General features: G+C 52.1%; 1 protein-coding gene across 11 annotated transcripts; it reads left to right on the forward strand.

The window, feature by feature from the left end:
- The first annotated feature begins 7,073 nt into the window (after positions 1-7,073).
- RGS8 (regulator of G protein signaling 8) lies at positions 7,074-45,706 on the forward strand. Of its 11 annotated transcripts, none has more exons than XM_028530714.2 (7): positions 7,074-7,288; positions 19,935-20,008; positions 21,905-22,033; positions 24,416-24,517; positions 25,329-25,393; positions 39,194-39,360; positions 40,600-45,706. In XM_028530714.2, the coding sequence occupies exons 3-7, from the start codon at positions 22,008-22,010 to the stop codon at positions 40,780-40,782; spliced, it is 543 nt and encodes a 180-aa protein (XP_028386515.1). In that variant the 5' UTR covers positions 7,074-7,288; positions 19,935-20,008; positions 21,905-22,007; the 3' UTR covers positions 40,783-45,706. The 11 variants fall into 11 exon arrangements, with proteins under 11 accessions (XP_028386515.1, XP_035871816.1, XP_035871818.1 ...); XM_036015925.1 differs by lacking the exon at positions 7,074-7,288 and adding an exon at positions 16,667-16,910; XM_028530711.2 differs by lacking the exon at positions 7,074-7,288 and adding an exon at positions 18,701-18,833.
- The last annotated feature ends 24,469 nt before the right edge of the window (positions 45,707-70,175 follow it).

A 70,175-nucleotide genomic window follows, 5' to 3' on the forward strand; every position in this document is an offset into this window, starting at 1 on the left:
CCCAGGAGCAGCCACTCCCCCTGATGCCAGCACTGCGGGTACCTCCTTTATGGTCCACTTTGAGAGGCAAAAGGTCACATTTGTCCCAGAGAAGGACTGGATATGAACAAGGCCCAAGAACAGTGGTAGCTCTGATCTGCCTTTTTCTCTGAGTCTGACATCTTGCTGCCAGGTGACAGCTCCTAAAATGCTGCTGTTACGACGACGTCACAATCCCCCCCAAAGACATCCAGTGGTTGTCTAGTGGTCATCAGCCGGAACTACCAAGACTCCCACTGTTCCACTCTTTGCCCCGAATTGCACACGTTTGCCTCAGTTGGGACAGAGGGAAAGAAGAGGCCCAAATGTCATGTTGGACACATTTAAGAAGTTTGCAAGAAAACACGAGAAACACATTGGGTAAATTTATGTGACAATTTTAAAATAATGAGTCACAATATATGTAATTATTTCATCAAATTAGGAAGCTTGGAAGGAGTATCCAACTGGGCTTGGAAACACTTGAATATGGATCCCAGTTCTGCCGTATCGTTCACAATAAATTCTTAACTAGTTTGCTTTCCTCTGGTGACTTAGTTTCCTCAAAGGTATTTAGCCCCCTGGATGGGTGAAGTGATCAAATTAGATGATTACAGAAGAGTCCTTTCAAATACTAAAATTTAAATTCAAAGCACTTTCAAATACAAAATTTCATCAGTTAACAAAAATGTGAGATTGCATTAATTTTTAAGCCAAGTGCTATTTCAGTTTTTTTTGGTACTTAATAAAATGAGAAATCTAATTAAAACTGTTCCGTCTTCCTGAGATGCCTATGACCTCCAGCAATGCTGCTTCACGCAGACTGTGGAAATGAGACGTGGGAGACCCATCCTGCACGTACATTCTGCAGGCGGCGGCGGCGGCGGCCCAAAGGGAGCCCAGGGTCTCCGCTGCACGAGTACGGTGGACCCGCACTTCCTGCCTCTTGAAAGAGAAGCCAAGAAGAGAGATGCTCTGGTTACATTTCAGGGGAGGAAGGCTAAGGGGTCAGAGACCTATGCACTCATTAAAATCCACAGGGACGAAGTAACCCAATCAGCTGCAGAGTGTATGTGGGGGATGTTTGGGGGGTCAGGTTGGGGTGAATGGTTACCCTTGCTTTCTTCCATTTTTCAGGGCAAATGGCTTCAGCTGCTGCCCAGAAACAGCCAGGTCATCAAAGCCTTTGAGAGTAGCTTTGAAAATGTGTCAGCCAATCACTGGGCAGCACCGGCCTGACAGCTGAGGGGGCTGCCCCCTCCCCTCGCTGGAGCAAAGCGCAGATGGAGGCCTTTCTCCCCTTGGCTGGCTCGCTGGGCGCATCAATGTGCTCTCAGGACTCAGACGTTGAGACCAAGGCGGATTCTTCCTGTGTTTTTGCCTTTGGCCCAAAGCCCCAGAAGCAGTCTGCAAGCCCCACTGCGGTCTCCTCTGTGGTGTGTGAGGGGCCGGATCTCCCCCAGGGCAGGCACCCTGTGAGGGAGGGTTTGCTCCCTTGTTCAATTTGCCTCTGGGTCTTCTCGTGTGTCATCAATCAAGCAGCTGAACCGCAACGGCACTGCTGGGGCACGTTCCTTTCAGTCCCGAGGGCTCCCCCTCTGCAGCTCCCAGACCTTTCGGCTCCTGGAATAGAGACATCCGGCCTTCCCGGACTAGGAAGGCCCTGAGGCTGCAGCCCATTCATTGCAGGCCACTCCAGGGACTGTCCCTGCATCCCCGTGGCAGTCCCCAGGGTTCTGCGAGTCCCCTCGGATTTCTAAGGCGCCTGCAGCCACATAGCTGACTCTGCGGAGCCTCCCACAGGGATCTGTGTGGGGGTTTCTGAGGCCACAGCCATCTGACATGTGTTTCTCCTGTTTCGTAAAATATTTTCCACTTTCCCTGTGGCGTGCGCCTATTCCCAGAGGCTGAGAGTTGGGGAAATTCCCAGGCCGGCTTTTCCTGGCCCCCTTTCCGGGAAACCTGGGTCTCCTTGCTAACCTTGGCTCTCTGGGTCCTGGGAGGAGCTGAGGTGTGCAGAAGTCCACCACCTCCCTCTACCCCATCCCCTGCCACACACGCTGCGAAAGCTCCTCCTTTGGTTTCTAAATATGGAGCCTTGCCGAGAAACACCCTTTCAGCCATAGATGGCTGCAATCCCCCATGGAATGAATAAAGCGAAGGAGGGCCTGTCTCTCTCCTGCCGCGAAAATCCTCTGGGCCCGGGGACAGAGGAGCCCGGGGTGGTGAGAGAACAGCAGGAGGAGAGGCTGCTTTTAAGATAAAAATTGAATGAGAATGTGCAAATTATAACTCCCTCTATGCCATAACCTGTCTCCTGCCTTAAGCTTTTCAGGATCCTGAAAAATAGTCTGTTCATGGAAATAAATAGTGCTTTGTGTCTCTCGGGGCTCTTAGGCGCTCTGGATATACGGAACTCCGCATTCATTACAGAGCCGTGTGCACGGCCGCTCTGAGCCCTCTTGTTCTCATTTCTGCAGCAAGTTCTGTGCTTCTGAAGCCAGCATTATTTCCGCGTTTGACAAAGTAACGGTAAGCATCTGCCTCCAGCTGGGACGACTCTGCCCTTTTCTTATTCAGGACTGGTGAAATTTTGAACGCTGGAAAATGAGTTTGCTCAGTTGCAAATCTACCCTCACCTAAATAATGCTGCTGCTTTTTTTCGCCCACAAAAAAAGGGAAAGTCTTGGTGAAAGGTACACATGGCTTTAATCTTGGGAGAAAAATAATTATACATCAGGGAGGGATGTAGGTTTCTCCCAGGACTTTGCGGGATTATTTTGGGGCTTTTCAGAGAGAAGGAATTACTGTAAGTGTACAAGGATCAAGTCATTTATTTTACAAGTATGTAAACGAAGGCGCAGCAGGCTTCAGTCACTTGCCTAAGGTCCCACGGTTTTTAATGGTGGTGCTGGGATTCAAACCAACAGTTCTGGCTCCAAGCCTGTCCTCTTAAGGCTTATGACCGACACAATAAAACAACCACCACGACACAAACAAAAAGAAACAGACAAACAAATGACCAGATGACGCCGGCTCCTCGTGGAACGGCCATCAAACCGGCCCGTTGGTAGATGTTGCACGACTTCCGCTGCTTCCTTCTCTTATTTTATATTTTCCCCCGTCGTCTTGTCCAGAGGGTAGCAGGAGGAGGCTGAGAGAGGCAGCGCAGCTCCCTTCACTTTCCGTCACCATCCCTCAGTCCATAAGTGTCGAGCGAAGAGAACGATTTTTCTGTGCCGTCCTCCTCAGTGTTACCTCCCATCCCTTGAATCGGTGCATTATCACATGAAATGTTTTGGACACTCTAGCAGTTCTCATGACCTCCCTCTTCTCTTCAGATTGAACCACTTTAAAAAGCACTCCGTTGGCATGTTGGCAAGGAAGAGTGGTGGCCCACGACAGCGTTTTCTTGGTTATAAGAATCCATCAGTTGCAAGTTGTATTAAACACAGCTTTGTTTTTTGAGGAGCACTGAAGGATGGGGGCAATCACCTTACCACATTACAGGTACATGCTGACTGGAAGATATCTTGGCTACAGAAATGCTAGAATGGTAGAAAAAATATGCTATAGAATTAAAAATGTGGTATTTTATTTGTCTTTCAACCAGGAATGAGCCTTGTTAAGGTAGCGTTCTGTGAGGGTTCATCTTTCATGGTCTGCGCTCTCTGGGTATCAGAATTTTGATTACACTTGTCAGTTGGAGTTCAGCCTGGTTCGGATATCTATTTTTAACAATAGCTGAAGGGTTGCCTTTTTTTTTCCCAAGATAAGAGAAAGATTACTTAAGACTAAGGGAACTGGCTGGTGGAAGGAGTCTGAGCTTTTCTTGTTGGGAAGGGGCTGGCTGTAGGCGTGGCCTCGAGTGGAGACCCTTACCTGAAACGGAAGGGTTGGACGTGTCAGAAAGCCGAGCCGGGACTGAGACCACCGAGGCATGTGGAGAGATTCAAACTCTAGAAATAAATGTAGACCTAGGGGTTTAGAATACAGTAGACTAGGTGTGGGGCAACAGTAGTCACAAACCAGCCGGGCCTTAGAAGGTCATTGTTGAGAAAGGCTTCGGAATGTTTACGGGCTACCTTCATAAGTAACTGGTGGGTTCTTAAATTGGGTGAGTTTTGGCAGATGGACAGAGGCAGAGTAAGAAGAATGAAAACTAAAGAAACGCAAATGGTTTTGTTTCTAGCCATGGTGTTCTTAGCACAGTGCCTGGCCCCTAGGAGGTGCTAAATAAATGTAAGTTGATTAGATTCCTAAATTGTCTCATTTGCCCTTTCGACACATTTTACACGGAGCACTGTACATGGGTGTCGGTGCTATTAAGTAGGTAAACGTGGGCGCCCAGTTCGGTGGAATTCGACATCTACCAGGCACAGAGTGTGTATAAATGGCCTGCCAAACCTTTATCTAAGCATGTGAACATGTACACCGCACTGCGGCATGTTCTGCTCTCTCCCTGCCATTCCCTCATCTCTGAATACTGGGTGTGGACTAGGTCACGGGCAGGAGCTTCCTCATTCTTTCATTTGCTTCTGAATCTATCGTCTCTCGACCACTTCAGTCGGAAGTTGGAAAAGTCCACCACCGTCTTCGCAGTCATCACTCCCATTGGCTTCTCTGAGGTGTCGGACTCTTCCTTCTCAAAAGCCCATCTCCCTGGCTGCCGTGGCGTCTCACTCCTCTGGTTTCCCTGCTCTCTCATTCGGATCCTCTTTCTCGACCCCTCCTCTACAAGCAGTCACTTCTCAGGGTTCTGCCCTCAGCCCCTCTTTCCCTGCCGTCCTTGTGGTCTCTTATCCAAGCAGAGAGCTTCCAGCTCTCCACCTCTTTGGTAAGATCTAATGCTATCCTTTCCATCTTCTCATTATCTGTTGCGCCGGGATATGAACAGAGCTCAACCAATCCCGACCCAAACACACTGTAGTTTTTCTTTTACCGGCTCACGCCTGGTCTACCTCCTAGGTCCCCTAACCTTTGAAGCCAGGTTTCAAAGGTGAGATTATAGAGTCATTCTCAACTTCTTCCCATCTTTCCTCGTTCTGAACTCCTCCCCGCGCATCCATCCCTCCCGTCAACTCAAGTCCAGCTGGCTCGGCCTTCCCAAGTCTGTCTTTTGTTCTTCCTTCTCAGGTTTGTTGCCTTCCTTTGGCCCTCATCCGCTCTCACCTAGGGACTTACAATAACCTTGATTGCCTGTGCCTTCCTCCAATACCTGTCTGTTCTTCTCCAAACACAGATCAGGTAATGAAAATGACTTGCCTGACACTCCTCCACTTAAAGTTTCTCACCATCTCGTCGCAAGGTGCCCCTACATTATCTCCTCTGCTCGGTCCTTCTATGACACTGGACTTTCTGCTCCGGTCTCCCTGGAAAAGCTCTCACTGCTTTAGACTCTGTGCCTTTGCTGGGGCCGTTTTGCAGCCTTGAATCTGCTCTCCTCTAACTGCACTTGTCAAAACCCACAGGTAACCTTCAATGGGCAGGTGAGCAGGGGCCACCTCAGAAAGGAAGTCCCTGAGGTCTTAGGCAGACTGCCTCTCTGCTCTCCCCTGCACTTCTAGGACATTCTTTGAGTCCTTAGGTCATGGATGCATTCATCAGAGTCACTTGCGTAAGCCTCTTCTTCTCTGGATCCCCCGAGACGTGCCAAAGGCATCCCAGGCATCTCCGTGCCTCCCACAGCACCCAGTGGGCTCCAATGACCGTTTGCTGAATGGATCCGATGTCGTTGAACTGGTGCAGCGTCCTACGCAGCGGTGACATGATGATCGCAAACGTCTCCAGAGGCAGCGTCCCAAGTGGAGCAGCCAGTCCCCGAGGGGTCCTCTGGGTCAGCACTGGCGAGACCTCGGGAGACAGGCCGGAAGGAAGAGGACCAGCTTGTTGTAGGAAAGCACAATTCCCTAGAAGTCTGTTGCAATCTGCTTCTCCGTCCCTCTGCATCCTGTCCCTCCCTCCCAAGAAGGCCCTTATTTGAGATCTCTTTTCCCCTCATTAACTGTGCTTGTTGAGTGTTCCCCAGCTGTGGCTTCCTTTGGTCTTTGCCAGCTTCCACTGTTTGTTTATTTATTCCTCTTGTCGGTCTCTTTCCTTGGCTGTGGTTGTAAACAGAGCCCAAGACGGTCGGCTCCGAGGCCTGTGTGGCGATCCTGCCCGGCTGCGTGTGGCTGGCAGGTCTCGGAGACTCTGGAATCCAACTCGAAGGGTTACCCCTTATGCCCAAAAGCTGCCCCAGGCATGGGCCCAAGCTCCTGACCATCCAAATGGAACTTTACAGACAGAAGCGTCACATGACACACTCTCTCCATCCCCTCCTGGCCCCCTCTTCCTCCCACAACTGCCCCCCCCCCCCCCACCCCTGATCTCAGGCGAGCAGATGGCAGAGCGGGTACTCAGGCTTGCCCACAGCAGACTGACAAGTAACACGAAACATTTTCTGCCTTACACTTTTTCACGCCTAATTTTTTTCTCCTGTTTGAGAAAGTTGGAACTGTGCTCGATCTAAATTACCTACCCATTCCAAATTTCTGAGCCCGAGGGGCCTTGCTTGTTGGTTGTGGAAGGAGAGAGACAGCCCTGAAGGCAGGTCAGGAGGATGTGGCTTTGTCCCTTCCCTTCCCTTCCCTTCCCTTCCCTTCCCTTCCCTTCCCTTCCCTTCCCTTCCCTTCCCTTCCCTTCCCTTCCCTACACCACCTCACAGAGCAGGTGCCTCCAGCCGGGGCTGTGTTTGAGCCAAAGCATCACCCTCTCCCCGCCACCCCCCACCTCCATGCCAATGACCTGTTTCATCTCCTTCCCCACTGTGCAAGCCAGGGGGTCTCCTCCCTCCCCCACCTCCACCCTCTGTCACCCTTCGGCACCCTGCCACTCCTGGAATTCTCCACAGTGGCTGTCCCCTCGCCCCCTCAGTGAGGGACCTGTCCTCAGAAAAGCCACACAGGCAGTGCCATCCTGCTGGAGTCCAGGGTCTTCCCTGGACTCTGCCTGGCAGTGCGCATCATCTGTCACAGTGCCCCCTCCCCTCCTGCCGCCTCCCCTCCCCCTTCCCTGCTGCTCACTCTTTCCCTGTTCATGAGACGCAAAGCCGGAGCTGAGCAGTGGGTTGCAGCCGCTCTGCTAGAGGCGCCAGGCGCGTGGCCGTCCCTCCACCAGCCTCTCCCTCCAGGAGGTGGCTGACTCTGTCACTTCTGGCTTCACCGAGCCATGCCCAGCTGGGGCCGGCACCAGCCACACCTTCCCAGCTGCACTGCTCACCGCCAGACAGGTAAGCTCTTTCCAGCAGGGCCTGAGTGGAGTGGCCTGAACTGGCTGTTCTGAGCCAGAGTCCTGCTGGGAGGTACAGGACACCCCAAGGCAGGAGAGGCGCTGTCCTTCCGTCCTGGCCCTCGTTCATTCTCTAAAAGAGCTCCTCGGAGCTGAGCAGGGCGGGCAGGCGCCCCTGCCAGGAGCAGGGGTGCAGGAGTATGCCCATTCTCCCCTCTTCCTGGGGGCAGGCTGCCCATGTCCCTTTTGGTTCTCCGTCCTCCATGACCCCAATGCTCCAGGTCCCCTGACCCGTGCTTTCTGGTCCAAAGGGATGCTGTTGCTCCCCTCAGGGGCATCCAGGGGCTCTGCAGATAGCGTGGGCTGATGGCTGGACGATGATGCTGTCTCTCTGAGTTTCTTTCATGTCTTGCTCTGCTGCTGTTTTAAGCGGGTCGCCGGCACGGCTGTCTGGCTGCACAGCTGCATGGTTCCCAGTCAGCGTGCAGGTCTCCGGTGTCGCTGGTGACTCAGGCTGGTGACACACGCTGGTGACACATTCCCATGCAGAGGGGCTCATGACCACAATGGCATTAACCCAAAATTGGAGGTCACCAATTTCTTTTTTTTCAGCTTTATTGAGGTATAATTAGAAAAATTGTAATATGTTTAAAGCATGCAACCTGATGACTCAATATATGCATACATGGTGAAAAGACTCCCACAGCGCCATTAATTAATGCTTCCATTGGCAGGCCACCAATTCTTTTAAACAATTTTTCCCCAAATTTTTATCATTACAAACAATGCTGATATAACAACAGAGTTAAAATTTTACTCACATTCTGGATGGATTCCTTAGACATATTTTTAGAACTAGACTTGCTGTGACCAGGCTTTTTTACATCGATGTAATTGACATACAACATTATATTACTTGCAGGTGTTCAACATCATAACGTGATATGTTGCAGCATGATCAGCACAATAAGTCTAGTTAGCATCCGTCACCACACATAGCTATACATTTTCAGGGGGAGGTCACCCCTTCCTAAGCAGTCAGTTGAGGGCCCCATTGTCACCTGCAGGAGGTGAGGCGTCCCCAGCGTGAGCTGTGAAGACAGAGACTTCTGCGGGGGGGGGGGGGGGGGGCAGCTCTCCTCTGTGGTAGGGCCGCCCAGCGTCAGTCCACTGTTCCACCACAGGCTGCAAAGCTGGCTTTCCGCCCTCGCAGGTCCTGATCTTGGGGCGCTTTCAATCTAATGAAATGAGAAAGAAAGCCTTCCTCATTTTGCAACTTGGGTTATTTTTGGATTATTTGTTTCTGTGGATCAGGAAAACTGGAGGGTTTCCTTGGATGACGGAGGGGGTGCTGGAAGGGAGGGAGTGAGGTAGTTGCTATCACGAGATCAGATGCGTGCTCGGGCAAAGCTCCGAGCTCTACACGTGGACATGGTACTGGGCCGAGCCCTCAGTCAGCCTGGCAAACTCGTGCCTATCAGGCATTTGCCGTCTGCCCCGTCCTTAGAGCAGGTTTGCTGGGAGAGGTCAACGGGCGGGCTGAGTGGGGTTAGAGTGTGCAGTGTGGTCTGCAGTCCGCTGTGGCCAGGCACATGTAAACTGCTCTGGGGCCCAGGTCCTTTTGGCATAAAAACAAAACAAACACCAAAAAAAAAAAAAACAACAGTTTCACCCAGCGCCTAACACAATGAGGAATCTGAGAACTCCCTCACACAGTCTTTGTCCAGTTGAGTTGCACCTGCTATTGAAGCCACGGCCTGTCTCCCATGAGTCAGTGAACTCTGACCTGAAGGCCAGGGTGCTCTGCCACAACACCCATGTGCAAAGGCCGGGGACTCCCAGGGGACTGGTGAGAGCGTGGACCTGGGCCTCAGTGATGAGTCAGCGGCAGCCGCTGAATACGCTGAGTTAGATGGGGTTGGCAAAGCCCCGGTGGTCCTGGGGTCCAGTCTCCCTAGGGCCATTAGCTGGATCACCCTGGGCCCTTCACTCAGGACTCATGAACAACGCTGGTTTTGTAATCCGTAAAACGGGCACACTACAAGTGCCCAGCTTACCCCCAACGGTTTTCGTGAGGATCAGTTGAAAGGGATGCTGATAGCTCCCGGTTACCAAGATGTGCCGGGCCCTTGCTAGGTACATTTCCTACGTTATGCTGGTTAATCCTCTCACCTTTCTGGAACCAACTGAGGCCCAAGGAGGTAAAGAAACCTGATCGGGTTCAGCATTTTGATTTTGTAGGTAGCAGCTGTGCCGTACACATGTCAGTCTTGTGTAAAATGACCTCGTGGCTTAGAATTTTCATTCTGTCCTAAACACAGACTCTCTGTTTTATGCTTACTTATGTTCTCTTTGTCCACACACGTGCATCTCCAGAGATGCAGGAAATGCTCCTTGCTCCCTCCTCCTTGCTTTGGGGATTAGGATATCCCTCACTGTCCAAGAAGCACTGGCATTCTCGGGAGTGTGCTCTGTCTGGAATTTCCCCCGGAAGCTTTTGAATTTTTCAATAAAAGTTCCAGAAGGAAGAGGGTCTCCGAAAAGCTGAATGGCTTAAGGCAGATTCTTGCTAGGGCTTTGTCTCTCAAGGAAGAGTGTCAGAATTTGCTCAGCATCTTTGTGCATGAGAGTGCACCCACACAGCCCCGGGCCCTCCTCCCGCCCCCGCCCCCACCGCAGGCATTCGTGTGCACCCTGCAGAGCCCGACAGCAAGGTGTCTCATTTCCCAGAGGGCTGGGTGAGGGGAGGAGCAGATCCCGGTGGGAGAGCTGCCCCTTGGAGGCCAGGTCTTCACTCCACTATTTCCTGCCTCTGTTGCCATAGCCTGGCCCATCGCTGGGTCCCAGGGCTGTGGAGTTGCCCTTTTTGCGTGACTCTAGGTGGCTGGCTGGAATGGAGCAGAAAGGGAGGACACAAAAGCCATTGGCTAAAGTCATTAAAAATGGAGCTTATTGTATATGGGGGAGGGAGGGGGTGGTGTGCAGACGCTGCCCTCTGTGCACAGCTATAGACCCCAGTGGTTAATGGGAGAAGGCTGTGTTCCCGCCTGCAAAGGGGAAGACCTTGATAAGCAGCGCCCTGGCTCTGAGAGATAGGAGGACAGGGCCCATTGTGGCGGGCCTTGCCCTTGCCTCTCAGCCCCAGTGCTTTGAAAACCAGGTCTCACGGCCTCTCTATCTCTGACCCTGCTGCCCCTTCCTCCGCAGCCCCTCCCCATCACACCGGCTTGGTGCTGGGCCTCTGCCTTCTATGACTCTGATGCTAAAAATGTGACTTTGTGTTTCTACAAGGCTGAATAATTTAATACAGTCCACGTTGGCTTATTATCTCAATGAGTCCCTACAGTAATACAAGCAGTTGGCATCACCTTAGTAATTCGGATTTCAGAGATAAGAAGGCAAGGTCTTAAGCCAAGATGGCCCAGCCATGAAGGGGCAGAGCTAGAGCCTGAAGCCTGGTCACCTGACCATGGAGCCTGGGCTGTGTCTATGGCTCTGTGCTGCCTCTTCCAAGCCTGCACCAAGCCTGGTCTCACTCACCTGCCTGCTGGCTAGTCCAGCTAAGTTCAACAAGCATTTATTGAGCATCTTCTTGGTGCTAGGAACTGCGCTAAATGTTGGAGATAGGGAAATGAAAAGTATGTCTTTTATTTATGGGCTGTACATAGGTAATGTAATATACCTGTGCCAGGTACATTGTTTGGCACATCGAAGATACTTAAATGCTGGTTGAATGAATGAACAAATATACTTTCTTATTCCTGATGAACTTTGAGCCCGGTTAGGGGAAGAGAGCTGCAGGCACCTTATCATGTCGGGCAGAGAGGTAGACAAATACGCCTGGAAGCGCTGGGCACTTACAGAACCCGGCTGTGCAGGGGTGCTGCTTGGGGGAAGTGGCGCTGAAGTGCAGCTTGAAGGTGACTGGGCTCGAGGAACGGCAGAAATGAGGCGCGGAAACACGGAGCCCTTGATGTGTGTTCAAGATTGCAAACAACATGGCGTCGTTGGAGCATGAAATGCAAACCAGGGAAGTGGTGGGTAATGCTCAAGGTGGGCAGGACCCAGGTATTGGGGCATTATGTCCCAGGATTTTTACTAAAGCTCGAACTTTATCCTTAGGCTAAGGGGGCTGACAGCTTGGGATAGAAGGGAACATAGTCACATTTGTGATTTAAGCTGGTGATTATGGCTGCAGAATGGAGCTGAATTTAAGGAGATTGGTGGATCACATTGACTAAAGATCACAAAGATGTGAGCCAGGGACCATGAACAAGGACATGAATGAGAACAGTAGTAATGGGAATGGAGAGGAGAAGGCAGATGGGAAAACTGTGAAGGACACTTAATCAATAGGACTTGGTGATTAGTTGACTATAGGAGAGTGGAGAAAAGGAGTCATCTCTAGTTACTTGCCTCTTTCTTCTGGCTTGAGTTACTCAGTGGATGGTGGTACCAGAAGCTGAGACCAGGAATTCTAGAGGAAGTTGAGATTTGTATTTGCATATGTGTCTGTGTGTGGGGGGAGTCAATATAATAGGTCAGGAAAAGGAGGAGATGTGACATGGTCAATTTTCAGGTATATTGCATTTGTTACACCTGTGGGATATCTGAGGGGTATCTCCAGCCACCATGGGCTATAATGATCTATGTGATTGAGAGAGGGGTCAGAATTAGAGGAAAATATTTAGAAATGGTTAGTATACTCGGTGTAGTTAGGACTACAGGCAAGGATGAGATTGCCCAAGGAGCATTAAGAAGAGAAGAGCAGGAAACCAAGGCTAGATGGGGTGGGTAGAGGAGGAGGGGCCAGTGGAGGAAACTGAAGGGGAGGGCAGTTGGGAACATATAAGGCCAAGAAGGTCAAGGGTGTAGAGATGTCAAAAATGAATGGTCATCCTGGCAAATGCGGCAAAGAGGTCCATGAGGACAAGGACCATTCAGCCATTGGACCTCACAATATGGAGGTCACTGTTTCAAGGGTGTCAGAGGGATGGAAGCCAAACTGTGAAGGAATGAGGAGGGGCTAGGAAGTGCGGAAACAAATTCTTCCAGGTAGCTTTGCTGACAAAAGGAGGATACCCAAGAGAAATGTTTTTAATGAGTTGTTTTTGTTTGTAGGTATAAAATAACATGGGAGAAGAGAATAAAGACAGAGGAAAGAGTACTGGTCACATTGCTCAGTTGGTTAGAGTGTTACCCCAATATGCCAAGGTTGTGGGTTCAATCCCCAGTCAAGGTACATACAACAATGAATGAATGAATGAATGCATAAATAAGTGGAACAACAAATCAGTGTTTCTCTCTCTCTCCCTCTCTTCCCCTCCTTCTCTCCCTTTCTCTGTGTTTTAAATCAATAAATAAAAAAATTTTTAAAAGGAGGGAAAAGTTGATAAAGCAGAGGAAGTGGGAAAGGATGGGTTCAGGGACACAGGAGAAAGGATTCACCTGGAGCAGACACACCTGAGAAGGAAGGAAGGACGTGTGTACACGTGGATGGGTTTGTAGGGGACAAGACAAGGAAACAGGTTGCAGTATTTCATACCCAAGGTGGGGTCCACCTTGGCGGACCGGGAGATCAGGCTGCGGGTGTGTGGAGGATTGTGTGTGCTCCACGAGGCTTGTCTTTCTCTACAACCTGCTTCCTGCCCATCTGGTGCCTTCATAGAAGCCAGCTGGCCATTGGGGAGCTGATTTGTGGAACCGAGTTCACTGTTTAAGGCTAAGGTGACAATAGGAATGGAGAGGGTTGTGCAGGTAAGCAGACAAGTCATCATTTGTATCATCATCCAAAGCTGACTTATTGCCCAGGATTCTGGGTGTGTAGACGGGCAGTTCACCTGTGGGAAAAAAAGGATGTCTCTGGATTCTGCCCTGCGAGCTCTGGGCGTGAGTCCTGGCTGTGCCTTTAGGAAACGTGACCTTGGGCAAAGTCCTTAAAGTTTAGTTTCTTCGGGTGATAGCTAGGAGTCATACCCACTCTAAACTTCTATGCATTTTAGCACCTGCTCCCTCAGAGTCAAATAGCAGGTTATTCATGGGAAAACAACTTAACAATGGAAAATACACAGAAAATCAATTCTTGTTCAAGTTGCCCCCTTCTTCCACATGTCAGTGCCCTTGTGCTAATACTTTATACTTTGTCTGCTCATCTTACTGAAGCACATATTGTCACTGGTTACACTATTTAAACATTTCTGTACACAATTTTAAATACACACAAGTCAAGAGACTAGAACAGTGAGCTCCTCCGTATGACCACCCAGCCTCGACACCCCACACTCACAAATCGCATGTCATTTGGACTATAAATGTTTTCTGAGTGCACCTCTAAATAATAAGATTGCTTAAGAAAAAAAATAACCTTAATATCAATATCACACTAATATCGATGTCTAATCAGTGCTGGAATTTCTCCAATGGCCTCCTAGTATTTTTATGATTTTAAATTTGAGTCAGGATCCAAAGTAAATTTCATGAACTGCATTTGATGGATGCGTTTTTAAGGTGTATCTATAAAATGCTGATGACCGCGATCTGAGTGACAGCCCTTTAATCCTAACCCATCTACCCATTCACGTCATTTCTCCTGTTGCTGGTCAATTTTAGGAGACCTAAGGAACAGTTGCAGTTTAGACAACAAAGCCTCCTAAATTTAATTTAGAAAATCCTTCTAGACACACTTAGAAGAAGCACAAAGATAAAGGGAAGAGGTGGGAAAGAAGAAAAGGTCGCATTGAGAGCCAAGGAGACAGACGGGGGCTCGAGAAAATGAGAAAGGTGACAGAGGCCCTGAAGCCCTCCTCGCCACCAAGAAGCCTGAGAACCCTTACAAATGGGCTTCGCACAGTTTTGTATCACCCAGGTGAGCGGGCAGTAGAGCTGAATCTTGAGGTAATAGCATTTGAGTTGTTTAGTGTGTCTTCCTGAAGAGTGTATCAAATAGCTGAACAGACAGCTTCCAAGTATCCTCTAGGTAAAGTGAGGAAGAAGTGGGAATTCTGGGTCCCATTTTACAGGTGATGCAGCAGTCACTAAGGCTAACGGCGGTGGCTCACACTGCACAGTCATTTGCCATTCATCATGTACCGTGTCAGCACTCGATTGCGCGATCTCATTTAGTCCTCCTAACAAGCCAGTGACATTGGTGCTGTGATATCCACTTTGCCCATGATGAAAAGGACACTCGGAGAGGGAGAGAGTAACTTGCCCACACTGACAGCTCTGGAAACTCAGGACTGTCAAATCCAAGGCCCTCCCCTCATCCCACCCCACACGCCATCCGTCGGTGTACTCCCCATGAAGTCAGCCTTTTTTTTTTTTTTTTTTGCATATTCTTGCTCACTGGCAACCTTTCGTTTAAAGGGAAGCTCTGAGCATCACCAAATATAAAACAAGTGCACAGTGTACTAGAATTTGCAAGGCGCTTTTCTTCTCACAGCCTTTCTTGTTACTTTCTCATAGCCACCTTGAAAAAATAAATGAGGCAGGGGTGTGAAATTATGTTTTTACGAAAAAGGTAATTTAAATGCAAAGCTCTTGGTCACCTTAGACAGCGAGCACATAGCCAGTAAGGGTAGTCAAGGTCACGGAGCTACTTAATGGCAGAGTTAGGCCCAGAGACCCTTGCTTCTGATTCCAAATCCTGCGCTTCTTGGGTTCTCTCTGCAAACCTCTCGGGCCCACACCTTCTGCCGCCGACTTCTTTCTCGTCCCCTCTGATGTTCCTGTGAGAAGTCGAGCAGGCTCATTACCAATTAAATATCCGGATGCTTGAACTGATGAACAGGAAATGAGGCTGCCAATGCTCAGAGGAATGGAATCGAGATGCCTTTTTTTTTTTTTAGCAGAATTTTGGGCCAAGTGGCCTCTTTCTGTCCTTCCCTTCCCTATGTCCTTCCCGTCTCCATGGAAACCCCAAATCAATGCGGCATATGTTGTTTCATGTCTCTCCTGTTACTAGGAAGCTACAAAGTGGAAATCGCTTTTAAAAGATTTGCGGAGAGCTTTAGCATGCTGACCGGAATTGAAGTCTAATATCCAAATGACTGTCTTATTAAAAGCTTTTAATGTGGTACTATCCTAGGTGGTATGCTGATCCAATACACACACATGGCATTTGGCAATAAACCTCCTCCTCGACCATGATGGCTTTTAAAAATATTATATTGCAGGCTTTAATTCCTTTTATCTTCCATTTAACTACATTTTTGTGGCCTGCGATGATGCCAGGTGCTCCTTTTGCTCTGGAGTGGTTCCACCCCACCTGGACTGGGGTGTTGGGAACAATCGTTTGCAAAAGCCTTGGGCGCCCGAGCTGCTGCCTCCTAGTGGCATGAGCGCTGGGCTAATTTCAGTCTTGACCTGGAGACTGCGGAAGTCTAACGTGTTTCTGACATAAGGAACCCTTGGTAACGTTTCAGGTTTTTTTTTATGAATGTAAAACCACATTCAGCCGGCAGTTATTCAATACCTGCTCTGCACAAGGCGATGGGGGTCGCTAGCAGGGCGAGGAGCGCTCGAGTCGGTCTTTGTGGAGCACACAGCCATTTGGGAGGATCGGGAAACAGATCGCAAGGGTGAACTTCGGACTGTGATAGGGACTGTCGCAGACTCACACAGCTGCGAGGTGGTGTGGCGGTGGGGAGGTTCCTTCTGATGGAGGAAGTTCTGCACCGGCTTTGGAAGGAGAATTTTCAGCTTGGAGGCATTGGGTTTCAGGAGGAGCTGGGAGTTCCAAGGCAGATCCAGGCGGGAGCAGTCTGGGCATAGGGAAGAGCCGAGGGCTCAGGCGTGTGCATGCATGTGTGTGTGTGTGTGCAGATGCATGCACTATGGGACGTAAGATTGGAGAAGTAAATGGGGCCGTGTGATTGGACTGTCAGGAAGGCCAAGCAGCTGCTGCTGTGGAGCCCATTGAAGATTATACGGATGACCCACTTTATGGTGTCTGTTCAGGGGGTAACTCTTGTGGTCGTAAATGTGCCAGAAGGTGGTGGGGGAGTCAAGGTTGGTGAAACGGGGGCAGGAAAATCAGTTATTTAGGAGGGATGGAAGCCATGCCCCGTGCTGAGAGCCGAATAACCTCTGGCAGGGCAGTGTCAACGGATGGGCAGTGATGGCCTTGAGAAATGGTTCATAAAGGCGATGGCAAGGTTTAAAAACCAATTCAGCATGGGGGGGACGGGAGGAAGAGAAGCCCAGCACCTGCACTTGTTACCCTGAGGGGCCAGGATGGAGCGAAGGCATGAGCACGCACTCAGGGAGCCCAGCAGGAGTGGAGGGTTTGGGGGGAAAGGCGGTTGTTTCCGAGGCAGCAGTGCCTGCAGTGTCTGAGAGGGAGGGGCCGTTTGGAAAACCGGCCTGGAGCTCAGGAGAGGCAAGGCTGCAACGCTGATCCTGGAGAGGAGCAGTGGCTGGTGCCTGCAACGCACGGTTTCCTGGAAGGGCAAATGTAGACTGGGAAGAGCGGGAGAACCAGGGCAGTCTGAGAAGCCAGAGCAGGGCTTGTAATGACTGTTTTCCTGGGAAAAACCTTGCAGATCGGTAACCGGGAAAGAATCCAGAGCTAGCTCTGTATCCCTGCGTCTGGGCTCCAAGCCCGCAGGCACCAAGTCCAGTAGGTCAGTGCCTTTCCCATTAGCGCTCCAACCCGCCCACCTTTCCCGGTTCTCTCCTTCAGGACAGGAGCCCATGCCAGAAGGCTCACCCTCGGTTCAGCTTAATTTCCCCCGGAATTTCCTATGCATGTGTCTCTGTGGGAAGGAGGGTTAAAGTGAGAGTCCTCCCCAGCAAGGACGCCTGTGCCTGTCCTGCACTTCCCAAACGAGGGTGCTGGCGGGTTGCTCCTTGGTGTTTAGGAGTGTCTTGGTAAAATAGAAAAGAGTTTGGATTAGTTTTAGTTTTCTGTCTTTTTTACTCATGGCTGATGCGTGTCCACACACTTCTGAACCTCTGCTCTTTATATGCTTGTTTTCTTCTTAAAAACTGACTAATTAACTTTAATTATTATGATGTCTTTAAACATTTGGGTTGGTTTATTGACTTCCTGTGACTGTTAGCACTCTAAAGGCTAATTGCAGATTCTGGTGCCTGGTTATGGTTGGTCAGCCTCCACTGGAGACTCGGGCCCATCTGCAGCCCTGGCCTGTCTCCTCGGCACCTTTCAATCCTGGAGCCAGGCTGGGCAGCCTGAGACCGGAAGGAGGCCTCTGTCCCATCAGCTCAGCACAGGTAGTCGAGTCCCGTGATGTCGCTGCCTTTGTGTTAAAGCAAGGGGCAGAGCAGAGGCTGGAGTCATGAAGTTTGGTATAAGACACCAGCTCTGCCACTTATAAATGGCTTGTCTTTGTTTTCCCACCTGTAAAGTGGGGATGATAAAGATGTCATCGGCCTTTTAAGTTTGTTGTGAGAGTCAAATAAGATAACCCAAATGCAATGCTTGGCACAGGGCCTGGCACATACTAAGTGCTCATTAAACATTAGCTATGTGCCCGGAATCCAGGGATGGGTCCATCCTATGCTGTAAACTTATCTGGGATCAGAGAAGTGCTGACCAGTGGGCTTCTATTCACTAGTTTATCGGTGTCCTGGTTTCTTATGGGACAGGGCACCTGCCACATGTCCCGAAGTATTCTCTTGACACTTAAATCCTAAACCCCAGCTGGCATCAGGGATCAAGGCAGAGGACACGAGGGATGGAGAAGGTTTCTTTTGCATCTCACTTGTGAACACTAAGTTCCCTTTACCTAACAGGGAGGCGCCGCGGACGTTTTCAGAGAGAGACCATGAGTCACTGCAGAGGCAGCGTCAGAATGTCGATTGCATCCTATCATTTCACTGAGAAAAGACAGGCTGTGCACCGGCAGATCTGCCAGGGAGGACTGGGTCCCGGCGCAATGGGTAGAAAAAGCTCTGATGTGAGAGTCAGGGAAAACAACGTCTGGTCCTTCCTTGAGCTTTCAGGTGTCATGTTACTTTGAAAAGGGCAAGCCACCCGGCTAGCCCAGTTTTCTCGTCTGTAACAGCGGGACAATAACACTCTCTGTGACTAGAGCATGGGGTTGATGATACATGACAATGCTTTGCACGTTGTAAAAGGTTAGGCAAATGGAATCTAATGTCTTTATTAAAAAGCCATCGTTCTCCAGAGAGATCGGTGCTGCCTCTGACGAATGCTGCCTTCTGGGTGTCAGAAATGACTTGCAGCAAAGGCTGGGCGCGTATGGAGCTAGTTCCTGAGTGGGAGCAGGGGTCCCGGTGCTGGAGACCTAGAGAGGAGTGAGGAGAAGCTCAGCCTTACCCCAGGCAGGGGTTTGCAAACTTGAGCGTGCCTCAGAATCACCTGGCAGGCCGGGCCTTGTCCCCAGAGTTTCTGAGTCTGAGGGGGTGGGGGTGGGGCCTGAGCATTTGCATTTCTAACACACACCCAGGTGATGCCAGCGCCGCTGGTCCAGGGACCACACTCAGAGAAAGAACCACAGCGCTGGGACAGGAAGAGGGAGCCCTCCTCCCGAACTGAACAGGCAGTGTGGAGATCCATGTGGGTAAGGCAGTTGGGGAGAAAAAAACGTAGAAGACAGGAAAATTGGAATAATGTGCAGATTGGGCAGAACAAAGGGAAAAGTCTCGCTCCATAACAAATGCAAGTCAGGGGGAGTTGCTAGGTGATGGATGAGGGAGAGAGGTGAATTTCCACTGTAGGAAAAACCAGGTGAGAGGCAGGAGCACCGACTTGGATATGTGTTTGGGGAGGTGGAAATTCCTCAAGGCGTGAGGAGCGGTGTGCTGGGGGCTGGTGGTGGGGAGTGGAGAGATGCCTCTCTAGAGTAAGGGGACAGCTGAGATGTGGCCGGGGTCGGGGGCTGTGGTAATTAATTTCAGGGCTGGGCTGTTTGGCTCCGTACTGCAGCACAATAGGAATTGGGAGAAAGAGGGTGGAATTTAGATGTGTGACCTGCCCTGTAGCTTTCTTGCTCTCTGCATTTATCACATCACATCACACCCAGCAAGACAGCCCCCTCCTCCTGGCTCATTAGGAGATTTGATTCGGCTTGGCTCCCGCTGCCAGCAGCTGTCTGGGGCACGGTTTTTACGCTCCCGGCTTCCTGAGCAGCAACCAGTCTCCAGCCCGCGGCAGAGCGCATTAGTAGAGGGCCCCCTGGACACTCGATTTCGTTGGTGGCCGGAAAGAGTTAATACCTACAGCTTCGCTGCCCCCCGCACAGCCTCTGGGTGCAGAGGGAGGCAGCTCTGGGCTGTGGGGACTTCTCCCTGAGCTTCAGCCAAAGCAGCCTGGAGCAGCTGAGTGAAGCAGAGGAGGAAGGTGCGGGAGGAGTGCCAGGCAAGCTCTGCTCAGGGCACCTCCAGCATCCTGCCAATGAGGATGGGCGTGCAGGCTGTGCCCCGGAGCTGAGCCGCCGCCCGCCGGGTGGAGGCTGCTTCAGTATTTACTGCATGTGACAAACCGGGAGAGGAGATTTCAGCAGGGCTGCTCGCTGCCCGGCTCCAGTGGTGGGAGGTGGATTGTGCATGCATGCGTGTGTGGATGTGTGTGCATGCCCGCGTGTGTCGACGTGTGGCATGCACACATGCCCTTCGCCCACCAAGGATTTGACTGCTAAAAGAAAGATCTGCTCTTTCCCCAGAGCTCCTCAACTTGCAGCCTCTCTGACCATCCCGTTGGCAAAGACCCGGAGGCCATGAGGACTGGTCAAAGACAGTGAGTATTGCTTTTGCTTTTTCCTTTCCTCTCCGGTGCCCGTGTGGGCTGATTGCATTATCCATATTTAATTAACCTGCCTCTCCATATTGATTGCTTTCTCCCTGCCGAGGCTCTCAGTCTCTCTTCCCCTCTTTATACATCTTTGCTCTTTGCTTTTATTTTTCCCATTGAGCATCTTCTGTTCCCATATGACCCATCCTGTAGAGTCACCTGTAACTTGATGTCCACCTAGGAGGGCACGTGAACTGTGGCTGTAGTCACACCCTTGGTTTTCCTGGGCTATGGGTAACCCCAAACTCTGCCCCGCCATAGTCAAGGCCCAAACGGGAATAGAGCCCTGAGTTGCTGGGGCGAATGAAGAAGCTGGGGTCAGAGATCCCTGCAGATCCTTATTCAATGGGCTCCGAGGCCAAGCTAATCAAAGGGCTGGTGGAGGGTCTGAGGGGCACTGGTGGGCAGTGCTGGGTTTGGAGGAGAGGGAGGCAGGCATCTGAGCCGCCCCAGCGAGCCCACGTGGGCTAGCAGTGCAAACGGGAAGGGTGACAAGGCAGTGACAGGCGGTCTGGGGATACCTGCCCCAAATGACCTTGCCTGCTGTGTATGTGGGTGGTGGTCCCTGGTTTTGGTCAACTCCAAGGCCATGAGGACCCCTGGCATGGCCTTCCCCCTCCTCCGGGGCAATATTCCACAAGCCAGAGAAAATGAGGCTTAGGTGCCCAAAATAATGATTTTCAGAGGTCCTTACAGCTGTAAAAGGCTTCGCTCTCCTGACTTCTAAGCAAGCAGGTGTACACATGGTTAGGACCAAGGTTAAGGAAATGCCCCTGCTGTCGGGGGACACAGCCCATGTCAGTGTCCTTGGCGAGGAGGATACTGTCTAACTGCAGGAGAAAAAAGTCTAACTATCTTTTTTTGGTTTTGTTTTTTTTTTTTTAGTTTTAGCAGAACAATCTCGTTATTTTATTAATTAGGGTATTATTAGAAAAGGTATTTTTAAAAGTCTTTGTGAAATGGCCCAGGTAGTATCAAAAGAATGTAGGCGGGTCTCATAGAGGCCTTATCTCTCTAAATCAGGTTTCTTTCAAAATGGATTCAAGGGTTGGCGTCAGGGTCCCCCAGGGGATCCCCTTGCGGATAGGCTGCCGTCTTCACGTTTCTTCCTATCAGTTCTCCTCTGTGGGAACAAAGGGTCTGAAGCCCCGGGGACGGGACCCTCAGGAGAACGAGACTGTCAGTCCTCAACCTCTGTGTCCCCTTCCTGATGTCCTCCTGCTTCGGCTCAGGAGCGGGCCAGCCGGGGCAGAGGAAGGTCAGGCAGCTTCCAGTGGGCCAGAAAGAGGGACTCGCATATTCATTTCTTCGGTCTGTGCCTGTGAGCTCTGCAGCGGAGCAAGCCCGTGCGGTGACTATGCCTGTCGGGGCCACGTCGGAGTTACCCAGCCTCCCTCTGGCGCACGCCTTTCCAGGGCTCCCACACCGCCACCTCTGAGGCGGGTCCCAGCCTGGGAGGGAGGCAGGAGTCAGAAGAGCTGCCAATCAAATGTATCTGGAGCAAGTGCTGTGCCCCCCCAAACCCCACCTCTGGCTGGCTGGTCACGGGGCCCCACTCGAGTAAGACAAAGAGAAGGCCTGCCAGGTCCACACCTTCCTCCCCTGGGGTGTGCGTCCCAATTTACTGTGGATGGCCAGCAGCCGGGGAGATAGAAGCTCCCGACCAACAGGCAGGTCTTGTCCATCCTCGGTTGGTCGCTCTGGCTGGGGACAGGCAGCCGTTTGTGAGGCACGGGGTGTGTGTGGGGGGCAGTACTCAGTTGACAGAAAGCCACCAGAGGATTTGTAGCACCTCAGATAGGAGAGGGTGGCCCCCTCTTACAGCAGATTCTCTGATTTTAGGTGAGAGGACGTGAAAGGGTCAATCCCTGTGGCCCGCCGTCCAATCTCCCGCCCTGACGTCCTTGCACGCCGGCCAGAGGGTTAGCCGTAAGCGGGTGCCTGTATGGCCGCCTTACTGATGCCACGAAGGTAACTGACGCCAACCTGTCTTTTTGCCCCTGCCCCTCCGCTCTTTCTCCACCGCCCCCCTGCCCCGCAGTTGCACCTCCCAGGGCTGGGCCACTTGCCTCTGCCCCCCAGGCCTCTATGTGGACAGCGCTGTCCTTCCCGAGGTGCTTTTTGCAAAGTCATGGCCTTGCAAGCAGGGCCTGCCTCAGCGCCAAGCCCTGCCAGGGACCGATGCAACTCAGTGTGCATGAACTTGACCGAACCATCATGGGACCTCTATGAGTTACTGGGACAGGGAAGAAAGATGAGGGCTAGCCTAGATTTTTTTTTAAAAAATAGCCTTAACCTTTGGCTCTTGCTTCTGCTCCCATTATTTTAGATCTAACTCAAAGGTTAGAACTGAGGTCTCAGCTAGACAAGATGAAAAATCCAAACCATTTGTTCCAAAGAATAATGTATAGAAGGTTTTTGCAAAGTGTCTGTCAAGAACATTGTTGTCCTGGCAACAAGTAGCACTCTTTACCCCGTCCCCTGCTACACCTTGTTTGATGGCTTGCATGGATCTGCCATTTTGGGGGAACCTCTTCCTTGCATTTTGGGAGCGCCGACCTGACTGGGACTGACGGTCTCAAGGCACCGAGGAGCGAACCGACTCCCTGGAAGTCGGTTCTGGCCCCTGCTGCAGCCTGAGCAGGGGCTTCCTTTGGATTCACGGAATGCGCTGACTCAAGGGCCCCGGTCTGTTGTTCGCATGGCCTGGCATCACAGTGCCCTGTGACTTGTCAGCGCGAGTGGACATGAGATGCTTGCTACAGCAGATGCTTGCAAACGCCACAAGTCCATGGCTTCACAGTGCGCCTGGCTGGGAGGAGGGGCGGGAGCCCAGGATGGGCAGGTCCAGCGTTCTGCAGGGCAGGGGACGTTTCTGGGAACTCGGATGCCTCAGCCTTTCAAAGCTCTTCCCTGGAGCTGGGCTGTGGATTGCACATGCTGTCCATCCCTGCCAAATGAAATGCCCTCTCAGGGGACGCTGGTCAGATTTCTGTGAACACTTATTCCTGGGATAGAAACCCATGTGAAGTAAAAGGAAGGGGTGGAAATGGACGACCTCGAATGTCCTGACCCAGGCCCGGGATCTGTGAAGAGAGGGAAGGAGAGCCAGGCAGGAAGGACGTCCTTCCAACATGGAGCGTGGCACCTCCTAGACCCATTTCCAGGATGACTTGTTACAAATGGGTACCTGGCAATCCCCTTTTATAAGTCATTCCTAAGTCCTGATCTGATTGTACCAGACCCTTCCTACTTACCTCTGCCCTCCATGTCAGGGGTTGCCAGGGTGAAAGGTCAGACAGCGGTACACTTATTTTGTCAAGGGCCAGAGAATAAATATTTTCAGCTTTTGGGCCACATGGTCTGTGTTGCAACCACCCAATTCTGGGCTCCAAAGCAGCTTTCAACTCTGTGTAAACAGATGGGGGTTGTCGTGTTCTAATAAAACATTATTGACAAAAACAGGCATCTTCCAGGGCTGTGCTTTGCCAATATCTGGTTAAAGGTAAAAAGGGCCCAATGTTGGATACTCAGAAAGAGGCATTAGCGTAATTCTCCACTGGGTCCTCTAAAATAGATAACGACTAAGTGTCTGGACCTCAGGAAAATGAAATATATGAGAGTCGTAAACATGTATGTTAAAGTTTTAAGCATGCTGATAGAGATAAGCCAAAATATAAAGAACAATAAGAGAGTTTAGTTAAGTAGATGAAAGCATTGGAGCTGGTTCTTCACGGTGGAGTGTTCCGACTCCTCTTCCTCTCACCTGCAGGCACGGACCTTGCTGGTCTGTGGCCATTTGGGCACATCCCCGGGTCGGTGGGGTGAGTGGGGAGAACCTGCGTCACAGCTGACTTGCCTTGAAGCCCCAAGCTTTGTGCCCCAAGACCCTGATACGCACCCCGTATCTCGAGAGAGAGCAACCCTCACGCTCCTTTGCAATCAGGAGCTGCGGCTGCTGCTATTTCGCCCTCCTGGTGGGAGAGTAAAATATGGATTGCTGTTTTGTCATCACTGTATTTCCTTTCCCTACAGAGAATCCTAATTTAGCAATCTTCCAAGCTAATGACCTTCTTTGACTTCCATCAACTTGCCTGTCAGCTCTAAAAAGCATCAGGCCTCTAGGGGCAGGGTACCTATTACTATTTCTGTAGTCAGGATAGGGAGTGAGTATATCCCTTGATCTTCTAGGTGTTTCTCCTCCCGATCATGAAATCTACAGGGGCCCCTGGGGCCGGAGGCGGGTGGGGGAGGCAGTGCCGGCTTCTGCAGCCACAGCTCCGGGGACCGTTTATGGAGCTGACGACTCTTGCTCTGACAGTCCCCGTCCTTCTGCCCCTGTGCTTGCTGCAGGAACAAAGGGATGAGGACCCGCCTGGGATGCCTGTCTCACAAGTCAGACTCCTGTAGCGACTTCACCGCGATTCTTCCTGACAAGCCCAACCGTGCTCTGAAGTGAGTAGTAGGGCCACTGGGCACCCCCTCCATGGGGACACAGAGTCCGTTCTTCTCCGTGGGCTGTTAACCAGATGAACCACGGGACAATGATTCCTGCCTCTTGGCTGTGACTTTTATATCCCCGAACGTGAGTGACAGGAGGGTTATTTTCCTTTTTTCCAGGGTATATGACTTCACTCAGTCTACTTTTTCACTCCTCTGACTTTTGAGAAAATGTTATCACCTGCCAGCTTGCTGAAGCTGCCCTGAAGGGTATTTCTTGGTCCTACTTAGTTGTCAACCTGGGCTGTTTATTCGGACACGAACGCTCCTTTCTCCTTTAGAATCTGCTTAGGTGGAGATCATTGGATTCCGTGCCTCTATGGTGCAGGCACGCGTTCAGTGACGTCACAGGTGTCACCTCATTTGACCCTCCCAGCGTTCCATGATGCGCGTCGATGCCCGCATTACAGAGGTGAAGGGATTGAGGTGCCGGCGATGGCATCAGAGGTCCAGCCCAGCTTTTCTGCCTCCGAGACCCGTTTCTTTCCATTGTTATCTTGACATCTTTAGATCATGCACTTGCTTAGCTTCGTGTTTTTAGACTGAAAGCCAGTATATTAAATTTGCTGAATTCCAATCCCCAGATTGTTTTTGCATCAGTTATTTAAGAACATAACGTATGACCATGACAGAATCTCAGGAATCCCTGGCGGATGAAGACCACTCTGTGGGGCTGCGGTGTGTTCCTCTGAGCACATCACAGGGGCGCCCAAAGGAGAGGGGGTCACTTCAGAAATAGTCAAGAGAGACGGTTTTTCTTTTCTAGGAGACTTTCCACGGAAGAAGCCACGAGGTGGGCCGATTCCTTTGACGTGCTTCTGTCCCATAAGTGTGAGTAGAATCCAGGTTTCATCCTGTTGCCGCATGTCATTCATTTACTAAGGGATGCACCGAATGCCCGCCATGACCCAGGCCGGTGCCGTGCTGGGTGTTTCTGACCGCCCGCACTCCCTCCTGCCCTCGGAGCCTCCTGCCTGGAGGGGCGGGTGCAAAACAAATCACAACTGACATGCAATGGAAAAAGGGTTTTCTTTTCTGTTTTCTGAGCTGAAAATATGGTCCCAAGAAGCCTTTATGTTCTCAGCAGTTTTAGTAAAAAAAATATAGCTTAGGGGGTTGGAGTGATGGGTGCTAGGGGAACGAGAGAGTGTAGCTCCCGCCCCAGATCTTAATTTATGAGATGGCTGTGCGCAGGGCACTGGAGACACTTAGGAATTATTCTCAGCCAAATGCGTGTTCTGTGCATTTTGTTGCTCACTTAAGTTGGCAGTTTTTTTCTTGTGGCGTTTACGACCCCAGATGCATCAGGCCCCTCAGGTTCTGACCGGGTGCCCCTCTTCCTGGGACACACTTCTGCTACCCTCCTCTTCCACTTCCCCCCCTTTTCCTCTTTCGCGCCTTCTGTTTCCCACAGGGGCAGGAAGTGTTGGGGGAAGGGAACCTTGAAAATGGCCACACTCTTCAGCCCTGGCTCTCTCCTCATCATAAACAAGTCCAAGTTCTCTAGGCTCTAAAAATCCCAGTGGCATTAAATACACGGGGTGGGAGAGAGAAGGGTCTTTTGAGGGAAAAAGGTGTCCCACAGACATTTGGATCTTGTTTTGAATTCATCTTGTCAACATTAGACGTCTTGGTTGGCCTGGGAGCAGCAGGGCTGCTTTTAGTTAAGAGACTAGGTTCCGGTGGGTCGGGGAGCAGGGTTTTGTGCTCTGAAGGGCACTCACTAGTCGGCAGTCAAACCTGTGCTCTCAGTTTCCACCCAGCCCAGCTGATTTCCACCCAGATCAGCCCCTAGATCGTTGAGGGGGCCTGACGGGGTCCCCCGCCAGTCTTCAGAAGACGTCTTGGAAAGTGATTCAGCGTTCAGCTAGCTGAGTGAGGAGTTGCCGCTAATCCTAAGGCTAATTAACAAACGCTCGTGAATAGATTTTACCCTGAAATGCAGAATGTAGGGAGAAGCACATATTGCAGCAAGTCATTTTGCGAGAGCGTCATTTCAGTGTCTATGGATTATACTCAGGAAGGAAAATAAAGCGGCAGACTACGGTATATAACATATGGCTATACCCCCAACAGAAGCTTATGTGGTGAACTCGCCAAGGTGACGGCATAGGCACGGTAACGCTTGCGATCTGACGGGAACGCTTGCTTTCTTGTGAGGCTTACTTTCAGGAGTCACGTTCGAGGCTAAACAAGTGTCAGTATGGGTTTATACCTTCTCCGGCTGGATTTGATTCAAGGTCACCTTGCAGCCTCCTTTCTACTTCAGAGTCATGACTGAGTCACTTGTTTCAAGTCCCTGAGGCTGTTTCCTCGTTCTAAAACGGGGATAGACTACCTGTGTGCTCTCTGTCACCCAGATATGAGGCTCTTCCTAGGAGGACACTTTGTGATAATGTTGGAGTTCTCTACTCAGAGGTGTTTGGTAAAGATAAGGTGGTGTTTTTTTTTAAATGATGCTCTTAATTATCAAATGCAAAATAAATGTGCCTTGAGAAAAAGGTTGTCAGTTTGCTGCCAGTTACTAACACCGAGTCGTTATGGACAGAGTGCTGGTGGGAAAATGGGGGTGGAGGCTTTGGCTGTGTTTGGGTGGCTGCCGCGGCAGGACCTGGAGATGTGAGAGGTTCGGTTTCATTTGACTCAACGACTTTTAGAGCTGAAGACACTTGATTCTGCCTTTGTCGGGATGCATTTGATTTGCAGGAAAACTCAGTAACACTCTTCTGAGATGAGGACTCCACTGAAGGGCTTAGAGGCTGGCGCCAGATTCCTTCTTTGGAAAACAGCTACAGAAATGCGCTCTCTGGACTTTGCAGCTCTGTGATCCTCCTTGGAGTCTGACGTTCACTTTTTATTTCTGTTTACTACAGAAATGAAAAAGCCAACCAAGTGAATGTCTTTGAGAAGAAAAGGGTCTTTGTGCAGGGTCACTGGCAGAATGTCAAGGTTTAGGACTCGAACGCTTGCTGTCTGGGAAGGCAGTGGAAGAGCTGGAGCCCAGGTCTCCTTGATGAGCGCTGGCACCTTTCTAAAAGTCTGATTCATTCTGGTTAGTGTTGTGACTCCATTAGGGCTGATTAAGCTTTTCTGAAAGGATGGTGTGTGTGCTGGTCCCTCAGGAGGGACAGCGGTTGATCAGAGGTGCACGTGGCTTTCAGTGAGGACAACAAAAATGTCCTAAAAAGTAAAGAAGGGAGACCGGCTGGATGACTGGGCTCCGGAGAAAAGTGCGTTAGTCTAGATTCGAACCTACTCCCTGGTGGTTCTCCATGCCTAGGTAGCTGTCCTCTCTAAGTTTTCAATTTCAGAACAACTCAGATTATTCTTATTGCTCCCATTCTCGGTCTACAGAGCCTCTCTGCCGGCCATCCCTGCTCCGCTGGGTATTCTGGGCACTGGTTTGTCTTACCAAAGGCGTAGCTGGGTGTCCACTGTGTACAAAATCCATGCCAAACAGCTGGATGGCTGAAGAGTAGAACAGTCCCTCCCCGGTGGCCCCTGCAGCTATCTGAGAAAACAGGCATGCATATAATTAACACAAGAAATAATACAGTGTGCTGATTGCAAATGAGGGATTGCAGCTAGAACCCCGACATCCGGTGCCCCTCTTAAATTCCGTCGTGTCGACAGTAGAAGCCCTCACTTCTAGGAGCAGAAGGGCTGCTTTTAGTGTAGAGCATTGTCTCCGTGTAGCGGGGGAAAAAACTTCGGGACAATTGAGACCCTCGGCTGGTAGTCACATTGTGACCCAGCTCTGCTGCGCCACAGCTGGGCAGCCTCGACGGAATGCCCGTGTCTTGGGAAATCTGTCTCCTCCTCTCTACAGGGAAGGACCTGGAGTAAGGTGTCTCAGAGGCTGGACCCACTTCTGCCACCTTGTTCGAGGATGCTGTGTGCAGTAACCATCGGGGTGTGGCAATAGCGAGTCACCAATGGCAGGTGGTTGGAGCTAGCACCGCCTGCAGGGTTACATAAAGCTGCTTCGAAGCTGAAATGGCTCGAGCAACCAGAGGAGGGGCTAGGTCCCCTGTGTTGTAAAGCCTTCTCCTACCTTGGGTAGTGTCCCCCTGCTCAAATGACAGTGGCGGGGTGGGGTTGGGGGAGAGAAAGCAACTTTGCTAGGTTTTAAACCTGAGAATAAAAAAAATCTCTATGAAGGCGAATAGTTGGAGCCGTGCTATTTCCAATCACACTTGGTGACAAGCACAGCATAAAGCTGAAGAAGCACCCGTGGAGGTCCGGGAGATAATTATTTGCTAAGTGCTCTCTCTCTCTCTTGCTTTTTTAACTAACAAATGAAAAATGAAATTAAAATTGCTGACGGCTTCATTAGATAGAGAGGGATTTCAAATGTGCATTAATTTGGCATCATTTTCCTGTTCACCCAGGGACAGTCGGACCGGGTGTCTGAGGTGTGCACGTAGCCTGCCCCGCAGGGTGTGCGTGCGTGTGTGTACCTATGTGTGTCTGCGTGCACCAGAAGCCTTTCTGCCGCTGCAGCTCACACCCTGGAGTGTGAAGGCTCCAGCTCCTGGGGGATCTTTTCTGACAGGCTGCTGGAGGGCAGCCCCCAAACGGAGTGTCTTTTGCTTTCATTGCTCATGAGGTTCAGACACATGCTTGTTATTCGTGCAGCTTTTAGTGGGACATTCGGCCCTTAACACTTGATCACGTCTCCCTTCCTTCCTTCCTTCCTTTCTCTCTCTTTTCTTCCTCCCTCCCTTGCTCTCTGCTTTTTTGGTTTTTGGATGTAAAAGTGGGATCATTCCACTTTTAAGGTGAAGGTGCAGACAGGGTTCTTCCCTCTTCTACTTGCCTCGTGCAGCCTGACCCCACACCTGGATGACAGAGCCCCTCACCCTGAGCATCTGTTTGGTCCTTGGCTTTGTTCCATCGGCTGCACGGAGCACGGAGGAGGGTCTATGCTGACCTGTCCCCACCAGGCCCAGGGAAGGTTTGGGGACAGGTTAGGTTAGTGGAATAGCACAGCTGAAGCTCTTTGGCATTTGCACAGTTAGTGTCCATCTCTGAGAAAAGGGACCAATAACAAAAAGCATTCAGGTTTTAAAAATTAGCCTCCTTTGGGATAATGATTGAGATATGGAAAAATAGAATGCCTCGACCTGGGCACAGAGCAACTAGACAGAAAACCCCAAACAAACAAACAAACAAACACTAATATGACCAGCTCATGAAATCCCTTCATTGTTGGTCCATATGGTCCTTAGCTCTAGAATCTAGAGTTTGACAGTCACGTTTCCATTTACTGCACAGCCCTCCCCCATCCCTCTGCATGTCAAGGATTCTAGAATAAACGGTGTAACCCAGAGTGCGAGCCAAGGGAGGCAGCAGCAGCAGCTGCAGGGAGCTGGTGAGAAACGGAGGCTGCAGGGTTCTATCTCAGACCTACCGAATCAGAACTCTGGCAGCGGGACCGGCATCTGCCCTTTCTCAGGCCCCCCCGGGAGGTCTGTGCCCACCAAAGCTCGAGAAGCGCTGCTCGGAAACACACGCACGGACCACCATGAATCTGGTCCGGCAGGCGGGCTGTGCTTTCCAAGAAACAGCTAATCACTACACGGTAGCTTTGCAGAGTGCTCAGGCGGCTCATCCCTCGGCTGGTGTGTCCCCTGCGTATTGCAGGTTCCACACAGGTAGCAGGCATGGTGTAGGCCCTTCACAGTAAATAAGCGGGTATGGCCAGTGTGCTTTCCGGGTAAAATTGATGTTAAGGGTTAGAGATGCGCACAGTAGAGACAGGTGGAAAAGAGACTTCTCTTTCCCCTTGCCATCCCCTCTGCATTGTGGTGAGTTTTGCTTGCACCCGGGAATGTGGCCGCATTAGCCTTCAGGGGAGGGCCTGGGTTATATAAGGCTGCTGTTCAAAGCTTGTTGAAAAGGTTTGAATGAAAGCAACTGAACAGGCCCCCAACACCCATCTGTCAGTGACCAGCTGCGTGACCTTTGGCAAATTATGTCACCTCTGTAAACCTCACTTCCGTCATCTGTGAAAAAAGGGAATAATGAGACTTGGAGTGTAGATTTGTCGTGGGAATTAAATGTGATGATGGCCGTGAAATGCTGAGCATGATAACTTTTACATAGAGGGACTCCGCAGGGATAAGGAAGCATTTTTTATTTTTTTTTGTTATAACACATTAATTTGCTGAGAAAACAGGCGTGTCCTGACTTCCAGATGCTGGATGGTGGTGTCAGCCCTGTCCCTGCAGGCAGCTAGAGGTCGGACAGTGCGGGCCGGGTGGGGCTGTGTGAGAATCGCAGCTGGTGGGCTTGTTCAGATTCTGTAATGCCCACCCTCCTCTGCCTCATGAAGTTGTGGCTTCCCTTCCTCGTCCCCTCACTGTATGTAAGGGCCGGCAGGCGAATCTGATACAGTCCCTCTCCGACAGTCCCTGCTGTTTGCCTATGTCAAGCCAATGAGGCAAATATTCTTTGACACCTACTTTTTGAAATCTTTCAGGCTGTGGACTGGTATACATGGGGTTTTATTTAACTTCTCTGGAGTTAAAAGAGTCACTTGTGAATGCTAAACTTTCCCTGCATTAGGGGGCATTTGTCTCTCCTTCAGTAGAAAACTCCTGACTTATTTCTCGTAGGAGTTGGAGATACAGGCTCTAGCTTGCGTTTTTGTTCCTGGACTCAGACACACTAGGAAGGAACTTTGGAATAGGAGTTGGGAGACCCGGGCTGTTCTTCCTGTTCTGCTACTCCGTCCTGGGAGTGAGAACCCGCTCGAGCTCTGAGCTCCAGCCACTCCTTGCGTCTAGTGGAAGGCCGGTCATGGCATCATCGATCCTGTCCTTTCCGGCTCAGAGGCTCTCACAACTGCTGCAATATATCACCTTGCTATAAATACACTATCAAAGTAGAGGTCAGTGAAGAAAATGATGTTTCTCGCAGGACTGGAGTATAATTAGCATACCGATCACTTGCTAATATATTCCAGGAGCTGGAAGGAGTGCGCCCTCGAAACAGGGTCCCTACCTAAGTCTTACTTAGCTCTAGCTGTTTGTTTAAAAACCAACATTTCTGTGTTTATTTTATGGCTAACAGAAAAAGAAAGGCTTTGTTCTGGATGCCGTTCACATCACAAATTTCAAATCAGGGAACTTGGTTCTGAATGAAAGTGGTTTTGCCTTCACCGTGATTAGTACCTGGATCCGGAATTTTATAAATACATGTGTTTTCCTCTCCTGTTCTCTGTCTGACCTTGGAGCCCATTCGCTGGTTTATTTTTTTCCAATTGATCAGGGATGCGAGAGGACTCTGCTCTTTGGGATTGCACTTGGCAGTAGAGAGCTCAACAACAACAACCAGGATTGTCCTCGTGCCTTGTAATTTTCCAAGCCTGGGAACTGAGCTCGGCTCAAGCCCACCCCCGATGCCAGCTCAGTCAGGGCGCCTGGACTTTGAACCGTTACCTAAGCCCCCCTCCCTGCCGCACCAGCTGCACTGCCCGTTCACACTGACCTAGTTTCGCTCCTTATGTAAGCACCCTGCATCACAGAACTAGAGAGAGAACCCGGCAGCCGGCAGCGTGTGCGTGGCCACGGGACGTGTTCTTGGAGATTCTGTGCAGGCTCGGGAGAACGCCAATATTCTGCTCGGTGTTCCAGGAATTCTGGACACCAGCCTTTTCCTTCTGGGACTGGATGGATAGACACTAGCTTCGAAAATGTGTAATGGTCTTAGAGCCTGGACTTCTTAGAGGGTCCTACAAAGAAAACCAAAGTGAAATGGAAAACAAAAGGCAGGTCCTCCTGTTTCTCTGTGTTCCGTGAGCTGTTCACCACCCATCACCCTGACGTGACCAGGACTGGTGTTTGCTGTTAGGCGTGTTATGTCTTGTGCGATGACTTCTTAAACCGTGACAGTCACAAACACGGAGGCGGCGCTCACGATCGGAGTGTCAGGCCCTGCGAGCTGTTCGCATGTATCACGTGACCTGGATCACTCCCGAGGCCCCGTGGGGCAGCACCGTTAGGGTCTGCATTTCACTGATGAAAGAACAGAGGCACAGAGAGGCTGGTGTCTTGCCCAAGGTCGCAGTAGCTAGTATGTGTCAGGACACACTCTCAGGCAGAATGGCTTCAGGGATGAGAGAGAAGTCACTCTGTCCAGCTGCCTGGAATCTGTGGGGACGGTGGACAGGGGGCTCTGTTCCCTGGGTATAGGGGAGGGAGCGGCGTCTAGGGTGCATAGAGTGGGTGCAGGGGCCCTTGCAGAGGAAGCACAGCTAACACTGTGCAGGTCACCCTGAGAGATGCCGGCAGATACCCGTGAGCCTTTCAGAGGTAAACCAGTGCACTGCATTTAAAACCGACTGCGGCTTCTGGCAAGCAGATGGGCAGGGTCCTGGTGGAGAGAAAGGGACAGATGCAGAAAGGGGCGAAAAGGAGGAAGGACAGCAGAAAAGGGAATGGGACAGGGAGAGGTGCTGCGGGGTCAGGGAGAGGCCCCGGAGAAAACCTGGCTGAGCAGGGATGGGAGGTGGGGGAAGGGGAGGAAAGGACGGAGACGGGAAGGAGCAGCCCTGCGGGCTCTGGTCCCCTTGCCTTTGCTGGGTGACATAAGCAGGAAAGACAGGCCAGGTAGGGGACTGACAAGTGGTCTGTTCACAGAAGGCCTCTGAGGCCACTTGCTCAGGGGAAAGGGCAGGGCCCCGGCAAGCCCGGGGTGGGTGGAGGGGCATTCCACCCCGTCCCCATTCACATTTCCATTGTTCCCGGTGAAGTTTCTCTTTGACCCTTCAAGCCTGCGTGTCAGCTTGCTTCTGGGGATGTGGAAGGCCGGGGCAGGTTGGGGCTGAGGGTGGTGGGCGGGCCCAGGAGGTGGGGTGCAGGTAGGCCCGTCTGGGCAGGGCCTTGTGAGTTTTTCAGGGGGTCTGTCACACTCAGTAGGTGCTGCTGCTTCTCAGGTGCAACCCTGCCAGGCAGCTCTCCCCTCCTTCCTCATCTCCCCTCAAGCTCTCTCCTCGAAATCGCTGGCGAACCTCATGCGTCCTATTCGTTCTGGTCCCTCCCACGTCCTCCAAAATGTGCCCTGGAAATGCAGGCACATTCTGGGGGGGGGGGGGGGGCTGCCTGCAGCAGCAGACACCTTGTCCAGCTCATTCAGCCGTGCTTTCCCACAAGGTCCCCAGACCTCGGCTCCTCCCCTCCCATAGTCTTAGCCTTTTCCAGATTCTTTGGCCTCTTCCATCTCTCTCCTGCCTTGCTCTTTCCCTTCCACCTGCAAACACCTCTGGAAAGACCTTGCTTTGGAGTCAGAGGGCCCTGGCAGGGGAACTTGGCTCTTTGTGGCTGCTGGGTAGCCAGGAACTTGGACTTCTGTAAGCTTTAGTTTCTTCCTGTGGAAAAATGAGAGTGATTCTGTGGATAGATCAGCACTGTGGAAATAAGTCACGCTGGTGTTTGTAAAATCCCCAGCCAAAAGCATGGCAGCTGGTAAATAAATAAAACTCCCTGCCCCCCCATCCACATTCTCCAGCTGAAATCAGACAGGGCCCCCCAACTGGAACCCCCCCTACCCCCCACACGCGCATGCAGCCTTTCCTTTGTCTCCAGCGAGGTTCTGTTCTCCCACCTGCCTAGGGGCAACATCTGGCCAAGTAAACCCTCCCCTTTAGCTTCAGCTCCTCCCACCCCACAAGTCTATTCTGATTAGATAAGCGCTGACACATATTCAAGACTATCTTAGCAAAAAATAAAAAATAAAAACACCCCGAAGAACAACCCCCCCTTTCCTGACCTATTTCCAGACAGCTACGCTGTCTGATCTTTCTCTTCCCTTCTTGCGAGAGACATCTGCGTGACTGTGTCTACTTCCCTCATTCGCCGCTACGCTCACCACAGTGTGGCTGGGCCCCCCACACCCCTAAAACTGTCCCTGCCACTGGCTGCTGAGTCTTGTCACTGACTCCAGCGGCCACTCTCAGACCATATCCAGCTTGGCCTCTGGGTAGCACTGGACACAGCGGCCACTTCCTTTCGTGGCACTGTGTCACTCCATCTCTCTGGCTCTGTCTTACCAGCAGGCCCAGTGATCTTTCGTATTATCATTGTTATTTGACACTAGTCTTACCGAACCCTTTCTGGTGGCTGAAAGGAACTTTCTCAATTCCAGGCGTTTGCCCATGTGGCTCACCCCGCTCCCTACGATTCTCTTCTCTATCTGCCTCCTTCTTCTCTCGCTGAGCTTAGGAGCTTCTTTCTCCTGCAAGTCTTCCCTTTCGCCCTCAGGTCTGGCTCTGGCCCCCCTCCTGGGCACTTGCACAACACATCCTACTTTCCATCATATAACTTATCATCTATGCCCTGATTACCACGATCATCTTCGCTTGGCTCCAATTGCCCTTTCACTGTATGTTTTTGGAGAGGTTACTTGTGCCTGTTTTTAGCATCTAGCAGAATGCCTGGGTCACCTAATGAATGAATGAATCCACAAATCAATGAATGGATGAAGATGATCCATGAATCAATGAATGGATGAAGATGGCATTTTTGCTGTGTTGCATTAGGAGTTAGCATACCTTATCAGTTTTAACCCTACCTATAATTACTCATGTAAGCTCAGTCGAGCCAATTCTCTCAGCCTCGGTTTCCTCGTCTAGACAATGAGAGGAAGTAAGGCGACATCCCTGAGAGCGCTTTCGAAGGCGTACCTCTTTGGTCCGCACAGGGAGCCAACCGAGCCGAGGCTGAGATGAAAGGAGGGGGTGTCTGCACCCTGCGTGGTGGGAGGCCAGTTTCCTTAGCTGGTGATCTCCCCCAGTGACGTGCAGGGAGGCAGGAAGGAGATTTTCTTTCTTTATCTGTAACTAGATTCCGCTTGCTCACAAACCCCTGTTTTTGGCTTGATGAAAAGCAAAACGAAATTGAACACAGACAATAAACTTGGGCTTTCCCATTCAAGGAACTTAATCTCTGCTGGTTCAAGAACAACAGGCTCTTCCAAGTTACTCCTCTCTGTCGCTTTGTGTTTGCCCTGTTAGGTAAATGCATAGTGTTTTAGGGTCCTCCCCCCAAACCTTTCATTCCCACTCTCTGAATGAGGTGGAAAGACAGCAGGGGCAGGTCCCTGGCCCGTGGTCCTCAGGTCCTCCATGTCTGTGGCTCTTGTCCTGTTGTCACGTGTGGACTGCTCACCGCTCAGAGGCCACCTCGGCTGTCACGGGCACTGTCGTCCCAGAGGCTTTGACAGCTCCAGATGGTGTTCCACCCAGCCGCTGCCTGCAGCCTCTGCTGCAGCGGTGGTCTCCTGGCAGGCGGGCTAGCTCTCAAATCTGAGTTCTTCGGAGTCTGCGGAAACTTCTGGGCCTCCTCTGTGAGAACTTGGAAGACACAAGGGTGGCAAAAAAGAGCATCCCAAGGGATTTTATGAGCAGAGATTTGCTAAATTTGTTTTGTGAACAGTACCTTGTACATTAGCAGTTTTAAGTGAATCGTTGAATTGAATGAATGACTGGCAGGCCATCTCTCTGCCTGACCATCACCACTCACTGTCTCACGTGCACTTTGATTCTCCTCGTATTGGGGTTTCTACTCCCTCCTCTCTGGGTTCTGAGCCCCATGTGGGAATGCAGGTTCTTGGGGAGGGGGGTCCCTGAGTAAAGGTCTCATTTGAGTCTAGACTCTGTTACTCTCCTCCTCCTTCCCCAGCACAGGAGCAAGCTCACTTCCATCCTGCCTAATGGGGAGCCAGCGTACATCCTGTTCTGCTTTCCCCATTTCCCTCGTCTCACAGATGCAGTGACCCCATGTCCTGCATTTTGCCTGTGGCAAACCCTCGTGGTTTATGCCCACTGTCCCCATGTGGTTCACAGAAGTGCTTCCCTCGCTCTTAAAAATGTCCTGGCTTGATTGATGAATTCATGGCCACCCCTAGTTCTGTTAGACACTTTCAGCTCATACCTCCGAATTTAGATTTCTTTGTGATTTAACATTTAACTTTGAGAGTCCCATCAAAAACCCTTTTCTCTCTCAAGTTAGGGGCTCCTGCATTTAAAAGTCTGGGTTTTTATGGCTATTGTTTTAGCGCTGACAGTAAAGTGTCTACATTGAAAGACAGATAAGCAATGACTTTTTAATTAGGAGAAATAAAAATGTTTCAGAAGAGTAAAAGCAAGCATTCAAATTCCCCAACAGCATGGTGCCACCAACCTGTCAAATAATCGCGGGCAGCACACTGTTCTGGCACGTACTGGTGCGTCTCAGATGCTCGCACGGGCCATGCCATCCACCAGAATTAAGAACTGTTAACATGTTGTCCTCATAATGAATTTTAGAATGGAAGTAAAACATCATAGCAGGAGTCACCTTTAATCAATGCAGTGACTTTACTCGAGGTTGTATCTGCCCTTCCTCTGAGGGAAGGTCTTCAGGCTCCTGGTGGCCAGGATGTTATAGCACAGCTCATAGAAAGCTACCAGCCCTGGCTGGTGTGGCTCAGTGGACTGAGCGCTGGCCTGCAAACCAAAGGGTAGCTGGTTTGATTCCCAGTCAGGGCACACGCCTGGGTTGTGGGCCAGGTTCCCTGATGGGGGGGCATGAGAGGCAATCACACATTGATTCTCTCCCTCTCTCTCTCCCTCCCTTCCCCACTGTCTAAAACTAAATAAAATCTTTTTTTTTTCATTTTTTATTATTTTAATCATTGTTCAAGTACAGTTTTCTCCCTTTTACTCCGATTCCAGCCCACCCACCCAACCCTCCCCACTTCCCTCCCATTACCACCCTCCCCCTAGTTTTTGTTCATGTGTCCTTTAAATTTGTTCCTGTAAACCCTTTCCCTTCTCCCCTAAAATTCCCTCTTCTCTCCCCTCTGGTCACTGTCAGCCTGTCCCCTATTTCAGTGTCTTTGGTTATATTTTGCTTGTTTCTTTGTTTTGTTGTTTAGGTTCCTGTTAAAGGTGAGATCATATGGTATTTGTTTTTCACTGCCTGGCTTATTTCGCTTAGCATAATGCTTTCCAGTTCCATCCATGCTGTTGCAAAGGGTAGGAGCTCCTTCTTTCTTTCTGCTGCATAGAATTCCATTGTGTAAATGTACTACAGTTTTTTGATCCATTCATTTACTGACGGGCATTAAGGTTGCTTCCAGCACTTGGCTATTGTAAATTGTTCTACTATGAACATCGGGTTGCAAAGGTTCTTTTGTATTGGTGATTAGTGTTCTTAGGATGTAGTCCCAGCAGTGGAATCGCTGGGTCAAAAGGCAGATCCATTTTTAGTTTTCTGAGGAAGTTCCATACTGCTCTCCATAATGGTTGTACCAGTCTGCAGTCCCACCAACAGTGCACTAGGGTCCCCTTTTCTCCACAACCTCTCCAACACTTGTTGTTTGTTGCTTTGTTATGATGGCCATTCTGACCGGTGTGAAGTGGTATCTCATTGTGGTTTTAATTTGCATCTCTCTGATAGCTAGCGATATTGAACATCATTTCATGTGTCTTTGGATCCTCTGTATGTCCTCCTTGGAGAAGTGTCTGTTCAAGTCCTTTGCTGATAAAATCTTTTTTTAAAAAAGGTTACTAATGCTATGCATTCAGAGGAGAGTGGTAAGGGTTAAAATAATTCATAAAAATATTTGAAAATAAAAACATCAACTGAATGCACGGACTATCAATGAATACTCTTTTCCTTCTCCAAATCTACAGCTAATTCTGCCTCCTCTTATTCCAAGTAGAGGCTCTGTTTGAATACAGGTGAAAGGGTGTATTCATTGCCATTCAGAACAAAAATTACGATTGGTGTTCATTAAAACACATAATTTGAAGGCAAGATCTTTGAAAATAAGTGATCAATGTTATCCAGGGGTGTCCAGCCTTTTGATGTCTCTGGACTACCCTGGAAGGAGAAGAGTTGTCTTCAGCCACACATTGAATACATTGTGACATGTAATCACACACACAAGAAAACTCATAATGTTTTAAGTAAACTTATGGTTTTGTGTTGGGCTACATTCATTCATAGCCATCCTGAGTCTCATATGGCCTGCAGGCTGTAGGTTGAACACCTAAAAACACAGGGCCTCCAAGATGTTCTAAAAGAGGCTGGGAATTGCCTCCCGGTAGTAAAACGAAGGGCATTGCCAGCTGAACTTCGGTGTTTACCGTCAGACATGACTCTGGCAGTAGTGAAGGATTTGCCCCGAGGAATTCACACCTTGCACTAGTTCGTTTCATGATAGATTGTTTGTGCAGGGTGGTTGACTTGGATTAGGGGAAGGAGTGGATTACATGTCTTAATTTGGCCTAATTAGAAACAGTCTCATCAGTAGACCCAGGGGCAGCCAGGTCTGCAACAGGGGACAGGCAGCGACCTCTGGGGGCTGATTGGAAGTGACCATGCCTTCCCATGGCCATTATTACTGCGTTTTCCTAACCATTCCTCCTTAACACCACTGTGAGCCTTGGCTAAGAAGCAGGGCCTACATCCGAGTACCTGCGTGTCTAAGAGCGTCAAGTCCTCAAGAGGCTATGGAGGAGCAGTGGGGGTGTAGACAGGGCCACTCTGACATTATTACTGCCTTTCTCTCTCTCTTCTACAGTTCTTGAGCTTAAGCTTCTTCCTGTCTCTTCCTTTCCATCTCCCTCCACATCCACAGATGGGGTGGCTGCGTTCCGCGCCTTCCTGAAGACGGAGTTCAGCGAGGAGAACCTGGAGTTCTGGTTGGCCTGTGAGGAGTTCAAGAAGACCAGGTCTACTGCCAAACTGGTCTCCAAGGCCCACAGGATCTTTGAGGAGTTTGTGGATGTGCAGGCTCCGAGGGAGGTGTGTTGGCAGTGGCCGGAGTCTTGTCAGACCTCTGTCCGCGGCTCCTGGCTCGCACCTCCCTCTCTGTGGGGGTTTGAGCAGGGCATGACAGGGACTTTCTTTTGAGCTGAGCCTCAAGGCTCTGATGGCTAGTGGTGGAAAGGGGATCATTTTAGGGGCAGAGCCCAGGGCTTTGAGAAGGGGAGCTGTATTATGAGTGCTGTAGCTGTCTGTCAGTTAAACGTGGCCCTCAGGAACTGTGTTTGTAGGGGGACTCCGTAAGGATGGAGGCCACCGAGTCCATGTGCGTTTTCCCAGTGGGAGGCAGCGTGTGTAATGGAATGAGCCTCCCTTGGGAATCCTGTTCCAATCTCAGCTCCACCGCTTACTAGTTATATGACCTTCCTCAGGTTACCTAGTCTCTCTGAATCACATGTTCCCTGATGTAAAACAATATAATATCACCTTCCTCTCAAGGCCACTCTAAGTATGAGGGATAAAGCACCTGTTGAATATTTGTCACTCCTTATTAATGAGTAATTATAGTAATTTATATCATTTTATGATCACTTATTATAATTACTTGTAATAAGAAAATGAAATCAATGTGCTGTTGGTCTGAAATATAAAAGAGACATTTACTTGGGAAGGTTTTACAGAAGCAAAATATTTGCTGCCAATGAGTTCAGGTGCATCACATGCCTAGGACTCTTCAATTATACCTTGATGTGGGCTGCCGGAGGTCTTTGGCCAGGGGCCAGCGTGCTGTGGGCTTATAACAATGCTGCTTGGAACAGAGATGCGCATTCCAGCCACAGTCTCTGTCTCCCTGGAGCATTTGTTTCCTTAGGGATTAAGAAAGGACAGGAGGGCAAGCTTACTGTAGGGAATCAGCATTCCCGCTGTCTCTAGCCTAACTCTGCCCGATATTGTCAAGGCTTCTGGATTAAAAGTTGAGTGAATTGGGATTTTGCCCTGGCTCTGTTGCTAACTTTCCATATTACTTTAGACCAGCTTTTTAGTATCTCTTTTCTTTGGTGTCTTTATCTGTACATTGGAATGAAGACTCTCTGGTCTTCAGACCTCAGAGGATTCTGTCTGGAATCAAAAGGGATGACCTCCATGAACACAGTTTGGAAAGCATGACTAACCTTACCTCTACAAGATGCAACCATTGATTATTATGTAGCTAGGACCAGCTGCCAGGTGCCTTGGCCATTGAGAGCCTGTGACCATACTCTGTCTTTGTGTCTCCAGGTAAACATAGACTTCCAGACCCGAGAGGCCACGAGGAAGAACATGCAAGAGCCATCCCTGACTTGCTTTGACCAAGCCCAGGGAAAAGTACACAGCCTCATGGAGAAAGACTCTTACCCCAGGTTCCTGAGATCCAAAATGTACTTAGATTTGCTGTCCCAAAGCCAGAGGAGGCTCAGCTAGACCTCAGATGGGGACTCTTGGAGATCACCGGCTTTCCCCGCCCCCTTGCTGCCAAGACCATATTCTAATGTGAAATGTCATAGACGTTCAAAAGCAGAGGCATTTAGGTTGGGAGGCTAGGGGTGAGGAGGGCATGAAGGGCCATTCCGAAGTGTGATGCAGTCACCAGAACTGGGACTCTGTTTCATTTACCCCTGGTTGTGTTTTGGCTAGCCGTCGCACTGTGCTGTATTCGCCCTCCTCTGGGTTAGCAGCTTGCCTGGGGTCATTCCGCTGAGAAGGCAGATTCACGAGGCTGGGCTAACCTGTACATAACACAAATGCACTCCCCACCCCTTCCACATCCTCCTCAGGTAGGATTCCTGACTCCCCAGCTGGCCCTATACCCCTCGGAGGAAGAGTGGGAAGACAGGCTCACTTCTGAGCTTTGCTCTCGCAGTGTCCTGGCCAGTCCCAGGTGCTGGGACCTCACAGCTTAGAGAGGTCTGTGTGGAATCCCAGGTTCCCAGCATTCTCGTTAACAGGTGGCCTCTGGGAGAAGGGGCAGACTCCACGGAGTCGGCTGTTTCTTCCATTTCACTAGGACCAGGGTGAAAAGCTGTGCTCACTGCCCATCTTAGTCTAGGCAATTCACAAGACCCATCACCCACCACCCTACCCTTTCAAGACCCTTCCAGAAAAGGTCTTGGGAGATGTCCTTCATGACTTGTGATGTAGAGCTACTCTTAAGAAAGACACAGCTTGCACGTCTGTCTAAATCATACCAAGAAGCTCCCCAGAAGTTGAGCGACCAGGAAGTGTAGCACCAGTACACGCTTGTGCAATGGGGCACCATATAACTTTTCTGCTGCTTAGTGTACCCTCTGTCCTCGCCTCCTGTGGCATCGCACATCCCCGATCTCTTAGAATGACAGACGGCTCGGCGAAGGGAGGTGAATTCCCATAGCACGGACAGCTCTCACGGTGCCTACTCCTCTCCCTGCCTCTCTCTGTCTCTCCTTCCATGCAGGCCATGTAATTATGATGGGGGAGAATGGGGACTTAGGCCATAACTCTTTTTTCCAGCTTGCTTCCCGGGAACGTGCTTCCTTAGACGGGTCCTTCTCATGAGGGCCACCTTGCCTATCCAGCAGCTTCCTTCTGGATCTCTGACCTTTCGGGATTGAACATGAGGCTAAGAAGATCACTGTGAACATTTGGTTGTGGAGAACCTCTCCAAAATGCTTTCATGGAACCCTGGGGCCGCTCTTAGAAATATGTCAGGACACTCCTGGAGGATGAACGAGACGCGTGGAACCTACCCCAGCTGCCCAGGAGTGAGCTGACTTTGGCACAGGACTGCGCTGCCAAGGAGAGGAATCCGCAGCAGAGAGACCAGCAAGTGGAAGAGGAGCCTGCCAGAGGCTAGTCCCTGGGGGACCTGAGTCACCGAGACCATGGCAAAGGAACTTTTGGGATGATTCAAAGACGATGGATTGGGAGGCGTGGCAGCTCTCCCAGACTTCCAGCTGGACTCAGTGGAACAGTGTCCGGAGTGCAGGTGGTTGAGAACGGGACTGAAGCAGTCTCCTTTCGTGGGGTGCTGGGCCCTTTTAGACCTGAGGAGTGGGGAGGGGGGTTCCAGTGTTTGCATTCCTGCCTAGGACTTTACGAATCTCTCCCTTCCTTGGCTACAGCTAGAGAAGCCCAGGAAAGCTCTCGAGTCCGCTGGTGTGGGGTCTACTCCCCTGACCTGTGGCGAGTGAGGATGTGCGTGTCTGTATGAACCACCAAGGAGAAAGAGGGGCACGCGCCTCCTAGCTCCGACCCTGAAGAGTTCCCGCACATCTGGAATTTCATGTTTAGGAACTCGGAAGCCTCAAGTGGGTATTCCTAGTTAGATCAGGTAGTATGCCCCTGCCCCCACTGGTTAAAAAAAAAAAAATCATCCTTAGCTAAAGCTGCCAGAATTAATGTAATGATCAAATTCTCGAACAGGGTATTTTAAACATTGTTTACATATGAAATGTGCATCTGCTGCCAACTCTGCTGTCAAATAGGGGGTGCAAAGAAACTGGAGCAGCACGGAGTGATGGGGATCTGGAACGTTCTGAGAGGGGCCTTTTCACCACTTCCACGATGCCCAGGAGAGAAGTCTGAACAGGATTGTCGTGCAGTGGCCTCACTGGGGCCTTGAAGTTCTTGCCACCTCGCCTCTTGGTGGAATAGCAGCTGCAGATGGTGGTTCCACGGTGCCTGGCGACTGCCTCCCACGGTGGGGAGGCATGAAGGACCGAGCTTAGGCATCCTGGGTTTTGCCGCTGAGCGAGGGTACGTGGGTGTGTGTAGAGGAACCTGATAGCTATATTTACAGTACTCCCATGGAGTGTGTGCGTGCACGTGTGCGCGTGTGAGACAACTGTGAGCATTAATTAGACTAGTAATCAGAGATGACCCGCCCGGGGGGTGGAGCCGTTCTCACACCTTCATGTCCCGCTTCCCACGACAGGCGCAGAGCTCCGCGCTCTCGCGCCCACTGTCAGGCACTTTGGTCATGCCCACCCAGACTCCGGTCTGTGACGAAACAAAGAGAAATGTTTACAACATCTAGAGCAATATCCGAGCATACCTCATCCCCGACCTTCCGCCTCCCCCGGTCCTGCCTGCCATCCCATTTCCCCTTCCACAGCCCCCATGGCCAACGTGGGCAGGCACCCGCGGGGGCTGCTGCTTCCAGGTAACGTCTTCCTTCGCTGCTCCAGCCGCTTGCGCTGCGGACCGCCTTTGGGGCTCCAGGCGCGCTCTGTGCCTGGGACCTTTGAAGACCCCAGGCAAGTCGGGGCCGGGGGCCGGGTAAATCTCTGACTCGAGGACTGTTCTGCATTTTGGGTGGCCTTTCGGCCCCACTTGAGTTAAACTGTGTGGAATTTCCTGTTGCCCTTGGCAAACCAAACAGAACATGATTGGTGACAGCCATTCATAGCCCCGACACTGTTCAAGTGAGGAAGGGCCCTCTGAGCAGTATTTACTACTAAATTTGAGCATTGAGGAATACCCCACCCTACTCCAGAAAGTCTGTTGCTAGTGCCGATTCCCAGGTTCCACACCCAGCGATGCTGATCCAACGGACCTGGGGTGGGACCCAGAAGCCTGCATTGTTAATAAGCTCCGAGGTGCATAGTAGGCCAGACTTGGAAAACAAATGGTCTAAGACAGTGGCTCTCATCTTTGGCTGCTCCTTGCAATTACCTGGGGGAGTTTTAAAACCCCAAATGTCCAACCTGGTCCCACCCCAGAACAGCTTGGCCTTAGGACCCAAGGCATTGGTCGTTGTTAAAGCTTCACCAGTCATTCTGAAGTTCCGGTGAGGTTAGGGAGGGTGGGCCTGAGGAGTGAGGAGGGACGCGGCTGAGCGGAAAACACCAGTGTGTGGGCCCGGAGGCCGGAGGCCAGAGCACATCCAGATGCAAATGAGCACGGGGACTGGAACGTGCCAGCCCCAGGTCGGAGAGTTGAGGTGGCAGCCTCCGTGCCCTTTCGGTCTCACTTGCCCCTTTAAGAGACAAGCATCGTGTTTCTGCCCCGGCTCCACGCATTGCTGGGCAGCAGCTGTGCCAAAAGTGGGGCTAAGGGGGACTTAGTTAAGAGAGGTCTGGTCACGCCTCCTGGTCTTAATAGCGCTTCCTCCCAGCTGGCCTCTTGGGCTGTTTCCCCTGTTTGTCTGTTTTTGTGTGTTCTTATATTTGGCCATTTCATGTTGACTGTGCCTCTGTCCCCAAGGCCATGCAACGTGGTAGCTGGAACTCAGGTAGCAGGTGAAGAAGGCGTGTTGTAGTAAGAACAGCAGTAGCACAGTGACTTCCAGATTCCTCGGAGGAGGGTGTCACGTCCTGGGAATATCAAGCTCTCCCAGGCTTTCTTTTCCAAGGCCATGGTGGAGATCCAGTCCTGCTCTAAGCCCTCGCCGTAACCCCTTTGGTCTCATGTGGGATGGGCAGCTGGAAAGGTGATTTTATTCTCTGGTGCTTTTCCCAGAATTTGCTGCTCCGAATCAACCGAAGCTGTGACGTGGTGTCCTGCCCAGGCAACAGGCCTGGCCTCTGGGCACAGGCCCCGGGCACCTCCCCTCAGCAGGGCAGGGCACGGCTGGGGTGTCCGGGTACTGCAGGCTCTGGGCTGGGAGGGGGAGGCGTGAACCCTTTGTGCTGAGAACTTGGTGAGGGTGGGGCTGGGGAGAAAAGAGGGAGGGGGTGGAGGAGACAAGCGGCCACTGTGGTGTCCCTTCCAGAAGGGAGAGGTGACGAGAGGCACATTTGGAAGCAGAATGGTCTCCCATCCACAAGCTCAGCCCAGAGCTCTCCTGACCCTCTCTGTGCCCGAGTCCAAACAAGGCAGAGGAATTGACTTCCCATCTGATGCTGTCCTTCGATCGGCCTGTGTCTATCCTCTTTAACCCTGTGTCCCTCTGGGCTGGAAGCAAGAGAGGTGGCATCGAGAGCCCTTGCCACTCAGCGTGGGACTGTGGAGGAAGAATCCAAAAGCAGAGGTGTCTTCCTGGCCCCGTGGGCTCTCAGGACTCCAGTTTGATTCTGCAGCCTGGACGAGAGCCTGCAGGATGGGGCCGCTGGCCTCCCAGGTCTGGGGGCCGGGTCCTCTCAATAAACTGTCCTCTTCTCAATTCCTAGTCCCTTCGCCCCTCTGCCCCCTCCCCTCTGCCAGGTGCAAACAAGGTGGCTGGTCTCCGCGTGCTCTCCGACCATGGTAGTATTAGCTGAGTCACGCGGCGTGCGCGACACATTTGTAGCAGCTCATCTGCCACATAAACCGCTTGGCTGATGGAGTCCTCACTGAGTTGTTTCATTACCGTGCAAAATGGAATAATGTCATTCACCTTGACTATAACCAAGACTGTGAGACATAATAAACAGAACCTAAACACGCTGCCCTCCGCTCTCTGCCCACATTTCTGGCCTGCTGACTATGCAGAAACGCTCCCCGTAACACATGGACTCCCCAGGGGAGCACAGGGCCCTGCCCGGCGGAGGCTGGCACGGGGCCAGCCACCAGGAGAGCGATGGTGGAGTGGGTGGAGCTGGGCTCGGCGTGTGTGGGGGTGAGTGTGGGGGTGGAGAGTGGCTTTGGGTTAGGAGAATGCCTTTGGAACTGTAATGTGCCATACAAATATGAGGTGGTATTTGTATTGGTACCCCCTACTACTTGAGAATGCAGGGAGAGAAAAGGCTTGGGGTGGTCGGCGTCTTTGTGCAGCTGCGGCGAGCGGCTGGTCTTGTTTATGACGGCGCTGCCTCTAGACAGTCGGCGTGTCCCTGAAAAGCGCGCATTCGTCATCGAGTCTGAGTGCCTCTGGTGACTGGGCTCTGTGGTGGGGCCCGGGGAGAAAGAGGGGCAGTGTCTGCCTGCAGAAGCTCATCTTTCAGGCGCAGTGACGGTAGAGAGATACACAATCTTAACCATCCACGGAATTAAAACGCACCAGAGTAAGTCTGTCTTTAAAGGAAAGCTGACATTTCTTTTGAGGTGACTGCTTTGGGGTGAATGAAAGGGCCTGATGGAGTGCAAACGATCACCCCTACATTCCAGTGGTGTGGGCCCGGCAAGGCACGGGGCAGCCTGGCTCAGGCAGGCAGGAGGCCTGCCCACCGGGGAGAGGTGCGACTGGATCCTCTCTTTCCAGCTGTGCCTTCTACTCCTTACCCCCATTGCTCCAGGGGGTTCTGGCTCCTTCAGGACCAAGAAGAGCAGGGAAGGGGCAGAGGAGAGGGAGCCAGGGGGACATCCTGGAAGTCCATGCCTTCTGGGCCCAGCTTTGGGCCCTCTAGGCCATGAAGGAGAGCTTGTCTCATTGGAGACCCTGTCTCGGGGGGACCCCTTCCTCCCTCCAGCTCTCCCAACAAGGCCGGGAGCTTTCCTGCCCTGGCTGGGGGTTTGCTCCTCCCTGGACTATGCCCCGGCTTCTCTCTCCAGCAGTCCATTCACGCTCCAGGACACCCTCTCAGATGGCTCCTTGGATGACCCCACCCCAGCTCTTTGTCTCCAGAGGCTGGCAGTCGGCAGCCCCTTGGAAGCATCTGGGCCTTCCTTGCCCCGGAAGTACAGGACAGCAGCTACCCCACCCTCACTCTGCAGTCAGAGCCCCACACCAGGCACCACTGATGATTCTGATGTTCCAGGCTGGAACCAGACACCGTTCTATTGGGTCCCCAAGCATCCGGGGGCACTTGTCAGGCTCTCCAAGGGACCCACTGCATCCCTTCCCTTCCAGGGGTTAGGACACTAACAACTCCTTAACAAACCTTTACCTTCCTCCCCCCACCTCCGTTTCCCCAGGGGACAGGTTTCGAGCACCCTCTCACGGGTTCTGCACTGTCCCTGCAATATCTGCTTGGGCTGGGGCCCACTGGCATCTGAGATCTATCTCCTGGGCCTTGACAGAGAAACCTCTTACCAATGGAAAACAGCATTATGCAGGGCATCTCATTAACACAGTAAAGGTGGGAAAAAGCTAGCAAAATCCCTTCTGGTCTTATCTGCATCAACCCAGTGCCAACGGGAGGCAAGAGAGAGGTTACTGAGATAACACCCTCTGGCGGGTGCACTGCTTAGCTGGGGTCTGTCCTGCTTCCCTGCCCAGGAGGTGTGGGACACAGCCCTCTAGAAAGCTGTCCGGAAAGGGTGGGGATACGTCACAGGCACTGCCCTCCACCCCCCATTCTTGGCTGTGAGTGCCGCCATGGGGATGGAAAGTGCCAGGCCTGAGGGTACTGTCTTTGGCCAGGGTTCCATCGGCACTTTTCTTTACAATTTGGGCTCTGGCGTTACACTGAGCCTGAGTCCCAGCTCCGACTCTAACAAGTTGTGCTATCCTAGGAAAGGTATCTTCCTGCACCTCCGTTTTCTCGTGTGTAAAGCTAAAATAACAACAGAGCTCACTGCTTGGGGCCGTTGTGAGCATTGAGTGAGTTAACACAGGAGCCGCTTAGCACGGTGCCCGGGACACAGTGGTCAGTGGTGTGTGGTCACTGGGTATCCGCTGTCACACCTGGGGCCCCTGGACTCCAGCCCAGCATCTCTGTGTTCTTAGCTCAAAGCAAACGAGGTCCCCTCCTTTCCTGCTGAACGGTCAACTCCCTGAGGGCAGAGACTGCGTCTGCCTCGTTCCCTGGCCCAGCCCCTAAATGTTTGTGGGAAGAATACCGTGCCTGCAAATGTCCTGTGAGCACCTCTTCTAGATGAGGCGCTTGGGTTGAACGGAGGTGCAGGCAAGAATGCGCCAGCTTGGGTCCTCGGAGAACTTCCCTGCCTCTTACAGGAACTTCACCCTTCAGCACCCTTCCCGAGGCCTAGGAGATGGATCTCAGATCCCCAAGGACCTGCCAAATCAGTGGTAAGGGAAGGAAGTGGCTGCCTATCGGAAGTGGCAACATGAAAGGGAATGCTGAGGAGCTGAGCACTTTGCAGAGCAATTTAGATGCTTCATTGCGGCAACTCTACCTGCACCTCTGTGAGGAAGTGTATTGGTTAGCTGGGGCTTCCGTAAAAAAACTACTGCAAACTGGGAGGCACGCATGACAGAAATGTATTTTCTCGTAGTTCTGGAGGCCAAAAATCCCAGATTCAGGTAGAGTCAGGGTTAGTGTCTTCGGAGGCCTCTTTCTTTGGTTGATAGGTGGCCACCTCCACCCTGTGTCCTCATGCGGCCTTTCCTCTGTGACCACGCCCCTCCTGTTCCCTTTCCTCCGATGAGGACACGAATCAGGTTGGATGAGGGCCCACCCTGTCTGCCTCATTTTAACCCGATCACCTCTCTACAGGCCTGTCTCCAAGTACAGTCACATCCTGAGGTCCCAGGTGTTAGGGCTTCCACAAATGAAGTTTGGGGATGGAGGACACAGTTCAACCCATTTCAGCAGGTAGATACTGTTATCTGTTAGTACCCCGTTTACACACCAGGGAACTGAAGCACACAGAACTTAAGTAACCACCCAGAGTCATGCAACCTGCTGACGACCGAATTGTGCACCCAGGCCCGGTGCTCTTCACCCCAGCTACACCAAAGACTAGAAGGGAATTCGGGGTGGGGTGGGGAGAATGCGGGTGGGGTGGGAAGCACCTGGGAGCAGGGGAGGGGAGGGAGTGCCGGTGCTAAACTGTTCGCAGGACGGGAAGGTTCCAATGTTTGTGTATACGCCAATGCAGGGGAGGGAGGGGTGAGGGTAGGGATGGAAACGGGAGTCAGTTCCTGGCCCTTTGCTCACTCAGAAATCTGGGCTCCTGGAGGAGCTGGAGGCCTGGTGAAAAATGGTGGTGGCTGAAGTTCGCTGGCAATTGGATTAGCCAATTATCTGCCCACGCTGTTCCCTGGCCACGCGGTCAGGCGAGGGTGGCGGGCTTGTTTTGTTTCTGTCCGGGCCAGCTCTTCGTACTCTGTCTCTATTAGGACCATCAGTGCGATCAGTCCCCCGCTCCCTCTCGCAGCACAGCGCAGACGGCCGTCATCCTCCCAGCCCGTCATTTTTTCCACGGAGGCTGAGTCACCTCCCCCACGGTCAACCCAGGACAAGCGTTGGCGCCATCACCCATCGCCACCACTGGGTGGGCAAGTGTGTCCACGCGGTGCAGGCTCCAGGCAGCGCTTCCCAAGGTGGGAGAAACAGCCCCATCTCCCCAGGCGCTAAGGCCAGCCTCGCAGGCACCAATGGTGAGGGCGGGGGTGGCTCTCCTGCAGCCACAGTGGAAAAGAACCAGGGATTTGGACACACCAGCCTGAGACCGAATCCTGACACTGCTGCTTACTCTGGGTGGGACCCTGGGGAGAAACTGAGCCTCTCCGAGCCTCTGTTTTCTTATTAGCAGAAGGAGGACCATCAAGCCTCCATTTTCAGGCAGGGATGCTGCCAACATTAGAGGTGGCATGTGCAGAGCATCTGAGGCAGGACCCGGAACGTGTAGGTGCTTGAGAAAGTAAGTATTAGAGATGGGGGCCCTGGTTTGCAGACACCCCCGGGCTCCGTCTCTGACCCTTCCCTGGGGGTCAGAGCCAGTTATGGAACTGTTGGCAGTAGAAAATCTATCAGGCTAGGTGACTGCAAGCTGGGCTTGCAGAAAACCAGGACCTCGGTCAGCTAGAAACAGAACCGGGTGTCTTTCACTCCAGAGGGTGCTCTGCCCTGGCCGGGGTCGTGGGACCCCTCAGTGGGGCTCGATGGGCTGCATTTAACAGGGATCACTCACTCGTCACTCGGGCTTTTCCATGAGGCCTTCAAAATGCACACGAATTAACTTTTTGATTTTGATTGTGAATTGGCAATTTAAAAAAAGTTCCAGAGCCTTTCCAAACCAAATCCACTCACAAGGAGCCTTCAGCGCGCCCTTTTGTAATGGATCCCGAGATCAGAATTACACTTTTGACCTGTAGCCCTTGGAGAAACACGGGAAACAGAACTGATGTGGACGTTGTCATTCGAGGTGCAGAGTGTGTGAGTGGCTGTGGAATAGTCTAAAATAGAGCCCCCGCCCCTTGCTGCAGAACAGCTGTACGTAACCTTCCTGGGATATTCCAGACAATTATTTTAATCATATATTTAAAAAATGAAATCATCAGGGTTTTCCAGTAAAGCTTTATCAGATCTATTATAACCAATAAGCAAGACTGATTTCCATCAGCAGCTCCGCATGGACCTAGAATGGCAGCATGCCCAGGCCACGGCAAGGAAGGGATGAGCTGGGAGCTGAGAAGGGGGCTTCTAGGACCGTATGTATCCTCATCACATTCAAGCCACCAGGAACCCGGGAGACAGAGGCCTGCTGGGTCAGGGCAAACCTCCCTGCCTCACAGGGAGAAGGGGGGGCTGGCTCCTGGGGACATCAGTCCACACTGGGGCAATGAGAGGCGAGGGCAAACAGGTTTCCTTTCCTGACCCGGGGTCAGGCAATTGCTAAGATAAAGAGACTCCTAGAAGAGAAGGGATAGTACCTGCCAGCAGCTCAAGGATCTGTGGGGCCCTCGCCCCTCCCCCTGGCCCATGGCCCTTTGCTGGCAGCTCTGCGGAGGGACTTGTCTCAGCGGTGGGGGGTGGGGAGGGAGGGGACATGCTCATGCACAGGGCCGGCATCTGGGCCTGCTCTGCAGCCGCCGAGACAATCTCGCCTGTTGAGGAAGCAGCTGTCCGCCACCTGCTCACCAGCCTGGGATAAGCTCTCTTTTGAGCAGAAGCAGAGGGAGCCTGGCCTCTTAGAATAAAAGGCCTTCAGTGCCGCCTACCCAGACCATTTGCCCAGGAGGAAGTGAGCCCTGAGCAGGGTGGGGTCGCCCAGATGCCTGTCGGGTTCCCACCCCACCCTGCCCAAAGTTCCCCCCACAGGGCCCCCTCAGCAGCTGGCTGCTGTCCATCTTTTTGTCTCAGAAGCACCTGCCCCCGTTCCCACTTCCCTGTCCCAAAGAAAGTGTCTGTCCCAGAGCCAGACAGAGTGGCAGCAGGCTGGCCAGAGGCTGGCTGTGCCAGGCTGCTGCTGAGAGATGGGGGCTTTGGCCTACCGCCCTTGTCTTGCACTAGGATGCGGGCAGCCTAGCACGCAGGCCCTACCCAGAGTAGAATCAATGGCCTTGGGGTGGCTGTGCTTATGTGTGGGGGGTTGGTTGGTGGGGATAGAGGAGCAGGGAGGTGTACCCTCCACAGCTGGAGGAGAAACACCCCGTGTGCACATCCACCCGGTGGGGGGGGGGGCAGAAAGGAAAGAAACAGCTGCGGGGGGAGGCAGGAGCACGCCCTATAATCGCTGCATCTGAGCAGGGAAGGCGCGCGGGCACTCAGTTCCCGTACTGTGTAGGGAGCGCCGCACACAGCGCGCAGAGCACTTACCGTATGCGCGTACTTTCCCGGCATTTTCTCCTTTCACCCTCACCGCAGGCCTGTAAAGCGCCTTGCTCCCACTTTACAGAGTCCCTGGGGGGCCAGGTGCTTGCGTTCCCCCAAGCGAACAGCAGGGCGGGAGTGCAGCCTCCAGCACCGCACCCTTCGTCCTGGCCTTCCCCAACCCCCCACCCCTTCCGCCCAGGGTCTGCGCTTTGCCTTCCTCAGGAAAAAGGCCTCTGTAGACCGGCTCTTTATGAGCAAGCTAAGCTATTCATTTAACTTTTCCCGTGGTTCATTTTCTCTTTTTTTCCCAGAATATAAGATCTCCAAAGCAAGCGCCAGGCCTGATACTTCTGGGCAGGCAGCCCTGACCCCCGGGGGCACCGATATGCTGCACAACAAGCACCTGAGTGCTCCAGGATGGTCCCAGGAGACACTGGGCCACCCTGCCTGTGCGAGGTGGTGTCCCTGACCCTCTACTTGCAAGACTATTGCATTCGTTTTCCCAGTTGGGACCCACACTCTTCCCTCCAATGTCCCTTAAAACCTTCAGCAAATTCCATTGCAAGGAGAAGGCCTGGGTAGGGCAGGGCTGGGGCCTTGGGGAAGAGCGAGGCCTCTGTCCCGAGGAACAAAGTCTGCACCCAGGGGCCCCCTGGGAGGGGCTCCGTAGGCCCTGCCATTCCTTAAATATACATAAATCTGTGAATCGTGCAAGCCGGAGGCCAGCGAACAGCTGGTCTGCCCAGGGCATATTTGCTTGGTAATTCTAATTTTTATTTGAATGCCCATCTGCCCGCCACTGACATCACAGCACAGCTGCTCGGCTTGTTTTCCCTTCCTGGTGCCTGCGCTTGTGGCTGGCCTTGCACTCGGGATGATTGAGTGGCTCTGTGGGTGGCCTCACCCAGCGGAGGGTGTGCCTGGGGTGAGGGGGCAGGTGGGACCGGGAACAACACGGGAGGCTCTGGCCTGGTGTTGGTGGGGGGTGGTGGGGCCAGGCAGGGACAGAGTCTGGGAACATCTCAGCTGGTGGGGGGAGGGGGTACCCCAGGAACAGGCGGCTTCATAAGCCTGGAAAGGTTTGCCACTTCCGTAACAAAGAGATCAGTCCTGGAGATGAAAGGGCCGAGTGACTCTGCATGCAGAACCGGGGCCTGAGTTTCCCCCAACTCTGGAGCTTCCCAGGCCCAGCACAGGCCAAAGCACATGGCCACGGGTGCAGAGAGTGCTCAGCACCTTCAGCAGGTGGAAGTTTTCGTCTCAAGATAAAATGGTAAACTATCAAGTTTCCCCATCACTCTGATGCCTCTTCATGCCCCCCAACCCCCACTTCTCCCTCACCTTCTGTTCTTCGTGCCAGTCTGGATTCAAATGCCGGGCCTGGTTATTTTACTAGCTGTGCGATCTTGAATAATTCCCTTAACCACCCGAGCCTCAGTTTTCTCATCTGTAAAATGGGCTCAGCATCTGACTCTTAGATATGTAAACCTCCGGGACACTCTCATACACGGGCACCAGAAGAAACACGCAAGGCTGTCCTTAGTGGCACTGGCGGTGAAACGCAGATGGGACACCGCACAAAAGGCCCTCAGAATAAGCATGGACACACTGTGGCATGTTCGAACAATGGAATTCCCTACAGCTGTGGAAACAAGTGGACGACAGAGGCGTTGCCGTAACCACATGCGTGAATCTTAGCAAAACAATGCTGAGCTTTCAAAAGAAATCAAGCCCTCTTATTAAAATTTAAGTATAACCAAAATAAACAATATATGTTGAGATTTCTGTGTATGTATAACCACACTAGAAAAGGGCAAGGAAATCCTAGAGGATGGGGTTGCCCAGGGGAAGGGGAGGTAGGGGGAGGCGTTTGAGTACAAGTAAGTTACCCTTGGTCTTCCTGTTCCTGGGTTGAATTTAGGTTCGAAGGTGTTCATCCTCTTACTAGAATAAAGGATTGAAAAATAAATAAGATTTAAGCACAGACTAAGAAGGATAGTATGACATAAATCAAGGATTATAAGGATTAATTCAATTAAGGGCACTGAGAACCATTAAAAAACGGGATCACAGAGATTGCAAGATTGCATTAAATGAGATAATGTGCGTCACAGCCTACTAATGCACCGTCTGGCATTCAGTAGGTCTGTAAGAAATAAGGTTAATCTCTCTGCCTCTCAGCCAGCCCTGGACCTTATCTGGCTTCCTATACATCAGGAATCTTAGTGCTTTGATTCTTTAGGGCTAAATTCTAAATCCTTCACCGATTCTCTTTCACTGCCTCCCTCCCTCCCTCCACTCTCTTCTCCCTCCCTAGAGCAAATAGAGCTTGTCTAGCCCGTGTCACAGAGCTGTGGGGACAGTAAATATGAGAAGGCTCTGAGACTATTAAGTGCCCCCAGTCAATGGTCGCTTTCCTACCTCCCCTTCGTGCTATCCGTGGATGAAAAGAATAATAAGCCTGGGCGGCTTCACAGGTGAAACAGACACCCGGCCACGCGGTTGGTGTTCAGAGCAGAGGGAGACTGCTGGGGTCCGGGGTATTCTGGGAGGATGTTCTGCAGGAGGCGGCCTGGGGTGGCACCTGGAATGGCATCTGCGGACTAATGGAAAGAGCCCTGGACTTGGATTTGGAGCTGGGAAACCTAGAGAAGCATTCTGACCTTCCCCCCATGGGCTGCAGGTGGGCAAGTCACTCAGCCTCACTGAGCCCCGAATACCTCATTCATACGCTACATCTTGAAATGTAAATTAGAAACACATTCCCCAATACTGTGCCTACCTGACACATGGTGGGCTTCTAAAAACTGCTGACTCTGAATCCCACAACTTTTCCGGACTCTGAGTTTCCCATTGGCAGGCAGGGGCGGGGAGGGGTGGGGGGTTGGTACACTCACCCCAGCTAGAGTGACAATGTCTTAATTCAGATTTGATGAGAGAGTGTCATTTTAAGTCTCCTCACTGATGGATTGGCATTCTTCACGGGGTTGGAAGCAGTTCCCTGGTTCCCACCCTTGCTTCCTGAGCCCCGTGTCCACAGGAGCAGGATGCCTGAGAAGGACCTGACAAGTCCCACACACCGGCCCCTCTTTCCTCCACGTTTGTGTCCGATAGAACCAATGGGAGGAGACCACCAGAGCACCAGACCTCCCTGGAAGGGAGAAGAAGCCACTGGGAAGTAATTCGGGAGAACCCTGGTTAATGATGATGGAGGTTGGGAGGTTTGGGGGTACTGTGATCGTATACCCTGTGGGCCTTTTAAAACCATAGACTTGGCCTGAGAAAGTTACCTCCTTCTGCCCTCAGAAACACTGGGACTTAGCCCAGCAGCCCGCGGTGAAAACTCTGTTACTTATTTTCAGAACAGACTCAGTGCACACTCGTAGGTGCTGACATGGTGCTGAGCTTTCTGTATACTTAGGAAAATACCTTCGTGGTGTCTAACCATTGCAAAGCCTCCACATTTCTGGGTGTGAAATCAGCCTGAGATAGTTTCTTAGATCAGACGGGGTTACCCGGAAACAAACAGTGAAAATGTGGGACAGATGCCAGGCGCCGGGGTGGAGGTGGCTGCCACAGACACAGGAAGTGTGGGCATCCTGCGTCTTAGGTCACACTTGCCCATCTAACTCACAGGCGGGGGTGGTGTCTGCAGATTTTGACCAGAGCGCAGTTGTGAGGCTTGGGAGGGAGGCCTCAGAGGCCCCCGGCTTCCCAGCTGGAAATGCCCCCTGTCAGGTCTGACCTCATGCAGAAGCTGGGGGGAGGGTGAGTGACTAAGGGTGGCCTGCGACCCAGTGTCATGTGTGTTGGGCTGGGATTGAGTCCTGCAGGGACAGAGCTTGGTGAGGTTTTGCGACCCAGCTGGGATTTTGGGGGCAGGGAGGGCTTCAAAGGGCCCTCTGGGTGCCCTTCTTATCCCTCCGAAGGGGCAGAATTCGGGCCTATCTGGAAACCTGGTGGTCTCCCCACTCCCCCGCCCCCACCCTCCCACACATTGGAAACTCTGGGGCATCGGCTTGTCTTTGTGAGTAGGGAGAGGCCTTTTACATGTAGGGGCATTTTTTGGTGATAAGATGTATGAAAATGTTTTATAAATAGTAAAAGGTTACATAAGTGTAAAGCGCTGCTTTTCTGGCTGCTTCCTATAGATCCTGCTGCAGACGGAGGCCTCTGATCTCACTCCCCCTGGGAGCCTGCCTGCCTCCCTTCCGAGGAGCCTGGCCCAGATTTGGAGCCCAGGAATACATCTTATGCAAGGTCTGGCTCCACTAAATAGAGCCCCTCTTCCCTCTCCAAATCTGATCAGATCGGTTTCAATTAAAATTTGTGTTAGGCGTTCAGACACTGCGTGTAGACGAAGATGTGAAGAAGAATACGCGTGTGGTTCCTGTGTGCAAGGAATTTACAGTCCAGGGGAGTGGCTGAAAAAAATTAGTGGAATTCTTTTGTTGTTGTTGTTAAATCAAATCCTAGTTGAAATCCCAATACATGGGCTGCTCTGATCTTGGCAGAGATAGAGGAAGGAGGTCAAGGAGGTGGAAGGTCAGGGGTCATGTTGGCGGGACCTCACCATTCCTCCTTGAGGCCCTTCAACGGTTCTCAGAGGCCGGTTCCAAACGCAATAATTTCCATAAGTCTTCTAGAAGTAAACAAGAGAATACCTTCACGGCTTGGAGATAGGCAAAGATTTCATAGGGCACTGAAAGCACTAAACAGCCAAGGGAAAAATAAGTTAGACTATATCAAAATTTGAAACTTCTGCTCATCAAATGGCACCGTTGAAATGGCTAGGGGAGCCAGACTGGGAGACTGTGTTTGCAGCACATATGTCTGACGATAAACCTGTATCCAGAATATGTAAGGGTCACCTACAACTCAATAACAAAGAAAGAAACGCTTAAAAACTGGTCAAAAGACTTACAGGGGCACTTCACAAAAGAATGTACAGGAATGGTCAAGGAATCAAATAAAAAAAAAAACTGGTCAACACCCTCCATCATGAGGAAAATGCAAATCACATTGTTTGCCACCAGCTCGCTTTGTAAACAATGGTGCCAGCCTTTGAAATGCCCTTGTACGCTCAACACTCCCACAGGTACCAAGCGCTTTTTCTTATTTTAGTTCCAAAACTTTTTCTTATATCCCTTTTCTGACTCCAGATTATTTTTATCCGCAGCCCTGAAGCCGTGAAGATACAGTGATTAGACTGTTTGTAGCTGCCGATGCTTATGTAACCCTTCACTTGTGGCCTCTGAGGCCTCCTCTCCCGGCTCACAGACGACATGCCCCTATTTTTCTCTGCCAGGGAGCGAGCGCTCAGCGGGCTTCAGTTGCCCCCTCCGGAAACACGCAACCCGCATTTCTGTCCGTATGGCATCAGCGTGACGCTGCCCCACCTGTACACTGCTGCGTCTGTGAGGAGCAAACGACAACCCAAAGGGGTGCTAAGAGACCCCCGTTGGGAGCTCTGAGAGGCTGCTCTTCCAGGGACTAGGGAACATTTGGGAAAATTATGTCCAAACCCACAGTGAGCTTTCACTGCAGACTCACTAGGAGTGAAACGAAAACCCTGATCCCAGCAGGGGTTGGCGAGGGTGTGGGATAACTGGAATTCTTCTTACGCGGTGCTGGTGTCAATGCAAGATGGTGCCAGAGCACTTGGGAAGCATTTTGACAGCTTTGTGCAAAGCTCAATATATATCCGACCCGTGGTCCAGTTAGACTACTCACGGGTCTGAAAACACGTGCACAAAAGGACGTGTACACAGGGGTTCGTAAGAGCTGCTTTCACGAGTAGGCAAAGACCTTAAAAAGCCCAAGTAAGTAGGACAATGGATCAGCAAGTCCTGGTGCAGTCACACCATAGCGAATACCACTCCGAAGTGAAATGGAACGCACTCCTGACAAGTGTAACAACGTGGATGAATCTCCAAAACCTACTGAGTTGAAGAAGCCAGACACGAAGCACTACACTGTGTGTGACTCCGTTTACGTGAAGGTCTGCGAAGCCGGGGAGGGAGGCCACCAGTATAATAACTTCACGGCAGTCCCTTCACGAGGAAACACGAGGAGTCAGCAAGAAGCACTCTGCCCAGCAGTCACATGGCATTCAGACAGAGGTCTACATGCCAAAGCATTTACCACATCGGTGTCTCTTTATTCTAAAAGCTGAGTGAGAAAATAATTGATGTGCACTCAGTCTAAATTAAATGGACTAAGAGATATTCGATTTAAAGGAACCCGGTGGTGAACTTTCTGTTAACTTTCTATATTCTTTCATCCCTTCAAATACTGTCTGTGTGATGGCACTGCACAGGCCTTGAGCCCATGACGAGGCAGACCAGGCTCAATGCCATGGTTCTCGACCTCAGGGAGCTCAGCAGGCACTCCTGAGTTAGAGCTCCACCCTAAACTTTCTTGTCCAGCATGTCTTCTGATGATCAGTTTTGTTCCTCCGATTACCAACAAATAGGAGTGCTACTTATGGCCCCTATACATGCACCCCCTACCCTTTTGCACCCCAGCCTTCACTTATGCTATTCCTTTTGCCTGGGATCCAGTTCAATTAAGCAAAAATGTTGGAGCATCTGCTGTGTTAGGACTATGGAGATGGGGTTACAAAGAGAAATACTCTCTGGCGTCTGGATATTGCATCCACCTCTTCCATGCAGCCTTCCCAGATTTCCCATTGAACAGTGATCTCTGATCTTTTCGTCTTTGGAGTATTTGAATTGTGGCTTTAAATGGTGCTTCAGTCTGGACTCGTCTGCATAGCAGGGTCCCTAAAAGCTCATCTTTCATTCCCTTCTCCCCAAATTCTGCTGCCTAGCATACAATGGTAGCAAGGGACACAGCCCATGAACGGTGAAGGCTACCACTTATTGGCTTGCTTTGCATCTTGCTTGGCCACTTCCTCCTCCAGCTCACCTTGGCCTTGGTGCCTATCGCCACTCCTTTGTCATCTTCCTGTTGCCATGGCTATCGGTCCTCTCCAAGCTGCCCCTCTCATATCCTCCCACCGCAGTCTCTGCTCTTCAAGCTGGAATGAGCCCCAGCCACAGATGCCCTGGCCTCCCCTGTGCTGTGGAGGCCCAGAACTTCAGCCTTTTCTGTCCCTCCTTTCATCTCATCTGAGTCCAAGTCCATTCCAGGAAGCCAGAGCTGCTCTGTCCTGGGCCGGAGCCAGATGGCATCTCGATGCAACCCAGGGGACTCCTCTGGGTTTTCCAGCTGCAGGCTTACTGACTGTTTCTCCACACCAGGGAACATGGTCAGATCTTTTTTTTTTTTTTTTTTGCTCTCTGCCCTGGAGCAAGGAATGGGGGAGGCCCCCTCATTAGTAAAGAAATTTTGGTTTGCAACATAACTTCAATTCTAACGGGCATAAATAGAAAGAGTTTGGCCAGAGCACTGGGACGTCCCACGGCTGGGAACAGAAACGGTGAGCAGAGCCCTAGGCACCCAAAAGCCCTGTCCCTCTTCCCCTCTCGCTTTCTCTCCATGCACGCGTCCCCGGTTCTCTGCCTGCAGACTGTTTTTGGGTTTCCCAGTTCCCATGGCAAAAATAAGTAAATAACAATGAAAAAATGGTCCATAGCTCCCATGTTGACATATGAGTCCTAACACAAAGACATCAACAGGGTGACCTCTCCACCTTTCAGGCCCCAAATTCCCAAGCCGGAGACTGAGAGTCGCAGTTTGGTTTCCATGTGCTCCTGGGTCAAGGCGGCCGTCGCTTCACCAGGGCACAGCTGCTGCTGCAGCTGTGGGGAGGCGGGACGTGCAGAGAGATCCCTAGAGAAGGGGGGGCCCAGGGCCTCCCACAGAACACATATGGACAGCTACTCCCTCTCGGAAACTAGTCCCCCAATTCTGCACCCAGTCCCCTGGGCACTCTTAGCGGTAAGATGCTTATTCACGGGCGAGTCTTCTCCCTCACTCCCTGCCCCTCCTTAAGCTCCTCGGAGAACAGGGACAGGCTTAGGTTCTCTGTAGCCCTCGCTGCTTATCCAGGTTCTGCACTGAAGCAGGCTCTGCTGGAAGAACACAATATACATAGGAAGAATTGTTCTGACCCCTCTCCACACGAACTCATCTTATCCTGGAAATAACCCTGCGAGGCAGGAACAACGGAAGAGACTGAGGATGGTGAGTAACTTGTGCAAAATGACACAGCAGAGCCAGGATCCAAACCCAGGCAGCGGCGCTCAGGCCGGGCTCCTAACCAGCACACCCACCGCCTCTCTGGGAGTGTCTGCGGAGTTTCTGCCTTGCTGCACAGGCTTTTCAGCTGAGCCACATCTGTACGTGCACACAACAGGCAGCAGTCTCCCAGAATAAGAAGGAGGAGGAGTCAGGAATCTCTTGGCCTTCCTACCTTAGATGGACTTGCCTTCTCTCTCTTACCTGTGCCCAGGTAGCACCTATAACTCTTTCCTGTTCCTATCTACTTACGAGTCTGTTTAACACATATGACCAGTGGGGTTTGTGTTTAAGATTCACTTAACATACTTATATTTTAAATCAAATTATTGATGGGAAACTAGTTGTAAGTTATATATGTAGGGCAAAAAAACCCACAATAAAAATGAACTATTTCTTACCTCCTCCACCCTCCCCGCCTCCTTTTTCCACAGAGAAAACCACTGGCAGCCCAGCCTTAAGTGATTCACCCGGTATTTCCCCTGTATTTCTAATGCACAGTGTGCTTCTGGCTTTCATCTCAATTTTAGACACTAGTTATAGACTTCCTATTATGGTAATGAGAGTTTTAAACTCATGTAATTTCCTCTCTTCTCCTCATCGAGCCCTCCCTGGTTTCTGGGTGACAATGCCTTTCTTATCATGATGGTACAACATTGTTTACTGTGAAGCCAATTAATGTTTTAATTACATGTGCATTCTCGCACAATTTATTTTTGTTTTTCCTGGGGTTAATAATTGCCTCTAATTTTCACTTGTTCAGTTTTCTTTCAACACCTAAGTCCTCCCACTCGTTCCCACAGCTCGGCAAAGCACTGCTCAGAAAGGTTCCCACCTTGTTGAGGCCGGGGGATAACCCCCGGCTGAAGGGGGGTGTCCCTGCTGCGGGCCTCTGCCCCCCTGCCCCGCCCCCCAGGAGGGGTCCGTTGGTCTCTCAGTCCGCTGTCTAGCTCTTGCAGCCCTTTTCTCTGCCGACTTCCTGAGAACGTCTTCCGCCGTTTCCTCGTCTCCTAATTCCTGGCTCCCCCCTCATCCTCTTTCCCGTTTTTAGTTCAATAGAGCATCTTTTCCAGGAATAGCTTGCTATGAAAGGGCACATGGAAGATATGTGTGTTTTTAATAGGATTTTCTGATTTGAAATCTCATTCTCTGCTCACCCTTGATTGGGGAGGTATAGAATCCCAGGTTGAAAGAGTTTTCACAGGTGTTACTATTGTCTTCGGGTTTCAGTGTTGCAGTGGAGAAGGCTGCTGGCACTGTAACGTCTGGTCCCCCTTTGCAGCCTGCTCCCCACGGCCCCTCACCCTGGGCTCTGAACTTTTAGGACCTCCTTTGCATGCCAGGTTCTGAACTGGCAGTGATGTGGGCTTTTTTACATTCCGTGTGGGCGTTCGGTAGGCCTTGCCAGCTTTGAGACAGATGCTGCACTTTGGGTGCGCTTTCTTCATCTTCTTGTTTTTTCCTACTTTCTGGGAGATTTCCTCTGGGATGGGGGGCAGGGAGGAATAAACAGGTTCTGGAGGGGCTTTCTCAGCGGTGCCCCCAGGGAGGCAACAAGACCCTACAGAGGAATGACTGGGAGGGCCAGGGCCCTTAGGCAGTACGGCGAAGGGTTCCTGTTTGGCAGGTTAAGTAAGCAAGCAGCAGACAGCTGCTGAGCCCGAGGACCCTGTAGGTACGAACTGTGGCTGTCTCAGCAGATTGAGTGGACAGAGGACCAGAGACCACAGGGCCATTCACCCCTCACTCGATGCCTTGGCGTTGTATAAAGCCTCGTAACCCAGGTGTAATTTCATGGAGAGGTACGATGGGAAGGTCTGATTTCTTGTTTTGTTTCGTGTTCTGCCTCTGCAGTCATCTGCAGGAAGGGAGCTCAAATTGAGAAATTAGGTTAGGCCATAGAGGTCATGGACTGGAGTCCACACCTGGCATGTGTACATTCTCATGGAAACTAACGTCAAATGTGTCAAATAAGAATGACATAAAATCAGTCCCTAGGCCCCAGATGCAGGCATTCTGGACAGGCTTCCGCAGGCTCCCTGGCTGTTGTCAGGCTTTACGTGGTAGATCCAGCCTGTGCCCATCACTGCAGGAGGCGGAAGAGTGAGCCTCCCCTGCCTCATTCACTCGTACACCATCAGGGGTCACCAGCCCTGCAAAGGGCTGGACCGTCAAGTAAATGCAGCTGAAACTGCTGGCCTTCCTGGAGAGAATCTCAGTCTTTTAGCTCAGGAACCACACATGTGTGCACACCCACATACATGTGCGTGGACACGTGGGCTGGGTTCCTAGCTTAAGTAACCCAGAGCGAGATGGTGGGGGTGGGGTGGTGCGGGCTCATTTCCAGTCTGATTCCTGCCCAGGGGTCTCCAGGCAGAGAGCTCGGTGCCTCTGGACATGTAACCATGGTCCCAAACAGGCACCTAGGGATGCTGTGGGGCCCGTGCCGCTTCATGTGGTCTATGAGTTCCAGAAAGGCAGGGTGGAGAAGAGAGCAGTGGCAGGACATGGCGGCACCCAGGAGGGTGGCCAGAGGGACTGGACTGCCCTGGAGCTCTGGGAGAAGCAGCCCTACCTCCCTCCTCATGTCCCCGAGAGCCCCGGTGCTGAGGCAACGTGTCACCATATTTTAAGCAGCTCTGCTAAGCTGTGTCTCAGAGAAGCGAGAGACAAACCTCCAGAGGTCTGCATGTTTGATTCACACCTAACACAGCAGCTGCGTGCTGCCAGGGGAGCTGCGCCAGCACCCGCACTGAGTCTCCAGCCTTGTAGTCATTTTGCGTGTCTTGTCCGGGCCTTGGGGAGAGGTGTGAGTGATGCAATGCCAACCCTCCTTGCTAGGGATGACTCAGGCACCGGCCCTTTGGGAAAGCAGAAAGCTGGCCCGGGAGAGGGCACTTGGCAAGCGGTGGCAGCCGCCCCTTCGTTATATGCATCGGTGAGATGCTTTTCTCCTAACAGATGCATGCAGATGGCACTCTAATAACACTGGGGAGCCTCCTTAAAATCTCAGACAGCCTCATGAAATGCACAAATGCTCTGCATTTCGAAGGGAGAAACTGAGTCCTGAATGGCTAGCTGGGTGGCTCATGATTAAGCAGTAACAGAAAGGCCCAGGAATCCATGTTCACTGTCACTGCCTCTCTCTTTCTCTGTCTGTTCTTTTTGACCAGATGACCCATTTACTAGCACTGATTTATTATGAGAACGCTACGTAGAGACGTGTAATCTGATGAAAAAAAAAACCCAAGAAAAAATTTAATTTAAAATACAAATGTCTTAGGAGATGATCAAATCAAGTAGCATTTGTTTCACTTTACAAGATGATGCCTCTTGGGAGTCCATTAATGGGGAGCTACCCGGGTACATGTAAACATTGGCGTGTGGCTATTTGCTTCCCAAGCAAAGCAGGGATGGGAAGGGGCGGTGCAACTTGAAGCTGGATGAAGTACCCTGACAGCAATGAGTGCTGAAGCGTGATTGGAGATTTACAACAATTTCTGAAAAGACAGTGCATATAGAATTGATTCATAGAAATGCAACTCACATACAGCTTCGGGGGCCATAGTATTTTATGGAAGCAAGACCTGCCGTTAGTGGTGTAAACTCAGAGGCTCGGAACCCCAGAGGGGCTTTCTGGAGGCCTGGTGGGCCAAGCTCAGAGGGGTAGAGGTGTCTGCCTTGACAAAAAGGGACCAGAGAACCCTGCCAAATGGCCTGAGAGCTGGGCTACCTGGGAGGCTGGGACAGCTTCAGTCCCAGGGGATCAAGATGGGCTAGAGGTGATTGGCAGGTAAAGGGGCTGTGGAGCCTCTGGTCCTAAATCCAGTCAGAGTTGACTGTCTTCCCCAGGAGTCATGGCCGGGATTCGGGGTGGGGATCACTTCTGTGCTGAAAATTTGTCTGAATGTCACCTCCCTTAGGAGGCAGCCTGTGTGCCTGAGGGCATAGCAGACCTGCATGCACATGTAGCTGGGCAGTTTCCTGCTTGGGAGAGCCTGAGCCGGATCTGTCATCTCTCTCTGAGCCTTAGATTCCGCATTTGAAAAGGAAGAGCATCGTTAACTACCCTGCAAGGAGGTAGTGAGTCTTAGAGATGATGTCTGTGAAGGAGTTGTGTGTAACAGGCACTCAGAATTAGTAGCTATTATTTTTATCAGAAAAGAGGCTAACATCTCATCAGGGAAGAAGAAAGGCCGCATCAGCCAAAATGAGTTGGGAGCGGGGAGCACTTCAATAAAGAGTGGATGGGTATCCTGGGCCCCTCCCCCCTCCCCACCCCGCCTTAATCTCAGACCTGCATATTCATCAGCCCCGGGACGGGTGCCAGCAATTGCCCATGTCTACCCAGCACAGCTTGGGACTTTGCATCAGAAGCAGTAGGGCGCCAATTAGGCGCACCCATCTGGGACTTTGAATCAGGAGCTGGTGATGCAAAGAAGTGGGGTGGCGGAGAATCCGCTTTGGGGTTAGTGGTGGCGGCAGCATCCGGTTTCCAGGGCGGCAGGGCCAGCCCGGGTGTCTGGGGAGTTCCAGCGTTGGCTGGGAGCAGGCGGGGGCGTCGGGCCTCAGCCCTGGCACCTGTTGGCACCTCCGAGTGGTTTTGCGGAGGGATTTTTCTCCGCCGAGCCTCCGTCTGTTCTTGTCTGTGTTCTGAGACTTCCTGCAAATTCTGTGGGCTACCCAAAACGCCCTTTAATATGTATTTTTTTCTCTTTCAGCCAGACAACATCCAATTCTGTCCTTAGCCACAGGAAGTTGACTAGTATACCTTTCCGACCACCTTGCTTAAAGTAGTTCCCCTTTGACTCTCCATTTCCTTTGTATGTTAATCACTGTTGGCGATTATTTTACCGGTGTGATACTTGTTCATTATCTACCATTCCGGAATGTAAGGAGAGTAACAGGTGCGTTTCAGGATTTTATGATTTTTGTCCCATCCCTTCAGCCTTCACACTCCAGGAGGACCCTTCCTCCAGAGTCAGGCCGAACGGTTACCAGATTGGAATCGGACCAGGGTCCTGCTGGGCACAGAACCGAGGATCTAGTTGTCAAGGTGGCTCTCCACTTCAGAGCATTTTATGTCGCCCACACTTCGTTACATAAGCATTCCGAAGTCAGCACTCCGAGCCTGGGAAGTCAAGCTTCTCTGAAAACATCGGTTCATGGAACTGCCCCCTCCCCCCAGGCCTCTCACTGTCTTTCCCCAGCCGGCTGGGCTCCGGGCCACGGTCAGGCAGCGCTTCCAGGAACAGCTGCTCCTTGGGGCGCTCTGGGCCCTGGACGACGCGGCAACATCATCAGGGCCTCGCCGCTGTCCCCCGGAGGGGGCTCGGGGCGGGGCGGCCAGCCGGGACGCCGCATTCCTGGCTGGCCGCTTTTCTCTGGCATCCATGTGCTGCTTTTCCCAGGGACTCGGCCCCTGTGCGGCAGAGGATCGCGGGCCACGTGAGCCCATTGTTTCTGTGCGTGCGCTCTGCGGGGAGGCTGGTGGGGCTGTGATTCCAGACATTCGCTGCTCTATTTTAAGATTCTCCATTCTGTTTCCCAGCAGTTGTCACTTGGTCAGAGGAAAGGGAAGGAGGGGGTGGGAGAAGACGGAGGCCCAAGCCAAACAGGCGCTCATCAGGCCCAGCTGGTTGGAAATCTCCACCCTCCACGGAGTGGAAGCACCGACCCCTCTGCGCCCCCAGCCTCAAACTGCGAGACTCAGAATTCTTCACTGGTCCTGGGCCAGACAAAGCCCGGCTGGTTATCCTAACGAAAGCGAGGATAGCTCCGCATTCTTTGTGTGGGTCTAGGGCATCCCAGAGCACATTCACACACTCCCCCCCCCACCCCACCCCCACCCCCGTTTGTTGGGTCAGGCAGCCTTGTTATTACTCCTTGTTTGCACATGAAAGCATTGGGACACAAGAGAGGCTGGTGACTGCCCTCGGTCACACAGCTGGTTGGTCCTAGAACCAGTCCCAGAGGCTAGATCTCCTGAGTTTTAAGTTACGTTCTGCCATTCAGTAAGTAGTTCCGCCATGTGCTGTTGTCTCCCCCCACCACCCCCCACCGCTCCCCACCCATTTCACGGTAGCTTTCCTGGGCTCGGGAGCATCTGTCTCAGGGAGAGTGAGCATCTGTCTCACACAGAAGGAAGCGTGGTGGCTGGTGTACGGTGGCTCCTACGGCTCCCTGCTGCTTGGGCTTATTGTTCCTCAAGTTCAGCCTCACCGAGAAGACATTCATTCATGCAAATAGTCAGTTATTGAGTGCCTACTGTGTGCAGCTCCTGGGCTTTTTTTTTTTTGCAGGTTCACAATGTATGGAAGAGAGAGTTGCTAAACATACAATCACAATCAAATTACACTGAATGAGAGCAAAGAGGACTTGAAGGCTGTTTGGAAACGGGAGGGATAGAAGTGAGGAATCATTGATGGTGAATGAGATTTCCTCCAAAAGCAACAGAATAGATGCTTTGCTGCCATTAATTAATGCCATTAATGTAGTCAAGTGTGGTGGTGTGTACAAGGTACCGAATTTGTTGTGGATGAGTTAAGTAGGAAGACACCTAATGGGGGAGAGATGGGCCTTGAACTTTAGCAGGAGCCAGAGTGATAGGTTTTGGGGGGCCATCATCACCATACAGACAGGTGGAAGCAATAGCCCTTATCTGGGTAGAGGCTCTAGAACAAGAAGAGAGGCAGGTCAAGGCCACAGCCCTGGCAGTGGCTACACGGGAAGGACAGACAGAAGATGAGAGGAGCAGCCACCGAGGCGGGAGAAGAGCCAGAGTGTGGCGGGCCCACCTGGTAGGCCGGCAGCGACCACTAAATGAGCCCCTAGGTGTGCAGTTCTGAACTCCAGCGTGGGACTTTGTGACCGCTGAATCAGTGAAAGTGCCATTCTTCGAGAGGAGGGACATTTCTCCACGAAGAGCATGGACCCCAGGGTCACGAGCTGCTGAGAGGGAGTGACCGGGCTGGCCTGCCAAAAACTGCACCATGAAAGCTGGCAGTCCTTTTCCTGTACTCTCTGCGGCCCCTCCCAGCAGGTGAGGCTCAGACTGAAATACATGAGAAGGCAAAACTTCCGTTCCCCAATCCTCCTGGAGCTGGGGATGGGAGCATTGGGGAAGCCAGGGCAGGAAGGAGGTTTCTGCAGCTCTGGAGTGAGTGGCTCACCACCTGGACTCTGGAGTCCGGTGCCCAGTATCAAATCATGGCTCTGCCTGCTGTCCCTTCCTCAGTTTCCCCGTCAGGAAAACAACAACACTCAAAGAGTACCTCCTCCGGAGGTCAGCGTGAGGGTTAAAAGGGTGAGAACTGGAATACCCACCATGTAGCCCAGAAAATACCCACTCAATGTGACATCGCCATTGGTGCAGCGGGGGGGTGGGAAGTCCAGGGACTTGGAACCAGCAGGCCCCCCCACCCCCGCCCCCCCGCCGGTGTCTCGCCAGCAGCAGCACAGCCAGCAGGCAGGGTGGGGAGGGAGCGCTCGCCGGGGCTCAGTCACACAGCTCACCGCGTGTCTCCCTGTGTTTGGGCGTGTGGAGGCCATTAGGAAGAGCTCATTTCTTTCTCCGCAAAACATCCCACACCCCCCGCTGTGCTCTCCCCTTTGTCCCCCTGGGCCTGTTTCTAGGACAGCTGCTGTGTCAGGGGCTGATGGCCTGGGAGCTTGTGAGAGGACCACCTGTTCCCAGTGCTCCCTCCTGCCCGGCTCCCTCCCACCCACCTCCGCCAGCCCAGCCTCCAGCTGCTCACACATCAAACCACGTTTCTCCCTCTGCCGGTGCCTACTGAGAGGGGCACGTTTCCACACAACTGGTCTCTGGGTGCTCACAGCTAGTGCCGGGGCTTTGTCGGGCCTCCCTTGTTTTTCCTACAAAACCTACTTTTCCTCTGGCCCCCCTGCACTGCCGCCCCCCATTCCTCACTCTCCCTGTGGACAAAGGGCTCATGGATGGTCACTCAAAGGTGGGGGAGGGGGCCGCATGCAGGGCAGGCCCCTAACTCCCAGGTGATGGCCAAAGCCCCTCCCGTAACTGACATCTCTGCACGTGCGTGTGATGCTGCTCACGTGCCGGGGCCTGTGCTCCTGCGGCCCTCGTGTCTCATCGGTGGCCGTGTGAGCACCTACACACCCTAACTAGGGCAGTGTGGTGAAAGGGCCTGATACAGCGGCCCGGGGTCCAGTGTGAGAGTGGCTCAGGGGCCAGAGGGTGGGGCACTGAGTAGCCCTGGGCTTGCACCTGCTAGACGGAGCTGGGTTCCAGTTCTGGCACATCAGTCATGGGGTGGGTCACTGTGGGTCGACCGCATACCCCCACTGCTGCCCCAGCCCCCGCTCTGTAGAGGTGGTGCTCTGCGGTGTTGGATCACGGGGTGGGGGGGGCCCCGCAGAGGCAGTTTCCCTTCCTACCAGACAGGGTCTAGAGCAGGGCCGAGTGTTAGCCAGCTGCAGCTGGCAAAAATCCGTCTTTACCACCAAACACAGGACTCGGGTCTGGCCCACGGCTTCTGCCTAGCAGAGGCCTCCGGGTACTGACTAGGGAGGGGGAGGGGTGCAAGGTGTGCTGGGCGCTTTCCTTATTGAAGGCCTTCAGAGATGCAGGTCAAGATGGCACAGGGTCCCTGTGTGTTCGGTGTCCTGTCTCCAGTCCAAGCCAGGCACGGGGACCACTGACACCTGCCAGAACTTCCCTGACCTTGTGCCATTTTGCCTGTATTGGGGAACTGACTCCACAAGCCACAGCACAGGGTGTGTTCAGGAGGTGATAATAAGTTCCATTGAGTCATTCAGCCTGTCTTCACCCCATTTCCAGAAAGTCGTCTGAAGGTCAGCCAGGAATGTCTGTGATCTCAAGGCTCCCGGGGAGGCGGAGTACACAGGGACTCTCCAAAGACAGCCACCCTCTGGAGCAGATGCATCCCTTCGTTCCTCGCCCAGCATTTCACGACTGCCTGAAACATGCCACTGAGCTAGGCTCCAAGATTCGGGGTTCCAGGCCTGCCTGAGTGAGCACCCACATCTCAGAGGCGGCTCCCCAGTGTCCCTGGAGCTAGGGGTACCCTGGAGCTAGGGGTACTCTGATGCACTGAGGTTTCCCAAGAAATGAGGGTGGGTGCGCTGGGACAGCAACTACTGCTTGTACAGGCTTCCCTCTGTGAGGGTCTTCCAGTCCCCTGTGTCCCCCTCTTCCCCCCACCCACAATGTGAGAGCAAAATGATATTTCTTCTCCACCTGTTCTGTGTCCCTGTCGCTCCTGCCACACCCATTAGGCTGATCGCAGAGTCTGCCATGAAAGCAGTGTGCCTCTCTCTGCTCCGCGCGACATCATGAACGTATCAGCGCCGCTGGCGCCCTCCCTGTGGGAGAATGTGGTAGAGGCAGACAGGGGGTCGGAATCCTCCCCAACCAGGGCGCGGCATCTGTTAGGCCCCCCAGGGCCTGTCTCCTGCCTGCAGGGGCGCGCCTGGCCCGCCTGACTTTTCAGCTCTGGAATGAAGACACGCTCACTCCTCGGCCAGGGCAGAACTGGACGACGCTGGAATTGTAAACATAACCTTTCAGTCCTTTGCCAATCCCAGGCCTCGCCTGCATCCCTGTAATCTTTCCTTTGAGGTGGCATCTCAGGGCCTCCCTTGATGATTGAACGAGAAAAACCCAGCCTTTGAACAACTTTGTCACTAAGTCTTAGTGAGTGGAAGTGAGAGTCTCTCCGAAACCTGGCATTCGTGACAGATGGAGGAGGGGGCGGGGAGGGAGGATGAGAAGGAGGAAGAAGACATTTAGAAACCAGGTTCCCGGGTCATTCGTTCTCCGGTTTTGGAATTGGCAGGGTGAGGGGCTCGCTCACTGTCTTTGATTTCGTTAGTACTTTGGGGGACGAACTGAGAGGACAGCAAGGGTGTTTGCAGGTGAGAGCGGAGGCGGCATGACACAAGGCTGGGGAGAGGCCTAGGACAGGCTCGCTGCGGGGGACCCTGCCGCACCGGCAGGCAGGAGAAGCTCAGGAGTCCTAGGCTGGCAGACAGTCCCCTTGGGGGGTGGGGCAAGGCAGACCCTCCCGGCCAGGCAGACAAGCCCTCGTGGGAGCTGCAGAACACAAAACGCCGAGCACGAGACCCGGGAAGAGCCACAGCCGGCATTCAACAACCATGAGAGCACCAAACACCAGAGGCTCCACCCGCCAGCACTCAGGCTGCCAGGGGGTTGAGGGGAGCAAAGGTCACCGGGACCTGACCACCCCAAAGACTTTGGGAGCTGAGGCTCTGCCTCCCTCATAAGCTCCCGGGCTCCTTCCAGGTGGGATCCAGGTGCTCAGTGAGTGAGGA

This window comes from Phyllostomus discolor, chromosome 14 (genome assembly GCF_004126475.2).
Source record: "Phyllostomus discolor isolate MPI-MPIP mPhyDis1 chromosome 14, mPhyDis1.pri.v3, whole genome shotgun sequence".
Taxonomy (NCBI): Eukaryota; Metazoa; Chordata; class Mammalia; order Chiroptera; family Phyllostomidae; genus Phyllostomus; species Phyllostomus discolor.

Coding starts and splice junctions, on each gene's coding strand:
- RGS8 (XM_036015923.1), top strand. CDS start 16,147: ATGGGGCCGTGTGATTGGACTGTCAGGAAGGCCAAGCAGCTGCTGCTG. Junction 16,234..19,934: donor TACGGATGACCCACTTTATG/GTGTCTGTTCAG, acceptor CTCTTTCCCCAG/AGCTCCTCAACTTGCAGCCT. Junction 20,009..24,415: donor ATGAGGACTGGTCAAAGACA/GTGAGTATTGCT, acceptor TGCTTGCTGCAG/GAACAAAGGGATGAGGACCC.